The sequence below is a fragment of the Panthera pardus genome, unplaced genomic scaffold, assembly GCF_024362965.1.
Source record: "Panthera pardus isolate Hobbes unplaced genomic scaffold, ASM2436296v1 HiC_scaffold_12, whole genome shotgun sequence".
Lineage (NCBI taxonomy): Eukaryota > Metazoa > Chordata > Mammalia > Carnivora > Felidae > Panthera > Panthera pardus.
Window position 1 is genome coordinate 4,262,894 of NW_026526677.1, and position 60,948 is coordinate 4,323,841.

At 53.1% G+C, this 60,948-nt stretch overlaps 1 long non-coding RNA gene across 1 annotated transcript; it reads right to left on the minus strand.

Moving 5' to 3' along the window:
• Positions 1 to 44,011: 44,011 nt before the first annotated feature.
• LOC109246896 (uncharacterized) lies at positions 44,012 to 60,059 on the minus strand. Its single transcript, XR_002071490.2, has 6 exons — positions 59,832 to 60,059; positions 58,986 to 59,070; positions 56,446 to 56,601; positions 53,759 to 53,904; positions 46,065 to 46,609; positions 44,012 to 45,929 (listed from the first exon to the last, which is right to left on the minus strand). It is a non-coding gene; the product is annotated as an uncharacterized LOC109246896 (long non-coding RNA).
• Positions 60,060 to 60,948: the final 889 nt, after the last annotated feature.

Below are 60,948 nucleotides of genomic sequence, written 5' to 3' on the forward strand. Positions count from 1 at the left end.
CTCTGATCAGCACACACAGGGGGCCAGAGCTGTTCTCATGCACCCCAGACACAGCCCTATTGTCCCCAGAGCTAAAAAACAAGCAGAGGCCACAGCCTGAGCCTTGTTCCCTGGCAGAAGGGCAGTCCTGGTGACCCCATGTCCCTAACTCCACACTCTGTCCCTGCATCAGGGTTCTGGTGCTCTAGAGCCCAGTAGCACCCCTGAACGCAGACCCCCAACTGTGGGGATCCGGGGGGAGGGGGATGAGGGGAGATGTATGGGGGCCCAGTCTAGAGCTGCCAAGGGCCCCACATCAACGCCAGACTCTTTCAAAAGTGGCCAAGAACCACCCTTTGGTAGATGCAGCAAGGCCAAGAATTGAGTGGCCAGGGGCCTCTGCTCCAAGGTCCCATAGACCTGGGTTCAAATACCAACTGGGTGGCCCAACAGCAGTGTGGCCCTGGGCTTCCCAGGCCTCTGGAGTGAGGACATCAGCTGGAGGCTGCAGTGAAGGTCAGAGGCGATGCATCTCGCAGTGGGTGCAAGGCCTACATCAAGTGAGCTGAAAACGCTGTCGCTGTTATTTCTGCTTTGGGGTCCTCGGCACTGGCACCAAGAAGGCGCTGGGGACGTACACAGCAGGCGTTGCTCCGATTTGCAGAGAGCCATGCAAACCCACAGCCACTGTCAGTCCTTGTAGCAGGAATCTTCAGCGTGGCTTTGACCTTGCTCTAACCTGGCCCGGGGCCACACCCAGTCCACCTCGGAGCTCGTGTGCGCTCAGTGTTCTGGCACTCATCAGCGACCCTTGTCTCCAAGTGTCCGGCCTGCTTTCCCTGTGTCCCCAGCACCCTGGGGTCCTTCTCACAGACCCACTGCTTTGCAACCAGGCATCTGTAGAGTCAGTTCGAGCTGCTGTAGAAAGTCTCAAAGATGGGAGAGCTTAAACAACAGGATTCATTCCCCCGCCACGTCCTGGAGACCGGAAGTCCAAGATCCAGACCCTCCCCGAGGTCCTGGAGCCCGGAAGTCCAAGATCCATCCCCTCCTCCAGGTCCTGGAGACCGGAAGCCCAAGATCCAGCCCCTCCCCCACGTCCTGGAGACCGGAAGTCCAAGATCCAGACCCTCCCCCAGGTCCTGGAGACCAGAAGTCCAAGATCCATCGCCTCCCCCAGGTCCTGGAGACCGGAAGTCCAAGATCCAGACCCTCCCCCAGGTCCTGGAGACCGGAAGTCCAAGACCAATTCCCCCCACCCAGGTCCTGGAGACCGGAAGTCCAAGATCCAGCCCCCCTACCCCCGATCCTGGAGACCGGAAGTCCAAGATCCATCGCCTCCCCCAGGTCTTGGAGACCGGAAGTCCAAGATCCACAAGTGCACAGGGCTGCTTCCTCTTGAGGCCTCTCTCCTCCTTCGTGTCTGTGTCCTGATCTCTTCTTACAGGCAAGGACACCTGTCAGATGAGATTAGGGCCCCACCTAATGATCTAATTTTACATTAATCACAGAACTCAGAGAAACATTTTACTTACTAGGACACTGGTTTATTGTAAAAGGAAAGAATCGGGACGGCCAGATGGAAGAGGTGCGTAGGCGTGAGGAAGCACCGTGGGTTTCCAAGCCCTGCCTGTACCTCACTCTCCCCAAATCTCCACCAGCCCAGAAGCTCTCCAAACCCAGTCCTTTTGGGTTTCCTGCGAGCTTCCTTACGCAGGCCTCATTGATTAAATCATTGGCCATTTGCAATGGATTCAAGCTCCAGCCCCTCTCTGGAGGTGGGTCTGAAAGCCCTCAAGCCCTGGGTGGGCTCCCATGGCTGCCAGCCCCCCTCCTCAGGGACTTTCCAAGAGTCACTCCATTAACATAACAAAACACCTTTCTGTTCTCATCACAGGAAATTCCAGGGGTTTCAGGAGCTTTGTGCCAGCAAAGAGGACAAAGACCAAATAGATATCTCATATCATAAATCGCAATATCACACCTGCCAAGACCCCATTTCTGCCTGAACTGCCCCTTTGGGCAGCCATGCCCATCCCTGTCCTGGGTGCCACACGTGAGAAATGCCCATGGCACATTCTCTGCTCATTCTAGACCCTGAGGTCCAGACCTGCCCCCCACCGCAGTGCCTCCTCCTTCCCTGGGATGGGTCCCACCCATCTCACCCCAATCTTGAGGAACGGTCAGACAGGCCCCAGACAACACCGCCTGCCATGGGTCTTGTCCCCTACCCTACTGTCTAGGCTCACTGAGCGATCAGGAGCCCACAAGTGAGACATGCTCTTTGGCCCTTGGCCTTTCTTGGCCCATGCTGTTCCCTCTGTTCCCGCTGCTTGCCACGCCCTCGCTATCACCCCTTTGACTGTCTGCAAACACACCTCCCCCAGGAAGCCTTCCCTAACCGTCCATGCCCTGAGCGGAGGAAGCGTCTCCTTCCCCTGGGCTTCTGCAGAATGTTTACACTTCCAGCACAGAAAACCTTGGAATGTGTGCTACTGTTAACAGACAGAAGCCTCGCGATGTACTGTGTCTCGTGCACCAATGCCCCTTCCCGGTCCACGAGACTCAAGAGAGGCAAGGATGGTCCCCGGACCCAGGATGGCTGGTTAGTGTCTCTTGATCGCCCTCTGGCTAAACTAGTTGATTGAGAAGTAGACATGTGACCCCATTCTTATCAATCAGAGCCAATCCGAGGATTAGAACTCTCTGAGGAAGGCAGAAATGAGAAATGGAGAAGGTGAGATTGAGGTCTGATGATAGCATTTGAGCCTCTGGACCCAGCCATTCCTTTTTATAAAGTTTAGTTATTTTGAGAGAGAGAGAGAGAGAGAGAGAGAGACAGCACACAAGCAGGGGAGGGTCAGAGAGAGGGAGAGAGAATCCCAATCAAGCTCCATGACTTTGCCCTGTTCTCTAGAGAACAAGGGAAGTCACTTAGCTAAGGGGCAGCCTCACATTTCCTTCCAGAAGCCTATGGTTTGCCTTCATCGACTGCACACAGCACTGCTGGGCGAGTCCCCGGGCCCTGGCCGAGAGGACGCGGCGCTTCTGAGGGGAGCACCCAGGGGCAGAATGGCCCCTGCATCTTCCCAGTGAGAGAAGGGACACCTGGGGTGACATAAGAGAATTGGATGGAAAAGGGGATCTAGATAGGGTAGCACTGTGCCCCCCCCCCCCCAAAAAAAAAGTGCCAGCATGAGCGTTAGGCTAGGTCGAACTGTGACCACTGCCCAGTCCCTTTGGTGGCCTGCTCCACGTCACATCCCTGGCGTCTCAAACACACGAGCGGGTCTCACTGAGCAGGGCAGATGTGATGGTCTACACACACCAGGGCACCCAGGAGGGGGAGGCGAAGAACACGCGAGGAGTGAGTAAAAGCCATGTGTCACTTCTGGGGACAGCGGCCCAAAGGCGCTCACGCCTCCCCCAGCACAAGCGCGACACGAAAACGCCCCGGATCTCGGGCTCGCCCTGTGGACAGCAGCCGCCCCTCCGCTCTGCGCTCCGCGCGAGAAGAAAAGCGAGTTTCGTGGTTGAGCCACGGAGATTTGGAGGGGACCTTGTTACTGACTAACACACCAGGGATGGCAGCAGGTGGCACACACGTCCTCGCGGAGACAGACGTCACCGAGCCGTCCCGGCGCTCGACACGTGCCCCGGGCGGCCCACAGCAGGTGGCAGGACCCTTCTGGCTCACAAGCTGCCACGCAGGTGGTTGAATGGTTTGACCGGCCCCCCTCACTGGACACTCAGCGGCGGGTCCCCCCCACCCCGACACCCAGTGACGGGTCTTGGGAGTGAGGGAGGCCGCCCCTTGGGAGCCCCGAGCGCCTTCCTAGCACTCCCTGCTGAGGCCTGTCCAAGCCTGCTCTCCTCCCCGCCCGCCACTCCCCCCCCCCCCCCCCCCCCGCTCCCCCTCCCCCGGGGTGCCGGGCAGAGGCCACCCCCCGGCCCCTTCCCGCGGCCCTTCCCTCATCGCTGGCTCTGAAGCCTCGGTGATTTCAGCGTCGGTGACGTTTTTCTCTGCCTTTTAGCTGCGATTTGCAGAGCCAGGTTGAAGCTTGTTCCTCTGAAGACACCGGGAGCTGGGCTGCCCCCACGCTTTCGCTTTCTCGTGCTTTCTCAGGGCGCGCCCAGCCTCCGGCCCAGGAGAGACAATTTCACTCCCTCCCGGCGGGGCTCCTTCCAGAAGGAATGCGGGGGCCCACGTCTCGTCTCTCGATGGTCAGCTCCCTCCCCGAACCCGAGACGAGGGAAGGGCCGTCCCGGGACGCGGGCTCCAGGCGGACAAACAGAGCGAACATGACTTTTTACAATGGGGCTTTGATCTGCCTAATGTCACAAGACAGGCTGGGGACAAACGCCAGGCCCTGTGTGACTCCCGGTTCCCACAGGAGATGCCCTGCGCAGGTATTCACACGGGGAAATTCTTGGCAGGCCCGGCCCTGGGTCCGTGCCCATCACAGACACAGCGTGGCAATTAGGTTTTGGAAAATGGTGGGCGAGGCTTGTTTGGCGAAGGCTTTAGCCTCCGGCCCAAAGGCGGCCTGGGAGGGAGGGAGGGGGAGGGAGAGCAGCCCCCCCACCCCCCCACCCCGGCAGTGAGCACCCTCCCTGTGTGAATGAGGGTGAGCAGGGGGAATTCTTGTGGTCGGGGGCAGCCCGCAGGGCACAAAGGCTGGGCTGACGCCCTCGACAAGGCGCACTCTGTCCCCGGCTGATGGTGACCTTGGCCAAAGCGCTTAGTGAATGGGCCGCACCGCTCCCAGGTGTGTCCGAGCCCGGGGGCCGGAAGCACGTGAAGAGGCCAGGCCGTGGGGGCCACTCTTGGGCCGGTCTGTAACCCGGGGGCCCGCGGGGGGCCCATCCTCGGGGCTGTCGGGACGCATTATCCCCACCCGTGCGCAGGAACAATAGCTTCACCTGGAACTCGCCGCCATCCCGAGGTGGATGAAACGGCCCCGTGCCTCCTGCCCCGGGCTCCGGTTTCCCTGCCCGCTCCCCCGGGAAGGTGGCCCGGAGCCCAGACAGATAGCGGCTGGCGGGTGGCAGGCCGGCCCCTGTTGGACAGGCCGCTCCGAGCCCCTTCCTGACCTTCCTCAGCGGGGGTCAGTGCCCTTGGCTGCTCCATTTTTCAGAAACACTGAAATCGGGCCCAGCAGCGACAAAGTCCCCATCCACCTGCCGCATTCTGGCCTCTCGAGGACGGTTTTGTGCTCACGAACTCTGAGCAGCATCTGCCCGGTGCTGAGCTGTGCCTCCTAGAACTACTCAGTCGTTTCATCGGCACAAGACCCGCCCCCCGTCTCCCCCTGGGAGTAGCTGGGGAAACTGAGGCTTGCAGCCAGGAAGGGGAGGCCGTGGATGTGAGCCCAGGAGTCTGGCATCCGCGTCCACGACTGTGGCCACCTCGGCGTCCTGGCTGCCACCCCCAAACCCAGGGCCCTTTGATGTCACCTGGGAAGGGTGCCCCTGAACACACCTTCCAGGCTCCCGCCCCTCCCACAGCCACCTCCCTGGGGCAGGGACCAGGCGGTACTCAGTGCTGTGCCCTGGTACCCAGGTGAGGCGACTGCTTGTTGATTCAGTAAGAAACTAGCCGGGAGGCGAGAACAGCCTCTGTCCCGGAACAGCACTGCAGGACAGGCATGTCCCAAAGGCTTCCACACCCCACTTTACAGACAAGGAAACAGGGCGAGGGGGACGAGGTGGCTGGGAAGAACTGTGACGGGGTCCAGACCCTGCTCTTGTGCCTGTGGGACGCCGGGAAGAGACAGGGAAGAAACAAGAGGGCCGATGGGTGCCAGGTGGAGGCGTCACCTCCAACTCATGGTCGGCAGGGGCGGTAGGTAGTGGTAAAGAGACGTGGGGGGGGGGGGCTGCCTGGGGTGGTCTCAGAGCAGCCATACCCCCCACCCTTGCTCCTGGGGATCAAGGCCTATCTCCTTGCTCTCGAGGCCTATGTCTGGCTACTTTGGGTTTTGAATGATCCCACTTGGAAGTCGTAACAGCAGGTGGTGTTTCCAGTCCTGGAAGGGAGGGGGGGGGGTGCTGTGGAGGTGACAAAAGGCTAAACCATGACCCAGAGAGGGAGGGGTACAGCGAGCCCAAGTGCCAAAACCCCAGCCCCACGCGCAGCCGACCGGTGCAGGCAGACGGGAACCCGCATGTCCTCGCCAACAAGACGTTCAGGTACCAGAGGACGAGCTCCCTGGTGTCTGTCCCGGGCGAGCGGACAAGGACGGGCCGGCGTGGGCACTTCCGAGCAGGGGGGGGGGACGCCGGGGACTATCTGCAGCCCAGCGTCTGGGGGACCCCATGTGGGCGCGCGGCTGTGCGCCAGGCACCGGGCCAACGCAGGAGCCTCGGGAATTAGTTCAGCCAGCAGGACCCCTTCGGTGTCCGGGAAGCTCTCGCACCTTCTCTGAGGGGCGGACTTGTTTCCCTGGGAGGAAAGGCGTTTGCACAATCGGTCTGCCAAGAGGCCGCGTTAAGCGTCCCGCCAGGTTTTTCCAGCCACGGCCGGCTGCTTTGATTCACACAGTCCCCACAGGTGGACCCAGGCCCCTGTGCCCCGCTGCCCCACGTGGGCACAAACCTCCCGCGCGGGACCCCACACGGGAGCCACAGAAAACACGGTGGGGATGAGACCGCGTGCCCACAACGCGCAGCGGGTAGGGAGCCAGAACCCCCTGGGGGCCTGCAGTAAGTTGGCCTGACGGACCGACACCCATTGTGCAGGTGGGTACACTGAGGCACACACGGCCCCAAGGCCTACAGGAAGCAGGGCAGGGATGCCCAAGCTCCTAAGACAGATGCAGCGTTTCGCCCGTGAATGGGGTGGGCAACGCGGCTGAGTCCAGGAAATATGGAAACAAAAGACAGGCTGCATCAAAATGTAAAGGGAAAGAAAGGGAATGCAGTGCCACATTTACAGGTTCAAGGACGCGCTTCGGAAGGCACCATACTGGGGACCCACCGCCCCGAGATTCCAGGACCTCGACCCAGCCCCCCAGTCAAATCACCTGGAGACTCACAAAAAGGATTCCCCTATCCCTGGAGAGTCATCAAAATCACAAAGGCAGAAAGTAGGAGGGTGGGCTGGGGCTGGGGCTGGGGGAGGGGCAGGTGGGGGGCTGGCGTTTCCGGGGAGGAGCTTCAGTCTGGGAAGATGTAAATGTTCTCCATGTGGATGTGGCAGCGACGACAATTGTGTGTCATTGTCAGCATGCTCAGGGCCACCGACCTGCACGCTCAAAAATGGTTAAGGTGGTAACCTTTATGGTGTGTGTGTTTTAAGACGGTAAGAAAGACGGGAAAAAAGAAAAATGCTTCTATATGTATAAAAGAGTCTTCAGAAGGATGTGTTAGCATCCAAGAAAGTGTTCGCATCGGTGCCCTCCAGAGAAGGAAACCGGACGGCCAGGGGTTAGGAGTAAGAGGTGAATTTTAGCGCCCTTAGAATTCTGAGCCCCGTGAATGTATGACAGTCAAGAAATAAATTTGTTTATGTTTTTAAGTTGAAAAAAAAAAAAAAAGAAATGAGTTAGCAAGCCACCAAGAGACATGGGGGAACCTTAAATGCATTTTGCTAAGAGAAAGGAGGCAATCCGAAAAGGCTGCATTCGGTACAATCCAGCCGCATGACATCCTGGAAAAGGCAGAACTGTGGAGAGCATGAGCAGGGGAGGGGCGGAGAGAGAGGGAGGCACAGAATCCGAAGCAGGCTCAGGGGTCTGAGCTGTCAGCACAGAGCCCGATGCGGGGCTCGAACTCGCAAGCCGGGAGATCACGACCTGAGCCGAAGTCGGACGCTCAAACTCAACCGACTGAGCCCCCCAGGCGCCCCTACATTGTACATTTTTCAAAACCCACAGAATGTGCAACACAAGGTGTCCACCCTAATGTAAACTGTGGACTCTGGTTAATAATAGTGTATCAACATCGGCTCCTTCTTTGTAACAAATGGACCACACCAACACAAGATGCTAATAAGAGGGGAAACCATGGAGGGGTGAAGGGGGTGCATATGGAAACTCTATGTGCTATCTGCTCAGTTGCTCTGTAAATCAAACATATTTCAATGTTTTGACCCCATCAGGACTCAGTGCCACCCAGGCAGGATCCATCCTGGGCTGAGCATCTCAAATCTCTCTCCCGAGACCCTGGCGACAAAGAGGGATGTGTAAGCAGACCAGGGTCCCAAGCCGACATTCGCACTGCTGCAGCCACAGCACCCAGCAAGACCCTCGTAGGTGCTCAGTAAATATTTGTTTAATGAATGTTTGGGGAGTGAGAAATGTACGTGAAGTCTAGGACAAGGGAGCAAGATGACAGGGGAGTGGGGGGAAAGGGTGTGGGGAGGAACTTTGTGACCTTGAGGGGGCACTGCTGCTCCTGCCCATGTAGACGTGGGGAGGACCCCCTCCTAAGGGCTGCCACGGGGAGCTGGGCACACAGAAAGAAATGCAGAATCGAGGATCAGAAACATGAGTGTTAGGATTTTGTGTTTCAATCACAAACCTATTTGAAAAATTGAATTTCTCATTTCTAAGTACGGAGCTATGGTGTAGGGGAAACAGCTGGGGCTAGGAACCCAGAGGCTTGGAACCCACCTCGGCCCTCAGGCTTCTTGTCAGCAAAATAAATGGGTTGGGGTCCTTCTCAACACCCCACCCCCCACCAGTCTGGGACTTAGAGTGGAAAGGGCTTCTCTAACCTGTCCCGGAACCTCACAAGAGCCCTCACTGTGTCCTTCAGATCCAGTAATGTCCTCTGCGTCTTGTTTAAAGCGGAAGTTAAAGGAGAAGCCATCTCCTTGAGTTTTAGATCTGGAACTCTGACTCCCTTGGATGGTGTGTGTGTGTGGAGAGCCACTCCCTTCCCATTTCAGATCAACCAGTGAAATCTGGTAAGTCCCGGTCCCAAAGCACAGCTATTTGCCCGGTGCTGCATGGTGTGTGAGGCACCCACACCTTGTGTGAGCAAGCCCAGGTTCAGGAGCATGCGAGAGAGGGAAAGGAAAACGTGAAGTGAGGACAGCCATGTAGCATTGCACCAGCTAAGCTCTATAATAAGCTTTCCAGAGACAGGGAGGAGTTCCTCTCGGGGGGGTTTCCACACCATCACACCGTCAAAGAGCCCACAAAAGGGAGAGAGGTGGGAGGATTTAACAGCCTGGCAACATCCCATGTCCCATTTCCTTTAGGTCAAGATTCACCACAAAGGTTGTTTCATCTCAAGAGAAAATGCTCAGGAAGCTGGACCCCATTCCCCATGGAATGTTTTCTCATCCAAGTCTGAAGGCAGAGCAGTGACCCAACAAGAATAAGGTGTCAAACCAAGAGATTTTTTTAAAGGCAGTAGAGGAACTGAAAAGGCGTGAGGATTGGGTCCAACACGCCTGTGTCTTACTGCATGTAAGCCTAGGAGGTAGGTATTGTCATCCCAATTTCTCAGGTAAAGAAACTTAAAAGTGGAATTTCCACCACCACCCATGAAGACATCGTTGGTATGGGACTTACCCTCTTTCATTAAAAAACAAAATCAGTAGGGTGCCTGGGTGGCTTGGTTATGCATCCAACTTCGGTTCAGGTCGTGATCTCGTGGCTTGTGAGTTCGAGCCCCACATCAGGCTCTGTACTGACAGCTCAGAGCCTAGAACCTACTTCAGATTCTGTGTCTTCCTATCTCCCTGCTTCTCTCTCTCTCTCTCTCTCTCTCTCCTCCCTCTCTCTCTCTCTCTCTGTCTGTCTCTCTCTCAAAAATAAGAAAACATTAAAAAAATTAAAAACCAGAAAACTAAACAAAATATATGAAACAGATCTTTTCAGGTATTGGAAAACAAGCAACTTAAGATTGTTATTCTCTAGAGAAGGAGAAAACAACATTGAGCCCCCGGCCAACTTGGCATCTTTCTGGGGACCCAGAATGCAGGGAAAGGGTATTTAGTGATCTCACTGAGTTGAAGAAACACAGGAGTTTGGGGGAGGTCAGGACAACTAGACTTTGCGAGGCAGAGTACTGGAGAGGAAAGAATTTATAGAGAACAAATTCCAGAAACATTCACAGGGTCCTCTTGAGTATTTGGTTGAAGATTAAGTTGCACATATGTGAGGGGAAACTGCACAAGGCTGGGCAAAACTCAGCCAGGTCCCAGAGCTCACCTGAGACCCATGCAAGTTCCTACCAGCTAGGATGGAAAGCCCTTGTTGAATACCTGGGACATTCAGTGGAAACCCAGAATGACCATGCCTTAGTCATATATGTAAACTAGCCATGCAGTATAGGCTACTCTAGAACTGCCCCAACAGAGATAGAAAACAAGCTTCAAAAGGAACAAACTGATCCACAAATAACTTTGCTGCCTGCCAAAACAAATTTCAAGCCACTGTGAAAGAGGACAACCTCATCCAAACTCAGAACAATGTGGCATATGTAATGCCTAGCATACAATCGAAAATTGCTAGACATGCCAACAGGCAACAAAATGTGACCCAAGACCAGGAGAAAAATTAGTTAAAAGAAACAAAGCCAGACCTACAGAGATGGTGGAATTAGCTTACAATGAACTTTAAAACAGCCATTATAAATATGTTCCAGAAATGAAAGGAAAATGTGAACATAATGAGAAAGAAATGGAAGATACACACACACACTCAAATGAAACTTCTAGAAATGACAAATACAGCATCTGAAATGAAAAATTTACTTCACAGACAGTAGGTTAAACTCAAAGACGTAGAAATGTTAAAGCCATCTAAACTGAAATACAGAAAGGAAAAATACTAAAAAAATAAATAAATAAATGGTGACTCATGACCTGCACGACAATATCAAGAGGTCTAACATTCATGTTGATGGAGTCCTAGACAGAAAGGAAAGGAAGGACAGTAAAAAATATTTGAAGAAATAATGGCTGGAATTTTTCCAAAATTGATGAAAATTATAAATGCATATATGTAAGAAGCTCAAAATGAATCATAGACCAAAATGTAAAATCTAAAGTTATTAAAATTCTGTAAGAAAACAGAGGAGCTAAATCTTGTAGCCTCAGGTTGGGCAAAGATTTCTTTGATAGGACACTAAAAGCATAATCAGCAAAAAGGTTTATACAAGAAGAAAATCTATAAAAGAAGAAAATGACAAATTGGATTTTATAAAAACTAAAAACTTCTGCTCACTGAAAGACACTCTTAGAAATGAAAAGACAAGCCACAGACTGGGAGAAAATATTTGCAAACCACATACCTGATAGAGAACATGCATCCAAAATATTGAAAGAACTCTCAAAACTCAATAATAAGAAAATAAACTACACACTAAAAAAGCAAGCCAAATATTTGAACAAACACTGCACCAAAGAAGATAAGTGGCTGGCAAAACACACACACACACACACACACACACACACATGAAAACAATATTATCAGCCATCAAGGAAAGCATAGTGAAACCTTATTGAAATACCTCTTATCTCTTAGAATGGCAAGACAATGAATTATTTATTTTGAAAAAACCTGACAATACCCAGTGCTTTGAGGATGCAGAGGAATTGGATGCAGAGGAATTTGAGGATGCAGGGGAATGGGAGATCTCATACATCAGTGATGGGGATGCAAAATGGTGCAGCCATTTTAGAAAACAGTTTGGCAGTTCCTTATCGAATTATACACTTACCGTAGAACCCAAAATCCCACTCCTAGGTATTTACCTAAGAAAAATGAACACTTAATGGTCACACAAACACCTATATGCGTTTGTGGGTTTTGTGGCTTTATTCAAAATTGCCCAAAACTGGAAACAACCCAAATGTCCTTCAACAGAGCGATGGATAAACAGGCTGTGGTACATTACACACTGGAATACTACTCAGCAATGAAAATCAATGGAGTAGCGACAGACACATTGAAATATTGATACATATTATGCTAAGGGGGAAAAGTCAGACTCAAAAGGCTATATACTATATAATTCAATTTATAGGATGTTCTGAAAAAGACAAAATTACAGGGCCAGAGAATAGATCAGTGGCGACATGAACTGAATCGTGTCCTCCCAGAATTCATATGTTGAAGCCCTAACCCCCACTGTGGCTGTATTTGGAGATAAGGCCTTTAGGGAGTGATTAAGTTTAAGTGAGGCCCATAATGGTGGAGTCCTGAACGGATAGATTTGTGTCCTCTACAAAGAGGAATAGACACCAGACAGCTGTCTCTCTATCTCTCTCTCTTTCTCTCTGTCTCTCTCTGCATGCAGAGAAAAGGCCATGTGAACACACAATGAAAATGTGAGCATCCACACGCCAGGAAGAGGTCTTGCCAGAAATCAACCCTGCTGATACCTGGGCCTTGGACTCGGAATAAAGTCCAGAACTGTGAGAAAATAAACTTCCGCTCCTTGAGCCATGCATCCTGTGGTGTTCTGTTATGGCAGGACCAGCAGACTGATGGTGGTTTCAAGGAGCTGGGGTAAAGGAAGGGATTGTCTACAAAGGGGCACCAGGACTTCTGGGTTGGGGGGGTAGAAATATTCTGTATCCTGACTATAGTCCAGGAAGAGTGATACACTGTCCATGTTTGTCAGACCTCAGCAAATGTCAGAACTAAAAAGGATGAACATCACAGTGTTTGGATTATACCTCAATAAAGTAGCCAAAGAAGTACACATTCCTTACAGGGCGACGAGGTTGAGAATGACCAAAACAGCCCATTGGAAACAATACAGGCTGGAAGAAACTTAAGCGTGTCGGGGAGCGGGGGAGCCTGGGAAGGAACAGAGCCTCTCCTGGGGCTGGAGGGCGCTGGGAAGCATCACGTGGAAGGTGTTCAGCCTCAGAAGAGGAGAAAGACGTTGGGCAGCTACGAGTCTCAAAGGGGAGGGGAAGTTCAGCCTGCAAGATGGGCTCAGGTAGGAGGTGAAGCTAGAAACGTGAGCTGGAGGCATACTCATGAAGCCTCAAACTTGAGGCCGAGAAAGTTGAATTTCACTCTGGAAGGAATGGGACGTAGCAACACGGTGGACAAGAGAGAGAAATGGTATCTCCCTGTCTGTAGCCCGGAGTCAATGCCAAGGACGACTATAAGGCACATGGAGTGTCTTCCCACTGGCCGTGACTCGGGTTGGGGCCCTCGCTGTCGTCCCTGAGCTGATGCGTGTCCCAGAACATTCATTCTGCAGCTTCTGTGGGCCAATGTCAAGGAGTTGGGAGTGTGAGAAGTGTTGAAATCGCTCCCGAGCCTGAAACAAGCACCTTCCATTCTCCAGACACATCACTGTGGTTTATGAGGCCCTACCTGGACTGCTGCCCACCGCCCTCACCTCATCAACTCCAACTCTGAATCTCCCTCACTTTGTTCTAGCCTCGCTAGCCCCTTAGCCATTCCTCTAACGTGCCAAGTAAACTCCAACCTCAGGACCTTTGCACGCACTGTGGTTGCCTCAGCCCAGAGCACTCTTTCCCCAGATGTTCACAGGGCTTATTCTCAGACTTCTTTTACTTCTCTGCTCAATGTCCCCTCATTAGCGTCGCCTGCCTTCACCTCCCCAACTAAACTCACACCCACACCCACACCTAGACATTCCCTCACCCCCCACATCCTGCTCATTTTCCTTCCTAGCACTCACTTCCTTTTCTCTTCGTTGTTTGTCTACCCCCACCAGAAGGTAAGCTCCAGGAGAGTGGGCCCTCAACAAATACTGTGGAATTAGTGCATAAGGAAGGAGTGTCTTCTGGGAATTCCTTCCATCTGCGCCCTGGCCCTGGTCAGAAACATTCGTGGGAGCCACATTCTTTGTCCCAGTGGCCGGCACAGAGAAGGAAGGGCCAGTGCTGGGGGCTGAGCAGGGTGCTCACCATGCCCATGTATTAGTTACCTATTGCTGAATAACAAACTGTCCCGAACGCGATGAGTCAAATCAATTACGAGCATTTGTCATCCTCATAGTTTCTGTGGGTCAGGAATGTGGGAGGGGCGTGGCTGTGTAGAGTTGGCTGGGGGTCTCTCCTGAAGTGGCAGGCAGAGGTCGGCTTGGTGGCCAGTCCTCTGGAAGTCTGACCAGGGAGGGGGATTGGCTTCCAAGGCTGGTAAGTTGGTGCTGGCTGCTGGTCAGAGGCCTCCGTTCCTCTCCACGGCTCCTTTTGAATGTCTTCATGTCATGGCAGCTGGCTTCCCACAGACAGAGGAATGCATGAGACCGGACTGAAAGCTGCAGTGCCCTTTACAACGGCCATGTTCGCCACACTCTACTCATCACGCAGACCAGCCCTGATTCCACATAGGGGGATACTATGGGTACTGTGGAAAGGGTACTAGGATACTATGAAAGCCAGGAGACATGGACGCTACCTTGCTGACCGGCTACCACACTCCTGCACCTGTCCCAAGAGACTGAGGTAGCGCTGTGTCTCTTGTCCTGGAATGTCCTTCTCCTTCTCCCTCCACGTGAGCTTCTTCTTCTCCTCCAGGACTCAGGTCCGAGGCCTCCTTCCATTGAAGCCTTCCTTGGTCTACCTGTGGATGAGTGAAGGGCTCCTTAAGGTGCCCACTGCACCAGCCTCAACTAGAGCATGGATCCCCTCATGTTGCTGTTGTTTCTCCCCTGGTCTTTCTGCAGAATGAGGCCGAGAACTCCTTGGGGCAAACACAATGTCTGATTCACCTGCCTCTCCAGTACCCAGCAGCCAGAGTTTGTCCCAGCAGTATTTGGGGTTCAGTGAACATTGATTGGATGTATATGTATGTATCTATCTATTGATTAGTCAGTCAATAAATGGATGATGAATGGATGATGGGCAGAAGCACGGATGGACAAATGCATTATGGATGGGCGGTTGGGTAAGTGGATGGATAGGTGGGTGTGTGGATGGGTGGATGGATGGATAATGGGTGGATGGATAGATGAGTGGATGAGTATACAGATGGGTGGACAGATGGGTGACAGGTGGATTGGTAAATGGACAGATGAGTGGGTAAATGAATGAATACATGGATGGTACATGGGTGGATATGTAGGTGGATAGATAGCTTTTCCTCTATTTCACTTACAGAGTAACTTCTTGGGATTCGTAGAAATCCCAAACCAAGAGGGATCCTAAAACTCATCTTCAGAGCCAGCAAAACCAAAGAGCTGTATTGAACAAAGTCTAGATTCCAAGGGCTGACAGGAAAAGTTCCCTGCTGTGGACATTATCTGCCTCTTGGTGGTAACGCCTTTTCCCACCACGATGTACCCTCCCTTGTCACACTTGGGCACACATGCATGTGGGCACATGGGAACATGCCCACAAGGGTGCACCCTCGTAACCCAGACAGCAGGGCATGTGCCCTCATAGGGCAGTCTGCACATCCTTACGCTCAGTGGGGGCTGGTCAGCTCTCCCTGGGGCTGGAAAGGCCAGACAAAGCGAGCTTCCTCTGGCATCTTGTCCTGCACTCGGTGAGGGTGGGGCCTGGAGATGGAGGGAAGGGGTGGGGAGGAGACGGGAGGGCTGCCCTGCACACCTGTTCACCTGCTCACCTGCTCCTGCCATCTGGTCTGACCCAGATCCCACAGAACCCTGCCCCCGCCCCTCTCTGTCCCCCTCACTTCCTTTTTTAACCAGAGGTCTCCATGGGGACCCAAGATCCCCACAAACCCTGGGATCAGGGAATTGTATACCTGCTCTGTTCTTGTTAGAAGACAGGTGATGGGCCACACTCTTCCAGCGGATCTCCTTGTGGGAAGTGCGACCACAAGACAGTGCCCGGACCTCCACCCACGGCCCCAGTGGAGGAAGCAGGAGGCTCAGCGCCTGCGGTCTGGAGGGTCTGTTTAAGAACAAGGACACCACGCTACAGAGACGAATGAAGCCCAAAACCAATCGGTTAGAATCCTGGTCATTGTGGCCCTGGGTGAGAAGCTCCCTGAGGTCGGCTTGGGGCAGGATGTCGTGGGGGCCGGCGCCCAGCCCAGAAATTAGACAAAGGGGTGAGAACAATCTGTAGGCTGGAGCAGAGAGGCCCATGGAGAGCCCTGGATGAACCCATGCGGGTGGGGCGTCTGCTTAAGCTTCATTATCTTCCTTGGCCGCCCGGTGGTGCCTCCTGCAAATGTCCAGGGCTCTGGCTCCCCAAATCATCACCAGCTCCCCCTACCCCTACCAGGTCAGGGAGTCAGACCGTACCTCACACTCAGAGAAGTGGCCTGCACATTCTGTTAGAGGGAGGACAGAGAAGGGACAGCCAGAAAGCTATCCCAAAGAAAGATGTGGCCGTGCCCACAGGCGGCAGGAGCTGTCATTCAATGCCTAAATCCAGGCTTCCGGAACCTGCATTTCCAGACAACTGCGTGTGGAGCTGTTCCATCCCACGGCTAGAGACAGAGGCCTCACTGCAAGGCAAGTCTCTCCTGGCTCCCTAAGGGAATGTGGGAGGGCGGAGGGCGGGGGACAGCCCCCAACCCCAACAGCCTTTGCACAGCACAAGGGAGGAGACTGTCACCAAGTGTGGGAGTAGAGACCACCGTGCCGAGAGTCCTGGTGGTCTCCTTGCATGGCCATTCACTCCCCCGTACTTCCAGAAATTTCCTCCCACCCCTGTGCTTCGGGTCCTTCATCTATAAAATAGGCACTCGGGAAGGCCACAGCTCTGAGCCCCAGCCAGCCCCACAGAGCCATGACAAAGGTGATCTCAGCAAGGCCACAGCCATGACCACCTGGGTCAGAAACCACCAGGGCGTCTGGGATTTCTGGCTCCGCCCCCAAAGCCACCTCGTCCTTACCCAGTCGTTCACCGGCCCAAACCCTTTGGTCAGTTCACGCTGGGGCCCCTGCTGTCTCCCGGACAGGTCTGGGGCTACCCTGCTCCCAAAGCCCCCCAGCCTCACCCCCCCTTACCTGGCCTTTGAGACACAGACCCTCTCCCCTGAAAGGCTTGTCTTGGAAACTGTGCCTGAAGTCCCCCCCCAGCCTCAGTTTCCCCCATTTTAAAATGAGGTAATGATGGGGCACCTGGGTGGCTCAGTTGGTTAAGTGTCCGACTTCAGCTCAGGTCACGATCTCGCGGCCCGTGAGTTCAAGCCCCGCGTCGGGCTCTGGGCTGATGGCCCAGAGCCTGGAGCCTGCTTCCGATTCTGTGTCTCCCTCTCTCTCTGCCCCTCCCCCGTTCATGCTCTGTCTCTCTCTGTCTCAAAAATAAATAAACATTAAAAAAAATTTTTTTTTTTAAAATGAGGTAATGAGATCCTGATGAGGTGGTTCCAGGCGAGTGATGAAACCACGCGTGTGGAAGAAGCTGGCTCATGCCATCCCACACACGACAGGTGGTCAGACACTTACAAAACACTCTTTTTAAATATTTTTTAATGTTTATTTATTTTTGAGACAGAGAGAGACAGAGCATGAACAGGGGAGGGTCAGAGAAAGAGGGAGACACAGAATCCGAAGCGGGCTCCAGGCTCTGAGCCATCGGCACAGAGCCCGACGTGGGGTTCGAACTCATGGACCGTGAGATCATGACCTGAACCAAAGTTGGACACTTAACCGACTGAGCCACCCAGGCGCCCCCAAAACACTCTTTTCTTTGTGTAACAGTAAGTGCAAGCTGTCAACTCGTCCTGGGACAAACCTGCGCCCTACGAGAGCACCCAGTAGGGGCCTTGTCCACATCCAGCAACCTGCGCCTGAATCCCTTCTCTGGCCCCATAGCCTCCGTTGTCCCCACTGTCACTTAACAGTTCGTGGTGTCCTGGAGTCACTTCTCGTGTCTGAGCCTCTGGTGTTCACACATTCACGTGTGTCTCCACCGCTTAACGTCCACTCACCCGGGACGGGCTCACCTTTGTGCCCCCACGGTCCCTGGCAGGGGTTCACCGTGCTGGTTAGGAGCTACTTGTGAGTGAAAACGCCCTCCGAAGTTTGACTGGGAAACCCATTGGAAGCATCCACACCCTCCTGGTTTATCTGGACAGACGAAGTATACGGTTCACAGCCACGTGGGTGGCTTCCAGCGCTAACCTGAGCCAGAAGTGGGTGGGCAGGAGGGGAGACGGGAGCAGGTGGAGTGGTCTGTGAAAGGAGATGCTCCCCACCCACCCACCCACCTCCAGACTGTGGTGTGGGGGCAGGAGTCCAGATGGGGCCCAACGAACACCACACTCAGGCGGGACACACTGCCTTTGATACCCGATCCTTTGCTCAGGCGAGCTCAGTTTCCCCTTTTGCCCCATTACAGCTGTACAGCAGGCAGAAGGCTGTGAGGGTTTTCTTTAAAAAAAAAATCCCAAACCTCTTTCAGTGATGCTCATTCTCCTAGCGTTGAAGAGATTTACAAGACTTTGTTTCTTCTTTAACAATAGGTACAAGCTGCCAACGAATTCTAGGGCAAACCTCCCTCCTATAGTTTCTGGGAAATCCATGTCAGCATGCCTTCTGATGTGGTTGGGTAAGTAGTTTCTGATCAACCCAATCTGAACGCAAAATGGCCTGTATCAGTGTCCATTTGTTTGCCTGATGAGGGAGGAACCCTCCGTAGGAAGCTGGAGCCTCCTTCACAGCTGCAGTGGGACAGGAGAGCTGGCCACAAGCCAGAAGGCCGGGCTTCCCCCTCTGGTGGCCATGGGAGTGGGCTCGAGTACCCTATTCCTCTGCCTGGAGCCTCGGTATCCCATCTGCAAAATGGAAGTCATTCTCCCTGTGACCAGAGAAGATCAATTTAAGATCATGAACGAAAGGGCCATGAAAAAAAATGGGACATGGGACATGAGTGGCAATTTTGACCCAGAGGAAAGTATTAAGTCATACTCAAGTTCTGCCTGGCTGTCATCAGATTAGCTAAGAGATCAGTCCCCGACCCCATGCGGTATTGGGTATAAACACACAAATAGGTTTAGAGTAGAAATATGGAAAAATATTTAAATAAGGACATTTCACAATGCTAAAAAGGTCAATTAACTAAGATGTGACAATCCTAAATGTGCACGCACTGAGTAAAAGAGAGGTCCAAAATACACTGAGTAAAAACAGACAGAACTGAGAAGAGTTGGACACATTGTTGAAGACTTCAACACTTCTCTCGTTAAATGCTGGAACAAGTTGACAGACCATCAAGCGTAATACAGATGACTTAAACAACACCGTCAGCCAACTGGACCAAATTAAACTTGTAGGGATGAAAAATACAATGTTTGAAATAAAATATCACTGAATGGAATCAACAACTCATTAGATGCTGCAGAAGAAAAGATTGGGGAACTTGAAGACATAGCAAGAGAAACTATCCAAAATGAAGTACAAAGGAAAAAAAGAGATCAAACAATGCCAGTGACCTGCAGGACAAGATCAGGTGGTCTAGTGGACCTATAACTGGAGACTCAGGGGTTGAGGAAAGAAAGCTAGTAGTGTGGTAGCTATTCTCTGAGATGACTCCCAATGGTCCCCATCTTTTGGGATCCATGACCTTGACAGCCCCTCTCCACCCTGAATAGGGCCAATCTAGTTACCACTCAAACACTGCAGGAATGATGTATGACTTCTGAGGACAGGTCATAAAGGACTTTGTGGCTTCAGCCTTATTCTCTCTCGGAATATTCTCTCTCTTCACGGTGGCACATGAGAAGCCAACTGGTGATGAGGAGAAAATCTTAAAAGCATCTAGAGAAGAAGACACATGGTATATGGGGGAACAAAGTTAAGAACAACATTTTTCATTATGATCCAGTATATAGTACATCTTGATGAAAATGTAAAAGTGTGTATTCTGTCTTTGGGGGTGTAGACTTCAATAAATATCACTTCAGTCAAGGTGGTCTATGGCATTGCTCAAATTTTCCACATCTCTTAGGGTTTTTCCCCCCAGTGGATGCATCTGAGCAACATCCTGCTCATTATTTCATTAGATATGGGTAAAGATATATAAATATAAAATATATATATTTAATCCCCGTTCACTTATTTCTTCCACGACCCACCCCCCACCTCTGGCCACCACCAATCTATTTTCTGTATCTATGAGCTTTAGAGAGATCATACAGTGTCTTTCTCTATCTGAATTATTTCACTCAGCATAATGTTCTGGAGGTCCTTCCCTATTGCCACAAATGGTAAGATTTCAGTCCTTTGTGCAGCTGAATAATATTCACATACATCACATACGTACCACAATTGCTTAATCCATTCATCCGTCCGTGGAAATGTAGTTTGTTTCCATATCGTGGCTATTGTAAATTACGTCGCAATGAACATGGGGGTGCATATACCTTTTCAAGTTAGCATCTCTGTGTCCTGGGATGAGTACCCAGAAGTGGAATTGTTGGATGATGTGGTTGTTCTATTTATAGCTTTCTAAGGAAACTCCATACCGTTTTCCCCAGTGGTGGCACCGATTTACATGCCCACTAACAGTGCACAGGGGTCCCCTTTCTTCACAGCCCCACCAACACTTATGTTTTCATCTCTTTTTGAGACTCGTCATGCTCACGGGTGTGAGGGGGCACCTCATTGCGGTTTCAATTTGCATTTCCCTGATGATTATCGACGTTGAGCATCTTTTCATGAACCTGTTGGCCATCTGTATGTCTTTTGTGGGAAAATGTCTATTCGGCTCCTCTGCTCATTTTTAAATTGGTTGGTTGGTTTCTTTGCTATTGAGTTGCATGAGTTCTTTATGTGCTTTGGATATTAGCCCCTTATCAGACACATGGCTTACAAGTATTTCTCCCATTCAGTGGGTTGTCTTTCATTTTGTCGGTTTCCTTTGGTGTGCAGAGGCTTTCTGGCTTGATGTAGCCCCCACTTATTTATTGTTGCTTATGTTGATTTTGATTTTTGGTGTCAGATTTGAAAAATCATTGCCAAGACTTACGTCAAGGAGATTCAGGCTTATGTTTCCTTCTAGAGACTGTCCTTTTCCCCATTATATATTCCTGGCTCCTTCCTCATAAATGAATTGATTGTATATGTGTGTGTGTTTACTGCTGGGCTCTCTATTCTGTGCTACTGATCTGTGTTTCTGTTTTCATGCCAACACTATACTGTTGAACTACTATAGCTTAGTAAGATAGTTTGAAATCAGGAAGCATGAAACCTCCAGCTTTGTTTTTCTTCCTCAAGACTGCTTTAGCTACTTGTGGATTTTTGTGGTTCCATCCAAAGTTTAGGACTATTTGTTCTATTTCCGCTGGAATTTTGATAGAAATTGCATTGAGTCTGTAGCTTGCTTTGGGTAGTATGGACATTCTCATAATATTGATTATTCTAATCCATAAGCATAGAATCTTTCCTTTTATGTGTGTCTCCTTCCATTTCTCCCATTAATGTGTGGCCTTCAATACACACATCCTTCACCTCCTTGGTTAAATGTTATTTTATTCTTTTGGATGCAGTTCTCTGTTTTTTTTTTTATGTTTGTTTATTTTTGAAAGAGAGAGAGAGAGAGAGAGACAGAGTGTGAGTGGAGGAAGGACTGAGAGAGAGGGAGACACAGAATCCGAAGCAGGCTCCAGGCTCCGAGCTGTCAGCACAGAGCCTGATGCGGGGCTCGAACCCACAAACTGTGAGCTCATGACCTGAGCTGAAGTCGGACACTTGACCCACTGAGCCACTCAGGTGCCCCTTAAAAAATTTTTTAAAGTTTATTTATTTTTGAAGAAGAGAGAGAGAGTGTGCGAGAGGGAGAGGGGCAGAGAGAGAGGGAGGCACAGAATCCGAAGCAGGCTCTGGGCTCTGAGCAGTCAGCACAGAGCCCGATGTGGGGCTTGAGCTAACAAACAGGGAGATCGGGACCTGAGCCGAAGTCAGACATTCAACCAGCTGAGCCACCCAGGCGCCCCTGCTCTTCTCAGTTTTTGTCTAAATGCTCTATCAACTGCTGAGAGAATACTATAATAACCAATTATGTTATTATATGTTATGTTATTTTTTTTGGCCTGTGTTGTTTTTGCTTAAATATCTTTTGGAATTCTATTTATCTGCTCCCTGTAACTATACCCCCTTTGCTATTATTCACTGATAAGTTTTTTTTTCTTCTAAGAAAATCAGGGAGATTCAGTTACATTCCTATTCATCAACAACAATCAGAAAAGTAACTTTAAAAAGACAACATTTATGGGAATGCAAGCTGGTGCGGCCGCTCTGGAAAACAGTGTGGAGGGTTCCTCAAAAAATTAAAAATAGAACTACCTTGTGACCCAGCAATTGCACTACTAGGTATTTATCCAAGGGATACAGGTGTGCTGTTTCGAAGGGACACATGCACCCCCATGTTCATAGCAGCACTGTCAACAATAGCCAAAGTATGGAAAGAGCCCAAATGTCCATCGATGGATGAATGGATAAAGAAGATGTGGCATATATATACAATGGAGTATTACTGAGCAATCAAAAAGAATGAAATCTTGCCATTTGCAACTACATGGATGGAACTGGAAGGTATTATGCTAAGTGAAATGAGTCAGTCAGAGAAAGACAAAAATCATATGATTTCACTTATATGAAGACTTTAAGAGACAAAACAGATGAACATAAGGGAAGGGAAACAAAAATAATATAAAAACAGGGAGGGGGACAAAACAGAAGAGTATCATAAATATGGAGAACAAACTGAGGGTAACGGGAGGGGTTGTGGGAGGGGGGATGGGCTAAATGGGGAAGGGGCACTAAGGAATCTATTCCTGAAATCATTGTCTCACTATATGCTAACTAATTTGGATGTAACTTTTAAAAAATAAGAAAATTTTAAAAAAGACAACATTTAAACAGCATCATATAATGGACAGCACCTAGGAATGAGTCTAATCAAAGACATTTAAGATCTTTATGGAGAGAAGTATAAATCTGCATTGAAAGTGTAAAAAAAGCACTAAAAAATTAAGAGATATATCATGTTCATAGATAGGAGGACTCAATTGATGACAATTCTACTCATATCAGTTATGAATTCAAGGTAAATCTAATCAAAATTCCAATGGGCTATTTTTATGAAACTCACAAGGTGACTTAAGAATTTATATGGAAGAGTAAAGTGCTTAAAGCAGGAAGACAGTCAAAGGAAGACAAGGAAAAGGAGGAAAGGGTAAGGAACGAAGGAGAGAGATGAGACGGCTTCCTACGAAGGATTTACAGTAAAGTCATTGTAATTCAAACTTTGTGGCATTGGTGCAGGAATAAAGCACTCTGACAAGACAGAGTAGGGACACCAAAGATATATGTAAAAATAAATCTGTAAAAAAATAAATAAAACAAAGATAAAGCACTCAGTATGTGGATATTGGACAACTGGCTTTACAATAGCAAGCAAGATAAAATTAGATCTTTGTCTTACACCTACAAAAAAATAAATAAATAAATTCCAGTTAATACGAGATCTAAATGTTGAAAGACAATCTACACGATTTTAAAATAAAACCTAAGAGAACATCTTTATGACCCAAGAGAATAGTATTCAACCAACATAAGAAGAACAATTAATCGATAAGATTAATAAATTTACCTGTATCAGAAGTTTAAAACTTTAGTATGACAAAAGATAACACAGGAAAAATGGAGAGCCCCAGATGGGGAGAAAATATACCCCGCGCTGATATTTGACAAAGGGTATGTATCCAGAATATATAAAGAACTTCTAAAAATCAACAAGTGAAAAAATGGGCAAAACATACAAAAAAGTCAAAATACAGAGCAAGAAACTGAGAAAGGCACCACAGCCTCGCTGGTAATCACAGGAATGAAAATGAAAGCAGTCAGGGATACCACGAGGCATCCATCGGACTAGCAAGAACAGGAAAGTCTGATAGTGTCAAACATGGGCCACAATGGGGGATGGGATCCCATCACATCTGTGTTTGGAGCAGGAAGAAAAGCGAAAGGGCACAAGGGGCCCATTAAAGAGTTTCAGACTGTTAAAGCGTTTCCCCAGAAGCCCCATCCCATAACCCCCCGTCACGTGTCACTGGCCACGACTGTGTCACATCGTCACCACGTCAGTAAAAAAAGGCTGGAGAACGTTGTTCTTGGGCTAGATCAACGATGGCCCAAATGGTGGTTTTGACAGGAAGGAAGATGGGGGTATTGGGTCTCCGCCACACTCCAGGGCACTCTTTTATTGATTGATCGATTGATAAAAAATTTTTTAATATTTAGTTATTTATGAGAGAGTGTGTGTGTAAGCGGAGGAGGGACAGAGAGAGAGGGAGACACAGACTCTGAAACAGGCTCCAGGCTCCCAGCTGTCAGCACAGAGCCCGATGCGGGGCTCGAACTCACGGACCGCGAGATCATGACCTGAGATCATGACCCGAGCCGAGGTTGGACGCCCAACCGACTGAGCCACCCAGGTGCTCCTCCAGGACACTCTTTCTATGGAACTGGTCCATGGGCAGAGACCCAGGATTCAAGGACATCTGCTCCAATCACCGACACTTTTGCCCGCGGTCCCCACCCTAGCCAGAGCCACCACTGCTGGCAGATGAGTGGTCTCCGGAATGCTAACTCACTTCCTGACATCCACTGGCCAACGGTCTTCCTCGGAGAAACGCCAGGAAGGCATCAGGAGCCCCGCAGAGGCAGCATGGGTGACCACAGGCTGAAGCAAAGACCCTGTGGCAGAGTGTGCGGGTCCCCTGTGGGCCCCAGCCGCCGAGCCACCACCTGCCGCTGTGAATCTTGGGCCTCGGCAGGAGACCACAGCTGGTACCTGTTGCTCTGCCCGCCCCCCAGCACCCGGTTCACCCCTCTTCCGAGCACCACGGCCAATTCCTCTCCCGAGAGGGCGTCCCCAGCCCCCGAGGTCCCCTTCGGAGGGTGGGTTCAAGGCCACCCAGGCCTGTGATTGGTCAGGAGTGGTCACGTGGCCCAAACGCAGCCGGTGAGGCTCTTGCTAGGGAATGCTGGGAAGAGATCTGTGCTCAGTCCCGCTGGACTTGGATCCCTGGAGGACCAGGGACTGCAGGTGCAGCAGCCACAGGGGTGTAACCAGCAAGAGGGTGTGGCCCGAAGGGGAGAGTGGGGCTTGTCCTGGGGCCCCGGGCACCCAGACTGACTTCCTGGTCCCCAGTCAACACAATGTGGCCGAATCCACTTTGAGTTGGGATTTCTGCCTCTCGCAAACAAGACTGCAAAGTAGCACCAAAAAGCCCAGGAGGACTGGGGGACCGAGCAGGGTGGCTGTCCCCGTGCCTGGTGGCCTAGGCCCAGCCCGCTCATCTGCGGCAGATCGGGGCCTCCGCACCGCGCTGCAACCAGGCCGTTTCCTCCCTCGCCCACGACCACGGTGCGTTGGGCTTAATTTATTGTAGGAAGCCCTTAAAGGCGCAGGGGCTTTGGAGAGGCCGTGACAATAGGGCATAAAGCGTGCATTTAACCCGTCTGAATGGAGGCTAGATTTACTGTCTGGGCCAGACGGGATTTTTGTCCCCAAGTCATCTCGGAGTACATTGGCCACTAAAGATCTCAACAGAAGACGAAGCCGGAACAAAGGGAGTAAATTTTAAAAGGAACTTTGTCAAGGAGTTTTAGATGTTCACCAGATAGAATACCACGGCTGCCCTCACCGAAGTGACTGCCGGAATTGCCCAGAGGTTATGGATCAGAGAAAGACGCTAATGACGTAGTTTAAATGCACGTTTGATGGACCCCGGAGAATGGGGCCAATTTCATACAAGCCGGCAGCAAGGTTAAGGAATCAAAGAAGGTGGCCGGCAGATTTGCTGCTGGGGACAAGGCTCCATTGTCAGGGCCTCCTTTTTCAGCCGGGAAGCATGTTTTTAACCACAGTGTTTACCAACGTGTACATCCTCGCCTGGCTGACCGGGCCTGCAGAATTTATGACCAGGAACAAACCTCTTAGAGGGGAAAAGAAAACAGCTCCTACCAGCTGGGGAAGGTCTGTTGATGAGGGCCCCGCCGAGCTGCATGAAGTGTCTGGGCTTCCCCGAGCTCCATGGGGGGTAGGCGGCGGCATTTGCAAAGCCAGAGGCCCAGCACTGCAGATGGAAGGGTCTTGCCTTTCTGGAACAATCAGAGGGGGAAGGAGGCTCCCTCTGAGGCGTCCCGGACAGTTTCAATATGGCTCGTCTTGGGTTCTTTCTCCCTGAAACAATCCACCGCGGGGCCCCTTTCAGCTGAGTCGGCCGGGAGCCTGAAAGCCAGCAGTGACAGGCTGGGCACTAGGAGAGACTCGTGGACCCCCGGCGTGGTCGGCGGTGATGGCGTTGATCCCACTGGCGTCTGTGAACCGGCTTCCCGGCCAGGAGATGGAGCGCCCTCTGTAAACCTTCGTGGCGACGGTGCTCCAGACTTTGGCCCAAGGCCTTGGCTTGCCCGCTTGGCCTTCCCACCCCGTCCCGTGCTCTCCCGCACCTGCCTGGCTCACGCATGGCTTTCCTTCCCTCAAGAGGCCTGGAGCCGACTTCCGACCTTGGATGGGCCCCTGGCCCTCCTGGAAATGAACCATCCCACCTGTCACCCCACCGTCAGGCTCCTGAAGGCTGGCATCTCCGCTCCAGGATCGCTGGTGTTTTCTCGGCCCACGTCTCTGCTCCACCCCCTGGTCACCCAGCCCCCATCCGAGCTATTCCCTCGGCCTCAGTGTGATCCCCAGACCAGCACCCTCGGCAGGGGCTGGGAACTTGTGACCCGTTCACATCCCTAGAGCGCCCCCTTAACTGACTGAATCAGAACCTCTGGGGCGTGGGAGCTGGGGATGTGTTTCAAACTCTCCAGATGATTCTTAGGAACACCAAAGTCTGAGGGGCCCTTCCCACTCTGCCTGGGTGCCCCACCACCCCCGCTTGGTGTGAACCTGTCTACAGGAGCTCAGAGCGGCCCCTAGAGGACCGGGTGGCATCGTGGAAGTTTCCTGGGAAGAACAGGCAGGAGGAGGAGGGGGGCCTCTTCACCCTCCCACTCAGGTCTAGGTGCTTGGGGGTCTTCCTGGGTTCAACCAATGCTGGAAAAAATTGAGTGTTCTGGCCGGCCAGGGGGCTGGCTCTCCCTGGAAGGGGCTTTGGGGGCTGTATTAACAGCTCGGGGCTGCTGTACCAAATGACCACAAACAAGGTGGCTTAAAACACGAATTTATTCTCTCCCGTTCTGGAAGCCAGAAGCCCTAAGTCAAGGTTTTCGCGGGGCCACGCTCCCCCTGGAGGCTCTGACACAAAGTCCGCTCCCTGCCTCTCCCCCAGCTTCTGGGGGCTGCTGGCAACCCTGGGCGTTCCTTGGCTTGTGGGCACTTCGCTCCAATCTCTGCCGCCCTCTTCACTCAGCCCTCTCCTCTCCTGTGTCCGTGTCTCCGATCTCTCTCTCCTTTCTCTTATAAGGACAAGTCATTGGACCTAGAGCCCACCCTAAATCCACGATGACCTCATCTTGAGATCCTTAACTTGATGACATCTGCAAAGATGCTCTTTCCAAATAAGGTCGCGTTCTCAGGTACCAGGAAAAAGGGCTTGGATATGCCTTTGAGGGTGACCCGTTCAACGCACCACGGACACTGAGAGCAGTCCGGAGGGAGGGCACGTGTTTGGGGCAGGCTGCCTGAGCACCAGGCCCAGCTCCACACCTCCTGGCCCTGAGACCTGTGAGCGGCTCCACCCGCCAAGCCTCAGTTTCCACTTCCGAAAACAGTAACCGAGTGAAAGGACCTTCCTGCCCTCGTACCGCGTCTGCAAGCCCATTCTCCACACCCTGATGCTGGACGTGTTGGGAAGTGTCATTCCCCTGTTTCAGCCTTTAGGGCTCCCCACTGCTCCCAAGATACCCCCCTTCATGCCCTCACTTCCTCACCAGCTGCAGAACTCATCACTGGGACCTTAAGCAACATTCCAGAACACCACAGGCTTTTTCTGACTTCTCTGCAGAATGCTTTTTCCCACCTTCCTCCCTATTACCCAGCCAACCCCACTTACCCTGCAGTCCTCCCTCCCTCCCCCCGTCTCTGTCTGAGAGAAGCAAGCTGCCTTCCATAGAGATGCCCAGTGTAAGGAACCAGAACGTCTGGCCAGCAGCCAGCGAGGACCCGAAGCATACCAACACCCACGTGAGTGAGCCTGGAAGCCTCTTCTCTGGCCCCAGCCGAGCCTTCAGATCATGCAGCCTGAGATAGGCTCTTGATCATGGGAGACCTTAAGCCAGAAGCCGCTCCCTGGTTCCCGACTCTCAGAAACTGTGTGAGATGGTACGTGTTTATCGCTGTTGGAGAGTGTTGTGTCTGAGGACCGTCTGTTACTCAGAAAGAGACACTGGTTCAGTTCCTTTGGACTCGCTTGCAGCCGTTTGGAATACAGGCTCATTTCAACAAGGCAGTGATGTCACCCGTGGCTCAGTGCCACAGCTAGCCCTTGAGGACTGCAGATAGAGAGTATTCATCTGGCTGGCTGAAGCAACATGGAGGCTTCTTTACAAGGACATGGGGCGGCTTCTCACCCAAAGACAGGGCTGTCTCCTGCTCCTTGTTCCTCTGTCCTCTGCTTCTTGGGGCTCCTGACATGCGAGCTGAGGTTCAGACACTTAACCGACTGGACCACCCAAGCGCCCCAACCCGGCACCATTTATTGAAACTCTCATCCTTGAAACTATCCTTGGGGATAACAACCTTTCCCTTGTGACCACCTTCTACCTCAGCTGTCTCCCCATATCAGGTGGCCCCTTTCCCCCATGCACCTGTGGCCGGCCTCTGTCTCCATATGTTCAGAGGACCGTAGTCAGGAGATCCACTCTGGCCCTGCAACCAGGATGATTGGGGACCCACAGTAGAGCCCAGCTGCTCCTTGCCTGACTTGGCAATCACTTGATGGGGGGGGTGGGGCATGTGCCACTCCCCCGGCCTCGGGTTATAGCCCGTCTGGCACTTCGTCACCCCCTGGAGATCATTGCATTGTTCACCTGATGTGTCTTTCAGCCTCTGACTTGGCCTCTCCAAGGCATCCTTCCTATGTCCCCGAGCATCCTCTAACCGTGTCCCTTGCTGTCAGCCTTGTCTGGCTCACCATGGCCCTCAGGGTAAAGCCCAAGCTGTGCATGATCAGTCATGCTCCAGGGATCCATCCACACCGAGGTCTCTACTCTCATCTCTGGATGCTCTCTCCTCCTTGAACTTTCACCTCCTATTAAGCTAAACTGCTAACTGCACCTCTCGCGCGCCAGGATGTTTCTCGACTCTTGCCTCTGCAGCTCTGGTCTTTCTCTCTGGTTCAGAGTGTCCTTCTGCTGCCACAGTCTCATCTTGGACAAGTCCTGCCCGTCCTTCCACACGTGACTCTGGGGTCATCACTTCCAGGACACCTTCCCTGATCCCCCACCCCAGCCCAGGTTAATTTAGGGACCCCTCCTCCGTGCCCCTGTAATACAACTATCAATTTCCACACCATTACACTCACTACCTTTCTCAAGATCACCCTACAAGGCAAGAAGGCCATGGGGCTCTTGGCTCCTCGCCCAAATCCCGGCAAATAGTTGATAACTTTTTCAAGGAAGCAGTGAGTATAGAACTGACCGACCACCCCTGCATGGTTACCTGGTCTAAGACCTAAGGACTACTGCAATCCAAGGGAAGAAAAGGTGGTAGTTTCAATAAATGATGCTGGGTTGGGGCGCCTGGGTGGCTCAGTCGGTTACACGTCCGACTCCAGCTCAGGTCATGATCTCACGGTTTGTAGGTTCGGGCCCTGCATCGGGCTCTGTGTTGACAGCTCGGAGCCCGGAGCCTGTTTCGGATTCTGTGTCTCCCTCTCTCTCTCTGCCCTTTCCCCGCTCGTGCTCTGTCTCTCTCTCCCAAAAATAAACATTAAAAAATTTTTTTAAATGAATAAAAAATGAACGGTGCTAGGTTGACCAGATAGCCATTGCAGGGAAACTCACCACGCACAAAAACTAATTTTGCCTCCACTTGGCACGAATGAAACATCCTCCTTCCTCCTACCAAAGCACTGTCAAAAAAACCCCAGGTAAAACAGAAGATTTAAATATGATCCAGAGTCTCAGAACATAGTACAAAAATGTCCGGCTCTCAATTCATTATACCAAGAACCAAGAATATCTCAAAATCGAATGCAAGTGACAATCAATAAATGCCAACGCTAAGGTGACAGAGATGTTAGAATTATCTGACAAAGATTTTAAAGCAGTCGTGGCAAAATACTTCAATGAGCAGTTAAGGATACACTTGAAACAAATGAGAAAATGGATATCCTCAGCAAGTACACGGAAGAAGAACCAAATGGAAACGTTAGAACTAAAAAATACAATAACTGAAATAAAAAAAAAAAAAAACAAACCTCAGTGATGGATTTCACAGTAGAATGGGAAAGACACAGGGGTGCCCGGGTGGCTCAGTTGGTTGGGCGACCAACTTCGGCTCAGGTCATGATCTCGTGGTCCGTGAGTTCGAGCCCCGCGTCGGGCTCTGTGCTGACAGCTCAGAGCCTGGAGCCTGCTTCCGATTCTGTGTCTCCCCCTCCCTGGTCCTCTCCCTCTCACACTCTGTCTCACTCTCTCTCTCTCAAAAATAAATAAACATTAAAAAAAAAAAAAGAATGGGAAAGACACAGGAAAAAAAAAACCTGGAAGATACACTAATAGCCATTACCAAATCTGAACAAAAGAAAGAAAAGAGACTAACAGAAAAATGAACAGAGCCTTGGGGATCTGTGGAACTATAACAAAAGATCTAACATTTACATCATCGGAGTCCCAGAAGGAAAAGAGGACTAGAGCAAAGCTGAAAAAGTCCTCAAAGAAATAGGCTGAAAACATCCAAATTTGTGAAGAGACATAGACTTACAGGTTCAAGAAGCCAAGCAAACTTTAAACAGAACAAACCAAAGAAATTCACACCAAGACATGTACTGACTAAACTTCTGAAAACTAAAGTGATAGAAAATCTTGAAAGCAGACCAAGAAAAACTGATGGATCTGAAAGGATAGATTAAGGCATATACAGAATTATAGTTGGGGATTTCAACACCCCTATCTCCACCGTTGATAGAACAACTAGACAGAAAGTCAACAAGGAAACAAAAACACACAGCACAATCAACCCATAAGATCTATCCAATATTTATAGAACGTCCCACCCAACAGCAGCAGAAGATACATTTTTTTCAAGTGTTCATGGGGCGTATACCAAGATAGACCATATCCTGGGCCACAAAACAAACCTCAACAAATTCAAAAGAATAGAAATTATGCAGTGTGTTCTCCAACAATGATGGACTCCAACTAGAAATGAAGAATGAAAAGACAACAGGAAAATCTATGAACACTTTGAAACTAAAAAGCACACTTCTAGGGGCGCCCGGGGTGGCTCAGGCAGTTGAACGCCCATCTTCAGCTCAGGTCATGATCTCATGGTCTGGGAGTTCGAGCCCCACGTCAGGCTCTGTGCTGACAGCTCAGAGCCTGGAACCTCCTTCGGATTCTGCGTCTCCCTCTCTCTCTCTGCCCCTCCCCTGCTTTCTCTCTCTCTCTCTCTCTCTCTCTCTCTCTCTCTCTCTCAAAAATAAATAAACATTAAAAAAATGTTAAGAATAGTAATGAAATCGACACAATTCTCTCTCTCTCTCTCTCTCTCTCAAAAATAAATAAACATTAAAAAAATGTTAAGAATAGTAATGAAATCGACACAATTCTAGTGAAACTAACAAAAGAAAAAGAGGGCTAGGACACAAATTGCCAATATCAAAAATTAAACAGGGGATATCACTACAGATCCAGGAAACACCAAAAAGATAAAATAGAATACTATGAAAGACTCTACACAAACAAATTTGACAACTTAGGTGAAATCGACTAATTCCTTGAAAACCCATAACTCACTCAATATGAAATAGACCATCTGAATAGCATTATTAAACAAATTATATTCATAAGGTAAAAATACTTCCCATCAAACATTTCCAGGCCCATACAATTTCATTGGAGAATTTTGGTAAATGTTTACAGAAGTTTAACACCAATTCTACACAATCTCAGAAAATAAAAGAAGGAACACTTCCCAATTCATTATATGAAGTTAGTATTACTCTGATACCAAAAACAAAGACAGTACAAGAAAAGAAAGAAAGGAAATTACAGAATAATATCTTTCACTAATAAAAATACAAAAATCCTTTAAAAACTATTAGCAGATAGAATTCAGCAATATATAAAGTGAATTATACACCATGACCAAATCGGGTTTATGTCGGGAATGCAAAGCTTGTTCAGTACTCAAAAATTAATCAGTGCATTCTGCCATAGTAATAAGCTAAAGAAGAAAAATCACATGATCATATCGATCAGTACAGGAAAAAGCATTTGACAATATTCAACGTGAATTTATGATTAAAAACTCTGAGAGAAATAATAGTAGAGGGGACCTTCCCCTTCCCCAACTTAATAAAACATATGTATATATTACAGCTAACATATACCTAATGGTAAAAGATGAAAGCTTTCCATCAAAGATTGGGAAAAAGGAAGCCTACTCTCACCATTCTCACCTAACATAGTGGTAAAAGTTGTAGTCACTTCAATAAGGCAAGAAAAGGGAATAAAAACCATACAGACAAGGAAGGAGAAATAAAACTGTTGCTATCTGCAGATAACATGATTGTAGAAAATCCCAAGGAATCTACACACACAGACACACACACAATTCCTAGGATTAATAAGCAAGTTCAGCAACATCACTAAAACAAGATAAACACGAGAATTTGTTGTATTTGTATATACCAGCAAAAACAACAACAACAACAAAGGGACATCAGAGTTCAACATACAATACCATTTCAGTTGCTGAAAAATTAAATGCTTAGGTATAAATCTAAGAAAACATGTACAGAACTTATATGCTGAAAACTACACAACTCTGAGGAAAGACTTCAAAGAAGATCTAAACAAATGAGAGACATACCATTTTCATGGATTGGAAGAATTCAACATAATAACGATATCAATTCTCCCTGAAGTGATACAAATGTATTGGCTAATATACAGCAATTCCTTTCAAAACCCCAGCAAGAATTTTGTAGATATAGATAAGATTCTCCTAAAATGTGTATAGAAAGGAAAAGGAATTAGAATAACTAAAATGATTTTGAAAAGAAGAATAAAGCTGGAGGAATCGGTTTACTGATTTCAAGGCTTATTATAAAGCTACAACAATCAAAATGAGAATATAGTCAAAATCTGTGAATATGAGAAGGTAGAGGGATAGACACACAGATCAATGAAACAGAATAGAGAACCCAGAAATAGCTCCACACAAATATACACTTATATATATACTAATTTTTTACAAAGCTGCAAAAGCAAGTCAATGGAGGAAAGATAGCATGTATAGTAAATGATGCTGAAGCAGCTAATCAGCCATAGGCAATAAAATGAACCCTGACCTAAGTTTCACACCTTTTTACAAAAATTAACTCACAGTGGATCACGGACATGCATGACAAATAAAACTATAAAACTTTTAGAAAAAAACATGAGAGCAGCTCTTTAGGATCTAGAGTTAGACGATGAGCTCTTAGACTTGGCACCCAAAGCGCAGTCTGTAAAAGGAAAACCTGATTAATGGAACCTTATCAAAAACTGAAAACTTTGCTCAGCCAAAGACCCGTTAAGAGGATGAAAAGGCAAGCTATAGGCTGGTAAAAATGGCAAACGAACAAACAAAACACAGACAAAAATTTGCAATCTGCATATCTGATGAAGGACAAGTACCTAGGATATATAAAGAATCCTTAAAACTCAACAGTGAAGCAGCAAAGAATCCAATTAGAACGTGGGCAACAAACATGAAGATATTTTATGGAAGAAGACATCCGTATGGCAAATAAACACATGGAATATGGTCAACATCATTAGTCATTCATGGTGCACGTTAAAACCACAGCAAGCAACACACTTCTCAAAAGGGCTAAAATAAAAAATGGTGACAGCACCAAGTGCTACTAAGAAGGCACAGAAGCTGTGCCTATCATACTTTACTGGTGGGAATGTAAAATGGGACAGCCAGTCAGGAAAACAATTTGGGGTGTTCTTTAAGAATTAAACAGTCAGGGCACCTGAGTGGCTCAGTTGGCTGAGCATCCGACTCTTGATTTCTGCTCAGGTCATGATCCCAGGGTCGCAGGATCGAGCCCCACATCAGGATCCGCACTGAGCGTGGAACCTGCTTGATATTCTCTCTCGCTCTCTCTCCCTCTGCCTGTCTCCCCCACTTGCACTCTTTCTCCCTCTAAAAAAAAATAAATTAAATAAGTAAATAAATAAATGATAAAAAGTAAGCATGCAATGACTATATGACCCAGCCATTTACATTCTTGGCATTTACCCCAGAGAAATGAAGACTTATGTTTACACAAAAACCTGTATGTGAATGTTTATAGTAGCTATTTGTGTTTGTAATGGCCAAAAACGGGAAACAATCCAGATGTCCTTCAATAGGCTGATACGTAAACAAGCTGTGATCCGTTCATCCTACAGACTACCACTCAGCAATACAAAGGAATGAGTTAATGGCACGCGTTAGAGGCTGAATTCCCAAAGAAGTAGGCTGAATGAAAAAAAAAAATAGCTAAAGTATTATTCCATTTATATAACATTCTTGAAACGAAACATTAGAGAAGCAGAGAACAGATTGTGGTTCTGTTGTGGTTCAGATCGTGGTAACAGCGGTTGGCAGGAGTTAAGGAAGGAAGGAAGTGGGACAGGAGAGAAGTGGGGGTGGCTATAAAAAGGCGGCAACATGAGGGATCCTTGCTGGTTGTGATATCGTACTCTAGTTTTAGAAGATGTTACCATTGGGAGAAGCTGGGGAAAGCATATGTGGGATGCCTTTGTATTACTCCTTACACCTGCATGGGAATCCATAATTATCTTAAAACAAAGGTTATTTTTAACAAAGGAAGGGGTGCCTGGGTGGCTCAGTCGGTTAACCATCCGACTTCAGCTCACGTCACGATCTCGCGGTCCGTGGGTTCGAGTCCCGCGTCAGGCTCTGCGCTGACAGCTCGGAGCCTGGAGCCTGCTTCGGACTCTGTGTCTCCCTCTCTCTCTGCCCCTCCCCCGCTCATGCTCTGTCTCTCTCTGTCTCTCAAAAATGAATAAACATTAAAAAAAATTTTGTAACAAAGAAAAAGGAGAAAAAAGCCGCCAAAGAAATGGAAGAACGTAATTGAAATGGGGAAAAGGCAAGCCACAGAACGGGAGAAGATACTCACAATACATAGATCCAATAAAACACTTGTAAATGGAATACACAAACACCTCCTAAATATCAATTAGAAAGAGACAGACAACCTAATTTTCTTACAAGGAGAGGAACGGCTCAAACACGCGCTTCCCACAAGAACTGTCCAAACGAGAAGGCGCTCAACCCCCTCAGTCATCAGGGAAACGCAACAAAGGCCACATTTCCCGTATGTCCAACGGAATGGCTGACGTTAAGAACACCGGCGAATCAAACGTTGGCGAGGATGTGGAGAAGCCTCACAATTGGGCGGCCGAGCGGCGGAATCGACCAAAGGGAAACGAACCCGGCTCTCTGGCCCAGCATTTTCAGTCCGAGAGAAAGGATGTGTGAGTCCAACACAGAGACGCGTGTTGCAACAACATTCAAGGCCCAAGTCCGGAAATAAGTCAGGTGCCCACAGACAGGCGAGTGGACAAACTGTCCGGTTCAAACAAAAGGATGCCGCTCAGCAATCTTTTTTTTTCTTTTAATTTTTTTTAATGTTGATTTACTTTTGAGAATGAGAGAGACAGACAGACAGAATCCGAAGCAGGCTCCAGGCTCCGAGCTGTCCGCACAGAGCCCGTTGCGGGGCTTGAACTCACAAACCATGAGACCATGACCTGAGGCGAAGTCGGACGCTTAACCGACCGAGCCACCCAGGTGCCCCGGCAATCTTTTAAAAATAGAGAGCAGGGACGCCTGGGGGGCTCGGTCGGTTAAGCGTTGGACTTTGGCTCAGGTCACGATCTCATAGGTTGTGAGTTCAGTACCACATCGGGTTCAGCAGTGACTGTGTGGAGCCTGCTTTGGATTCTCTCTCTCTCTCTCTCTCTCTCTCTCTGCCCCTCCCCTACTTACAATCTCTGTCTCAAAATAAATAAATAAGCTTTAAAAAAAAATAGAGCAAACCACTGATATATGCAACAAGAACGAATCTCCAAAAGATGATGTTGATCCAAAAATGGGAAATATCATGTGCAGAAGTGTTCCCTTTTTCCGAAATTCAAAGACAGGCAGAGCTCACCTAAGCTGACAGCCGATGAGAGGCTCCCCGGGGTGGGGGTGCCGGCTGGCGAGGGGCACAGGGCAGCCTTGCAGGGGCTGGAATGTTCACTTCCTTGACCTACGACGTCATTGCCTGGGTGTAGACATAAGTCAAAAACAACCCGGTGAGCTGTCCACCTGACATGGGTGCACAGTACTTATGTAAGTGGCAAAACTCAACTGTAGAAAAATGATTTTCGATGGTTTTTCAGTGAATGCATAAGACACAGGGGGAGACCAGGGGGGGATCTGGGGGTACAGGGAAATAAATCCGGACCAGGACCTGAGTGGGCCGCTAAAACCTGCACCTGTTTCCAGGGGCCGGGGTGCCCCAGGCAAAAATGCTGCCAGTGACAGAGCGGATGAGGCGGCGAGCGTCCTCTCTGGACGTGGGCTCAGCCTCCCTCACCGGCAGGAATGCCCAGGCTGTCACGGGGCTTGGCCTGAACTTGTGAGCTCTTGGGGCAAGGCTGAGGCAGGGTGGAGGCTATGGGGGGCGGGGGGAGGAGGTGGCTTACTAGGGCCCTGGGTGGACACCCAATGGTGGGAGGGGGGTTCCATGGGAAGGTGAGGAAAAGCCAGTCCCTGGTGAAAAACCCCGCCTGCCCCAGGCTGCCCTCGTGCTGGCAAAGAGCAGGCAGCTAATAAATGTCTACCAAATTGCAGCAAATTGCCCGAGCCTGGACACATTCTACAGCTCAGCCCCGTTCCCAGGGGACTACTCACCGACAGACTGACGATCAGATTTTGTGCCCTACTTTATAAAGCACTCCTAATAAATAAAACCCAGGGCGTGGGTCCCGACTCCACCTCTCACTAGCTGTGTGAGCTTGGGCAAATTCCTCAACCTCTCCGTGCCTCCTTTTTTTTCAACTGGAAAATGGGAACGAAGATCGGGCGAGTGAGTACACGTAAAGCTCTTAGAATAGCACCCGGCACGCCGTGAGCGTGGGTCGCATAGCCAGCTGGCGGGACAGGCAGATCTCCAGCCCATCTCTATCTCCAGGGCTGTGTGGTCCTCCGGGGTGGTCGTTGACCACCCAGGGCAACCGAGCACTTGGGATGTGGTTAGGACCAACTGCGACAGTACCACCATATCAAACGCCAAAAAAGAGAATAAGATCTCACTAAGATTGCTTTCCATCCATTCCATGTTGAAATGATAGCATCTTGGATGTATTAAGTTAAATGAAATGTATTACTAAAAAAAAAAAAAAAAAAAAAAAAAAACCTTTACTAGTTTGTGCTTCCTCCTTTGACCGTGATTACCGGAAAACTTGGCATCACACGAGCGGCTCCCGTTTGGGGTCACCTGGCCACCTGGACCTCTGCTGGACCGCCCTGCCCTGCAGAATTTTGTCTTTGACATGCTGACTTCTCCACTCTTAACCTTCTTTCTCTTCCCCTACGTAAGGCGCTCACTCTCCCCCGCGAGGAGCTCGGAACCGTGCCTATCAGAACTTACCCCCCTGTGAGGTAGTGACACGATTTCTGGGGATAATGGGGCGTCGTTCCCCAGAAAAGAGGGCTCGTGTCAGCAGAGCCTTCTGCCAAAGGAGAAGAGAGGGGACCTCGTGCTTCTGGCAGGTGGCTGGGGTGGGGGGGGGGGGGAGACTGGCACTATGGGGCATCCCTACTCCCCTGGAGTTGCTGAATAGAATCTTGGAGGTGGAAGAAACCTGCCGGCTCATCAGCCCAAAGTCCTCCATTTCAGGATAAGAAAACTCAAAGGGAGAGGCTCAGGAGCTCTCCCGACTGAGCAAAGCCAGGGTGCAGGTGCAGGGCGGGGGGGGGGGGGGGGGCTGGGCTGCCACCCCAGGGCCCCTCCACCGCACTGTCCAGCTGCCACCTCTCCCGTGTCTCCCTCTCTACAGGCAGCTGCTTGGGTGGTGCTCCTAGGAATGGCCTGGGTTCAAATCCCGCCTCTCGACCTACTGGCTCCGTGAGCGTCAGCAGGTTTCTCGACCTCTCTGTGCCTGCACCTCCTCGTGTGTGGAATGGGAGAAGCAGCAGTGCCTGCCCACCTTCCAGGGCCGTTCTGAGGACAAGCGAGCACACGCTGAGCTGTGCCAGCACAGAGGCCCCACGCACAGGAGCTCTCTTCTCTTCTCGTTGTCACCACGGCGTATGCGGGACAGTCTGCGCTGGGCCATGTCACAGGCAACAAAGCTCTCTAACTCTTTTCCCATAGTAGTTACCTATTGCCACGTCAGGATCCAGGCACGGCGGATCCTCTGCTCAGGGCCACACAGGGCTGTAAGCAGAGTGTCTGCTGGGCTGTGGTCTCATCTGGAGCTCGACCGGGGAAGACTCTGTTCCCAGGCTCACTCCGGTTGCTGGCAGAATTCAGTTCCTCGTGGCTGCCGGATGGAGGGCCTGACCTCTCGTGGCCATCGGGTGGATGCCGCCCACAGCCCCCGCCACGCGAGCTTCCCCATTGACCATCAGGGGCAGTCTCTGGAGCGAGTCTGACAGCCAGCCAGAGTCTAACAGAACACGACCCAGTCAGGGACGGGACGTCCGTCACCTTCGCCATCTTCTGTTAGTTGAGAGCGGGTCACGGGTCCCGCCCACACTCGGGGACCTCACACAGGGTGTGTTTTCCAGGAGGCCGGGAGCATGGGGCCACCCTGGAGTCTGTCAGCGGCACCTCCTTCCACCCTTAGGATCCCCCCACCCCACTCCAGTGCACCCCAACCCCACCGCCCGCCCAAGTGAAATTCTCACGCCCCCGGCACACAGGCGGGTGTCGTGGGAGCCCACCCACATGCTGCTGATCTCAGGGGACTCCTTCCTTCCCTGATCCCTCCCTTCCATCTGCAGAATCAAGGTCTGGGTCAGCTAGTGGGCACTTGCTGGCAGTCATGCGTGGGACACCTACTACGAGCCAGACGGGGGATGGGGTGCAGGACCGAGGTCTGGTACAAACAGGGAAACCCCGTATAAAAAGCCCGGGGGGGTGGGCAGCTGGCCCCGAGCCCCCCATTCTTGCTGCCCCCAGACCACAGACCCCTTGCTTGCCTAGCACACAGACCCCTCAACAGCCCAACATTCGTGGTTGCAGAAAACATTAAAACAAAGATCCATAGATGGAAGTTGGAGCTTCCCAGGCTGTAGCCGGGCCCCAGGCCAGAGGACACCCGCTGGACCCCATGGGCAGACAGATAGGGACAGTCAAATGGGCCGCTTGGCCCAGGCAGGCCGGACAGGGCTGAGTTGGCTGGCAACAGGCAGGAGGGCCCCACGGTCAGCCCGGGCAGCAGGGAGCCGTGTGCAGGATGGGGTGTCCTGGGACCCAGACCCCCACCGTGAGATGTCTCAGGACCAGGACCAGGGCTGCGAGGCACAGGCGGCTCGTGAAAGCAGTGGCAGGGTTCAGGTCTGTGGAGGCGGCCAGCCACCCACAAAGCAGCATCCTTGGAGGGCTCCCGCCAGCCCTGTCCCCAGACCTGGCCGGCCAGGGGCAGGAGGGCCCAGGCGGGAGGGAGGAAGGCTTTGGTGCTGGGTTCGATCCCCGGGAGCAGCATATCCAGCGAGCCTCGGTTTCTCCATCTACAAATTAGGGGCTTGGTGGTATCTCACCCCTGGGACAACATAAGGACAACACAAGGATGAGACAGAGGAAGCTTTCACTGAAAGGCAACTGAAATAACCAAAGATAAAAAAAGAGAGAGAGAGAGAGAGAGAGAGAGAGAAAAGGGGGCGCCTGGGTGGCTCAGTGGGTTAAGTGTCTGACTTTGGCTCAGGTCATGATCTCATGGTCCATGGGTTTGAACTCTACCTCGGGCTCTGTGCTGACAGCTCAGAGCCTGGACCCTGCTTTGGATTCTCTCTCTCTCTCTCTCTCTCTCTTTCAAAAATAAACATTAAAATTTTTTTTTGATAAATAAAAAGTAAAAGAAAATGATCTGGTCTGTTCTGTTCCTTGAAGACCTAGAACTCCCCCAGGGAAGATGCCTGGTCAGAGCCCATGATTCGACCAGAAGGGGCCCCTCCCTGGGCCTGGAGGGCACCCCCAGTTACCCGCCTGGTGCTCTGGCCGCGGAGCACGTCGCCACTGCACAAAGTTTAGCGCGCCCTCAGAGTGGGGCATTCTGCCTGCTGGAAAGTTCCCTTATCTTTAAATCCGACTCTGGGGGTATGAAAGTCACAAATGTGGCGGCTGCAGCTCCTGAGTCGTCAGCGGGGAAACACTGCTGGGGCTGGAACGAGGGCAGACGGAGGTTTCCAAAGATCGGGGTGGGTTTCCTTAAGCCTCTAAAACGTTCTCATTTCATAACAAGCTGACATGCCCATGAAAGTGACACTTTTCCCAAGGAAGCATCGCGCACAACTAGGGCGAGGCTAATCGCCCGCCAACGCCCTCCATCACCGCTGTGGGCCTGTTGCCCACAGCCCCGCCGGCAAGGGAGGGCCCCCCGTCCCCTCCCGGTGACCACGGTGTTTGTTTTTTTGAGTTCCTACCAACAAACCGTGGGCTGCTGATTTTCTTAGCCACGCCCAAGGCCAAGGGATGTGCCGAGCAGCCTCACGGGCTGACGAAGGCCAGAGGCATTGGGGTACCAGGTTCCAGAAACCCAGCCCCTCTGCCCCAAGCTGCTTCTGCCACCCACCGCTAGCAACAGCCTGTACCTCGCCCCGACCAACAGCACCCCCCCCCCCCCCGCTGCCAGGCTCTGGGCCTGATGTAAGAGATCTGGCATCCCCACGGGGACCTCTCAAGTAGGTGTTCTTATGTCCATTTTGCACACAGAGAAACTGAGGCTCGGAGAGGTGAGGCACCAAGATCTCATCTCTACAATGTGAGGGAGCAGGGTTGAACCCATGTCCGTCTGGCTCTGGCATTTGTCCCCTTAGCTCAAGTCACCAAGAGATGTTCAACACCGGCTGCCTGCATGGCCACGACAAGAACAGACAAGGGCAGGCACAGTCCCAGTGAGGGAAGTTGCAACATGGCCAGAGGAATGAATGAGTGAGCGAATGAATGAATGTGGGGCCTCTGAGGCAAGGTGATTGATTGCAATTTCCTGGCCTGGAACCCTAGCTGCTCTAAGCTGGCAGAACCCCAACACTGCTTTGGGATCTGCCTGAGCCTGAGAACGGGGGATGTGCAGGTGGCACATTTTGGGGATCAGGCCCAGAAAGAGGGACCAGGGAGAGTAAGAAAGGGCAGGAGGCTGAAGCAATCTGTGGTCCATCCCAGGCTGGGGACCCCTGAAAAGCACGCAGAGTGCGCCTCACACACAACGCCAAAGGATGGGGGAGGGGAGGCTATACCCACCGGCTCCCATCCCCCATGGTCAAGGGAGGCTACAGAGGGGTTAACTCCTTCACCCTGCTAGGCCTGTGGGTGAGTCAGGTGACTGAGCAGCAAAGACAGCCCAGCAGAGAAGCCCAGAGGAGAAAGGACCGACCTGAGGGCGGCCAAGGGGAGGTGTTGTTGGGACCCATCTGCACTCAGCCAGCTTTCAGAGAAAGGGCCACAGTATAAAGGGTGGAATGATGGGAAGCAGGACACAAGAAGGCCTGTCTGTGCACCGGTTCATTCTGTCAGTGTTTACACAACCAGAATCGGGGAACACGGTGATGGATGTTCTCTGCACTTGTTCTTATATCTTCTCTAGGAAAATCCCCCTCTCAGATTTGAAGGCGAATGGACCTGGCACATGTAGATGCTCAACAAATAGATGAGGGAGGTGGATGCATGGATGGATGGATGGATGGATGGATGGCCATGTGGGTGGATGGATGGATGGATGGATGGGCATGTGGGTGGGTGGATGGATGGATGGATGGATGGATGAATGAATGGATGGATGGGCATGTGGGTGGGTGGATGGATGGATGGATGGATGGATGGATAAATGGATGGGTATGTGGATGGATGGATGGATGGATGGATGGATGGATGGATGAATGGATGGATGGGCATGTGGGTGGATGGATGGATGGATGGATGGATGAATGGATGGTTGGATGGATAGATGGATGGATAAATGGATGAGCATATGGGTAGGTGAATGGATGGATGGATGGATGGATGGATGGATGGATGGGCATGTGGATGGATGGATGGATGGATGGATGGATGGATGGATGGATAAATGGATGGGCATGTGGGTGGATGGATGGATGGGCATGTGGGTAGGTGGGTAGATGAATGGATGGATGGATGCATGGGCATGTGGATGGGTGGATGGATGGATAAATTGATGGGCATGTGGGTGGATGGATGGATGGATGGGCGGGAATGCGGGTAGGTGGGAGACAAACGGATGGACTAATGGATGGGTGGGCATGTGGTGGAGCCCAGATTCCTTCTGCTGCTATGGCCCACCCACCTCTGCACTGGCAATGGGTCCAACAAACAATATGGGATCCTAGGCAGGTTACAGCTAGAAAACCAGCCAGACATGCTGAGAGGAACCTTTGTGTCAGATGCACTGGGGAGGCTGGGAGGTGGCTCCCAGCCAGGAGACATAAGCTGTCTCCTAATGGCTTGGCAAGAAAGCCTACCAGCTCTGGGGTACATGGGCCAGTGTCTGAATCCTGGCTCCCTTCCCTTTTAAGGTGGCTTGTCCGAGTCTTGGTTTTCCCACATGTAAATGAGGATCATAGCAGCTCCCACCCTTGGCCATGTCAACTGCAATAGTGTCCCCCTGGAGGGAAACCGCCATCACGTGCTAAACCTGGAAGCCCCTTCTCTGGGTGAAGAAACCCCCAAATGGAGAAAGTTCTTGAAGTTCCCAGCCAAGGCTGATACTTCTGATCAAGGTGATGGGGTCAGGCATAGGAGTGAGCAGGGCCATGGGATTGGTGGCCCCCAGCTGTGTCTCCTGATATCAGTCTGTTCCAAGACGCACAGGGACTCTCGGAAAGACCCCAAAGCCAAATCTTGGCTTGCCTTGTATTCTGAGAACACTTCTAGATGTTGACCGTCTGTGGACGGAAGGGGTCTGCATCACCAAGGAGCATTCCCAGGAAACAGGGTGAGCTGTCCACTCCCCAGAGGGAATATGCTAAAGAAGAGAACAAGACCCATGCCTCTTGGGAGGGAGGAGGGAAGAAGGAGTTGATGGAGTGGTTGGCTGACCCATCAGTCAGTAACTTAGTAACTCACAAGCTTGAAGCCTGGTCCACCAACACCTACACAACGATAGCCCCTACCTGAGGTCCCGCTTCCTTTTTTAAAAACATTTTTTGATGTTTATTTATTTTTGAGAGACAGAGTGTAAGCAAGGGAGAGGCAGAGAGAGAGGGAGGCACAGAATCCAAAGCAGGCTCCAGGCTCTGAGCTGTCAGCACAGAGCCCGACGCGGGCTCGAACTCACAGACTGTGAGATCATAACCTGAGCCGAAGCCGGACGCTCAACCGACTGAGCCCCCCAGGCGCCCCAAAGTCCCACTTCTAATACCCGCGTTTGGGTTCGTCCTCCCCTGCGCCAGAATGAATCACATCACTGTCCTGCTCAAAACCTTCATGGACCCCCAAGATCCACAAAACAAAATCTACAGACCTCCTTCAGACAAAGCCCTGAAACTGAGCCTGAAACTAAACCCCCAAAACCCCTTGCCCACCACCCCCATTATACCCTACTCCAGCGATCCTGGAGAAGTTCCCTTGGTCAGGCCTCCGTTCACACTGTCCCCCCGACCCTGGTGCCCTCCCTCCCATCCACCATGCGTCCAAGTCCTGCTTCCAGAAGAAATTACATCCATCAAGAGTCACGTTTAAGGGACTAGGTCAGGTAATGGGGACACAGTAATCAAGGCATCTTTACTAAAAAAAAAAAAAAAAAATGAAACAAGAAACCAGAAGCCTATTGAATGATAAACACACTGTGGCCTCAATTTTGTGTTTGTTTTTCAAGTATATCCACGTCCAGAAACCCGGGGGCAAGAATGGCCACATGTCACAAGTGGTCACTACCCCTAGAGCCCGCCAGACCGGCTTCATTCATCAGTTTGTCATCAGGGATCCCTTCATTCAGTGAATCCTCCCTGCTTCGGGCAAACGTTCTGGAAAGTCCGTGGGCTCCCACCCTGAGGGTTCCGCGGCTACAAGTGCTGTTCGCAGCCCCAGGAACAGATGATGAGGGTCGGCTGTGGGTCGAGTGGCGCTCAAGGGCCCGGAGTAAGTCACCGGGGGCAGAGGCCATGAGCTGGAGCCAACCCAGTGGCCAAGCACCATAGCTGTGGCTCTTCCCCAGCCTCTCTGAGCCTCAGTTTCCCTGCCCGTGGAAGAGGTCGCAGCGGCCCCTGTCTGTGAGGGAGGGCGGCTGTGGGGTGGGAGAGGGCGGAGCCCGTGGCAATCTGGTCTCAGCCAGCACGGTGGTGTGGACAGCAGCAATGGGACGGCAGGCCGACCCTCTCAGAGACCGCAAACTGAGGAAATCTCCGCCCATTTCCTTCAGTCCTGTTGGCAACGGATGTCCTCTGAGTGTCGCGGGGCTGCGGTAACAAAGAACCCCACACCTGGTTGCTTAAAACAATAGAGACTGATTCTCTGACGGTCCGGAGGCCAGAGATCTGAAATCAAGGGTGGGCAGGGCCCCGCGCCCTCCGGACGCTCTCGGGGAGGGTCCTTCCCGTGCCCTACAACTTCTGGGGGCTCCGGACATCCCCGGGCTGCGGCCGCATCGCTCACATCTCTGCCCCGATCTCACGTGGTCTCTGTGTGTGCGTGGGTCTTCACCTCTGTCCTTTATAAAGACACTCGTTAGATTTGGGGCCCTCCCTAAGCCACGATGATCTCGTCTCAAGACCCGGACTTTAATTACATCTGCGGCAAAGACCCTACTTCCAAATAAGTTCACGTTCTGAGATGCGGTGGGTATGAATTTGGGGGGGTGGAGGGACACGATTACCCCAGTCCAGACGGCCAGGCAGCGGTGGACAAGTGGTCCACTCCATGCATCCTGGAGTCAGGGAGGGACTCTCCTCTCCCGCTGGGCGCTGAGGCCCCCTCCTGGCCCACGGATGCTGTCGCCTCCGGCTCCACGGGTCCCCGTGGCCCATGGGGCGCACACGTGCCACGCTCAGCCCGGCCTGTTACTCCCGACCTCCCTCTAAGAAAGGAATCAGACAGACCCAGAGTGGAGGAACCCGTGAAAACGCCAGAGAGGTGCCGAGTGGAAATCACAGGGAAGGGCAAGTGTCCACAACATGCCCACCGCCTAGAAAGAATGGAGGTCCGCTGCATCAGGAAGGGCAATCAAGGCGGGCATCACGGCGTCGAGGAGCCTCGGGGGTCTTCCCTCACGGGAGAGCAAGGCTCCTCCAGGGGGGTCTGGTAGGTGAAGGTCACCCCAGGTGCCAAGCCGCCTGGGCAACGTGCTGGGGGCTGGGACACTGGATGTAGAGTGTCAGGGAGACAGAGGGAGAAGAGTGCAGATGGAGACCAGGCCACCATTTGGCCGGTGGGTGGGGACAGCACGGGGAGACGGGCCAGGAGGCGACGAGCCACGCTGCTGCCACCAACCTCCGGTCCCCGGCAGGGAGGCCAGGAGAGATGATCCTCCTTGGGGGACCAGAGTCGCCTGCAGCCGGGGTGGGGGTCCTCGAGCCGCTGGGCAGAAGGTCAGCACACAGGTCGCCTCCTGGAGACAGGTCCTGGCTCAGAGACACGGACCCCGGTCACACGCGGAGCACGGCCACGACAAATATTTCACCGGGAGACCCTCCAGGAGGGGGAGAAATGCCCAAAGCTCCCTTTGTCCTAAAACGTTAATGTCCAATTTTAAATTGGGTCGGGGGACGGAGGAGGGGAAGAGAGGAAGGCGGGGGCGGGGAGCCATCACTGGGCATCATTCATAAGCCACACACTGGGCCCTTCATCGGGCCCCAAACTCACCCTTGTGGCTTTACGCAAAGATTTATTGAAGCCCCAGCATGGGCTCATTTATTTTCCTCCAAACCGATTTGAAAAGACCGTTTGCATCTGCCCTGGAGGGGGAAAAAAAACACAACAAAATGTGCCTATTTGGCAAACTTTGTTTGAAAAATCTGCTTGTCCCCAAAGAAGCGACTGCGTGTTTCGTCGGGGCCAGGGGCTGTGCGTGTTGGGGAGGGGATGGTTGGGGTTCGGTCCTTCCCTATCATCTGCTGGCCAGAGAAAGCATCCAGAGAGCACAAACTCAGACATCCTTTCTTGCATAAAGGCTGTTACACTGGGGTCTTTTGCTCCAAGATCAAGCTCTCCTTGGGGCTTTATGTAGCCCCCCATAGGGGCAGCTGTGCCCGGGCAGCTGTGAAATGCAAAGAAAAGTGGAAAGCTGAGTGGGGGAGGAAAAGGCAATAGGAATGTCAAACATCAGCTGACCTTGAGAAAGGGTGACAGTTCCATTTACTCTCCCCAGAAAAGAGAACGAATCCGTGAATCCACTCTGCCTCTTCTTCCTATCCATAATATACAAAGAGTTCTTGTAAATCAACAAGAAAAAAAAAACACATTAATGGAAGAGTGGGCTAAGGATACAGTTGGGTAATTCATCAAAGGAAAATAGGGTCCATAAACACAAGGTAACAGAACGTTGAATTTTGTCAACGATCAAAGAAATGCAACATCCCACATAGACGGCAAAAGTGCCATTTTGCTCTTAGCGCACTGGCCAAGGCGCGGAAGAACGTTAACGCCAGGCTGGTGAGGGCTGGAGAGCGGAGGCACAGCTGCGGGACCTAACGTGGGTCCCCCCCCACCCCTTCCCGGCCACACGCCTCTCCAGCCCAGACCCGGGCGTGCTCTCTGACCCGCCTCACGTCTAGGACTCGAGGTCGTGCCCGGGGGGGTTGGCTCCGGGGGTCCAGGTGCCAAGCCTTATCTAAGCAAGCGAGAATGGCTCGTCCCCGTGGCCTCCAGCCCTCAGCACAGGCAGCCGGGCGGGCAGAATGTCACGGCTGCGAGCCTCTCCCGGACGGAGCGTCCGCTCCTGGCCTCGTGGTGGCAGAGACGCGTGCTGGAAGCGGGGGGTGGGAGCCCCGGGGAAGAAACCAGCTGAAGGTCAGGAAGCCCAGGCAGTCAGGACCTGCCTTCTGGACTGAGGAGCCTGCTCGCTGGGGGCCGATGAGCAGAAGCAGGCTGGGGTTTCCCCCCAAAGCAGACCGGCTCCCAGACACCTGCAGCAGCCTCGGCCCGCTAAACCCGGAGTCGCCCACGCCTGGAAAAGTGAACTCAGAGCATCGGCCTGGAAGGTCCCCCGGAGAATGCCCTGGCCGCCAGGTGGGGAAACTGAGGGCGGAGGTTCACCCATTAGCTCTGGATGCTGGTGCACACAGAAGGCCCCCGACACTTGCTCGTCGAATGAGTGTGTTGGTTGCACCTTCCCTTCTCCCCCACTAGGGGGATGGCGGTCTGCTTGCCTCTGAACCCCCCTCACCACCTCTCCCCAGTGCCTAGCACAGGGCCCGTATACAGGAGGCGCCAAAGCTGCCTGCTGACTGCGGAGTCCTGGTGAAGGGAGCCACACGTGGCCAGAGCCCCTGGCCACACAGCGGGACCTTCAGGGGGGTCTGCAGCACCTCCCGCAGCCCCACCCGGGTCCCAGCACCGTCCCCCGGGACACGTGTCTGCAGGAGAGCATAATTATTTCTTTTCAAGGGAGGACTCTGCCATCAAAAGATGAACAGATAAGACGCGGCCCATCCCTACACTGGAATATTATCCGACTTACGAGGGAAGGAAGGGAATTCTCACACAGGCTGCACCACCCAAGAACCCTGAGGACATTGTGCTGAGTGAAAGATGCCAGTCACAAAGGACAGACCCTGGGACTCCGCTCATATGAGGTCCCTAGAGCCGTCAGATTCCATGGAGACGCAGAGCCATCCCAGGGGCTGCGCAGTGGGCCCCGGGGGCCGTCCCTGCCTCGTGGGTTCAGAGATTTTGTCGGGGGATGACGAAAATCTCCGCGTAGGTGCTGGTGAGGGTCACACGGCACGACGGATGTATCTGACGCCACTGGGTTGACACTTACAAATAAAGTGAGAAACATGAGGTTATGTTGCATTTAACCACAATTTGAAAAAAAAAAAACAAAAAGAAAAAACGAAAAGCACCAGCTCGGGCTGCAACGGGTTCTGCGTGCGAGCTACGCGGCTGCGAGCGAGCTTCTCAGCCCTCCCCTGCCCGTGTCCCGTGCGTGCCGTGAACATGACCGTGGCGCCTCCCTCCCTGGGTTCCGGTGGGGCTGCCTGAGCAGGTGCGCACTGAGCGTCACATCCGATGACTGTGGCGGCCCTCCGCGGCAGCCAGGATGCCCTGGACGTGGGCCCCCAGGGCCAAGACTCAGTCCTGACCGCAACTCTGGGACCTTTTGTTCCGTGCCTCTGGGCCTCGGTTTCTTTGTCCGTCCAATGGGAGACCTAGCGTCCGTCCCGGCAACCTCCTGGGGGAGGCAGGAGGTACCAGAGACACTGCTGCTTTTGATAAAGAGCTTCAAGACCGGGTATGGAACTTCCCTCAGGGGGTACGGCTCCCCTGATTCCGAGAGAGCTCAAGGCAGGGACCTCCGCCAGCAGGCCGTGACCTCATCTTTATTCGTCTGACCCGCTGCCTCTTCCCTCAGACCAGCAGCTACTTAAGCCCAGGTAGCGTGTCCGGTTCACCTCTGTTTTCCCAGTCCCTGGCATATAGTCGGTGCTTAATGAGTGTTGGTTGCATAATAAATGCCTCTCTTGGCTGAACCGTTCTACCCCAGACTCAAAAATGCTGTGAGGTTGACATGGAAGCCGAGAGTTCCCGAAGAGCGTGTCCCTTCCCGCCACGGGGACGGCGAGCCGAGAAGGGGCATAAAGGAAGTGTTTCACGTGCCCTCAGCCCCCAAGAAGGGCCAAAAGGGAAGGGCGCTTTCTTTGGGCTGTGTTTCCAGACGCTAACGTCATGTCACTGTGCCTCCTTTTCCTCTGTTCTCCTCAGCCCAGAGAAGGAACTTCTTTCAGAAAAAATGATGTAAAAGGGGGGAAGGAGCGGAAGGAAGGAAGGAAGGAAGGAAGGAAGGAAGGGGGAAGGGGAGGGAGGGAGGGAGGGGAAGGAGGGAGGGAGGAAGGAAGGGGAAAGAAAAGAAGAAAGAAAGAAAGAAAGAAAGAAAGAAAGAAAGAAAGAAAGAAAGAAAGAAAGGAAGAAAAAGAGAGAAAGGAAAAGAAAGAGAGAGAGAAAGAGTGAGTCAAGGAAACCAGAATGAGCTAAAAGGCCCTCCCATGAACATGTGTTTCCCTGTATTATTAAAACACTTTGTCTTTACAACTCAGAAAATTAAAAACCTCTATAAGAGCCAGGCCGTCCACATCAGTATTCATGACATCTGTCTTTCCCCATAAAACGCCCTGAATGAAAGCCCCCCAGCAGAAACCGACTCTCTCCTCCCGGCGCTCTCTCTTCCCCCCTTCAAAACAGATTGGGAGACAGATGATTGCATTGTTTCCTCGCATTTCCATCTGAAAACTCCCCTCCGTGTTGGCCACTGGGCGCCCCTATTAAGGCCCGGGCACCACGGGGCCACGTGGGCTCGCAGAGCCTCTGTCTCCCTGGGGCCTTTCCATCGGAAGAGGAAAAAGAACCAGGCAGACAAAGGTGCGGGACATAAATTAAGCCCCAGCTTTTTAAGTTCAAACTGAATTTTCTTTATTTTTCCACAGCTGTCAGAGGAACCGGGTAGAAATCCAGTAATGCATGTTTAATGTATTAAAAAAAGGAGGAAAAAAAAAAAAAAGCCAAATCGTCCACTGCGAACGTTCCGTCCGCCGACTTGCATTGGAGACATTATTTCGGGCCAGTGAACTCCGAGCAAGTCAAGTGTGGAGACGTGGACTGGGGCCAGAGACCCCCCACCGGTGGCTGTCATATCTGCTGAAAGCCACTTGTCATAGGCAGCCAGGGGCGGGAGGGGGACAGACATCTCTCAGAGCAAGAGGAGGGCCACCTCGGCCGCCCGCTTCTCCGAGGCCTGCTGGTGGGCGCGCTGGCCAGGTCAGCCGGACCGCAAGGCGCGTGGACCCGCCACCAGGCCCCCGCCACACCGGGCTCTGCCTATCCCTTTCCATGCGCTCCCTTGGCCCGTGGGGAGGCCACCCTGCGGGGAGGTAGGCCTGTCGGGAGCTGCAGGTGGCCCGGGGGAAGGCCACATTGGGGCTCCCGGCCACCCAAGAGGAGCAGGAGGAGGAAGAGGAACCAGGGGCACCAGGGGCCGCCAGCCGGCAAGGATCCTGGTCACGGTGCCACGCGGCGCCCTTCGTGGCGGTGGGGACACCCCAGCCAGCCGGTCCTCGCCAAGCACTCGGCCCTCTGAGCCCAAGCTCAGTCTCATCCCCCAGGGGAGAGAGAGAGAGACCCATGGGGACACCCCTGGGGTCACCGCCTCCCCAGGGACATCACTACGCATCGGGGTACCCCCCCACGCCACCACTGTGCAGAAGAGTGGCTCCCTCCTGCCACTTTCGAGGCGATTTCCCGGCACAGACCAGCCCGGTGTCCCCAGCAGCACGGTCAAACGATTCCACAGAGATGAGCTCTTCCGGCATGAACCCACCTTCTGGAAACAGGTTTGGGGAGGCTAAGGGGCCACCTAGAGCCGGGATTGGACTCACCCACGTCCCTGACTGGTTCCCTTCGGCACGTTCCCCCCCCCCCCCCCCCCGCAAATTAGGCGACACAGTGTGCCCCAGACGTCTGTGCCACCAGCAGTCCGCCTGTCCGGACTCGTGGGGTGCCCCATGCCCAGCACCACACTTCCAGCCGAAATTTTTCCGGGGCCACGTGCAGCCCAGCCGGCCCAGGCCGAGGGCAGCGGTCCTAGAAGGTCCCGGGCTTCTGCTCTCTTCTGATCCCGTGTCACCACCTGTAAAGTGGCTGAAGGCCCCTCGGTCCGCCCGCTCCCCAGGGTCACTGTGGTTCCGATGAGCAAAGTAGAAATCTCTAGAAAATCGCCAAGTGCTCCCCGAGGCTGACCCCAGAGCACCGAAAAGCAAAGGCCTGCACGCCCCCAGGCTCTGCCCTACTCCCAGACCGCCCAGCAGGGCCTCCGGGTCTGGGCAGAAGGGTCCTTTCTAACAGAACTTCTGGCTCTAAAATTCTATTCTCCTGTGTCCACACTTATCGGGACCCCAAAGGGGCCACTTGTTGCCGGGTCATTCCCATGGGATTAAGGGGTCCGCTCGGTTCCACTTGAACGTATTCTGTGAGCGAGCCCCGTCGTGGCTCGGGTCCTGGCGCCGGCCTCCCTCAGAACGCCTGGGGGTCTCAGCCAGAGGCTGGGACGAACGGCCCCCCACACAGGCCAGGGCATCTCGAAGCCAAACGTCAGAGGCGCGTGAGGGAGAGCCGCGCTCAGCGCCCTCCGAGGCAGCGGCCACATGGCTCAGGCCACGTCCACAATTCCTGGTCACAGGTGCTGACCCCGGGGCCTCCCCCATGCAGCCCACCCCAGCCATTAGGGGACCCCGGTGGCATAGAGCTGCACAGCCGAGTCCCATTCTGGGGTCACGGAGCTACGGCCAGGATGAGGAAGGGTGGTCTTTGGGTAGCCGGTGGGAGAAGACCGAGCCGTGAGGTCCCACGGGCCTGACGGGGGTGGGGTTTGAGGATTCGGCTCCAGTGACGTGCCTTTCAGAGGCTCTGTCTCTTCCGTAAAGTCACTCGATGGTGCCCCTTTTCCAGAGGGCTCTTGGAATTCGCCTGATCACTGGGTCCGTCCAAAGCAAGACGCGGGATCATCGCCACAAAGGATCTGTGAGACTCTTCCTCTCTCCAGCCACACCCGCCGTCCCCATCCCTGGGACACCGGCCTGCTTTCCATCTCGGTAGTCCTGTTTTCCAGAATGTTATGTAAGTGGAATCCTACGGTGTGGGAGCTTTCGAGATGGGTTGCGTTCACTCAACCTGACACCTCTGAGATCTGTCCTGGGCCCATCTGGGTCCCCACCAAGGTCCGCATGATGGAGCCCTAACTCCCAGAACGTGTGTTCGGAGAGAGGGTCTTTCAGGAGGCGACTGGGCTACAACCAGGCCGTCGGGTGGGCCCTCGTCCAGTGGGACTTGTATCCTTGTAAGAAGGGGAGAGTCGGACACACGCGGAGGCCCCCAGAACGCACGCGCAGGGACCGTGCGGGACGAGGTGCGGGCCGGCCGTCTGCAGGCTAAAGGGAGGCCCTGCAGACACTTTGCTCTTGGACTTCCGGCTTCCAGAACTGGGAGAGGACGAACTCCCGCCGTTCGAGCCGCCCTCTCTGTGGTATTTTGTTACAGCAGCTGGAGCGGGTGAAGACAAGATCCACCCAAGTGGTGTGAAAAGCCTGTTCGTTCCTTCATGTCGCTGAGCAGGGTCTCGGGGCGGGCGGGCGTCACGTTTCGTGCGCCCGTTCGCCTACTGTGGAACATTCCGGATGTTTCCAGTTTGGGGCCATTACAAATAAGTCCTCGGTGAACACTGGCGGGGGGGGGGAGGCGGGAATCCCCACGCAGTGCCTGGTGCAGAGTCTGTGCGCCCACACGTGCTTGCACCTCACGCACACGCAAATACACACACACACACACACACACACGCGTGCACACTCTCGTCACCGCTCCTCCCTTGGATGAAGGACCCGTTGCTGTATTCGCGGGTTGCTTGAAGTCTATGCTGAGGTTTGTCTCCGAAGGCAAGTCTTTTAGCAAAAAAGAACCCCCGGGCCTGCCCTCCTCCCCCTAAGCTGGCATTCCTCCAGAAATCTCTTCCTGCGCCCCCACCCAAGAAGGAATGTCACGCTGGAGTTGAGAATGTTCTAGAGCAGGTCTGGTCATAAAGTCTGACCGTTCAAAGTCCTGGTGCTGCTGTTTGAGGCCAGCTGACGATAATTGCTTTTCTGAACGACACTTTTAGAGGCCAAGTGCAGGGCTGGGGGCTGTCAGAACCGAACGGGGCCAGCAAAATCAACCCCGTGGGTCCTCCCCGGAGAACAACAAGGGGGCCTCCAGCCCCAAGCCTGTCCTGCCGCTGGGCCGGGAGACCCCCGTGCCCCGAGACAATAACAGCACCTGCCGGGCCCTGCTCTCCCCGGGGAGCCCCCGGCCCGTGCCGGAGGCCGGGCGCCTGGCATGAGGCCTTCATTGTTTGCCTCCCTCGCTCTCCGGGGCTTCTCCACGGAGTGACAGGGCAGCCCCAAAGGTCACCTCCAGGGCGCTCACAGGGGGTTCCCGGGCATCTGTCTCAGGCCGTGGGCAGCAGGAGAGGGGCCGGCCCAGGCCTATTGTTTGGGGCGTCACCCGACGGGAGAGGGGCCCATTGTCCCGAGGCAATCTGCCACACTCCTGCCTCCCCACATCGTCCAAGAAAAGGGGAGACCGCCCCGGACACGGCCGGGAAGCCTCGGTGACACGCACAGACCAGCAACCCTGTTTCCCGGTGCACGGCCTTTCTCGGTCCCCCCGCGCTGTGTCCCTTTTTGAAATTCGGAAACAAAACCCCATGAATCCTAAGTCTCTGCTGACCATGTTGCAGCTTCCGAGCGGGACCCTGCTAACCTAACTTTGCTTGAACGGAGACACTGTGAAGGCCCACCCGCGTGTCGGCGCCTGACCTGACGTGGCGTCTCGTGCGCCTGTCTTCCCGACTCTCCAAACCATCCACGGGGACGCGGCTGCTGACCATTTCTCGCGTGAGGCCGGAAGGTCCCGTGATGGGAACGGCCAAGGTTCCTCCCCTAATAAGTCTTGACAATGCTCTCTGCGGCCAAAAAAAGAAAGAAAAGACACCTCATTTTTCACAAACGCCGCTACCAAGGAGATGAGCCAATCGAGCATACAATGGAGCCCCCATAATCCTCGACTGGTATCAGCCCAGACAGTCCTGGGCCAAAGCTTGAGGCTTTTGGCCGCAGACCCAGGCTGGTGTTTCAGAACCGTCCAAAAAGTCTGCCGGCAAGAAAAGCCAACGTGGGGTCTTTCTCCCCACATCTCAGGTGAGCCTCCGTGGCCTGCATCGCCCCAGGCGAGAGGAACAAAGCCCTGAGGCAGAGGCCAGCTGGAGCGAATGCCTTTATTCCTCCCAGCCCGAGCTGTGTGGATCTTGATTCAACACAGCAAGCGGAGATACGAAAGGTAGCTGATTGCAGGATTGTGCCAGGGGGTGCGTGGCAAGGGGAAATCTGTGCACTGTGAGCCTTAAGAGCTAAAAGGCAAGTCGTCATCTGCATGCGCGCATAGGGGTTGCAGGGTCGGGCTCTAAGAGGGACCACACCTCCACACCTTAACCATGAGCCACGAGGACCCCTCGGCGGGGTCCTGGGGACAGGGCCCGGCGCCTCTCCTTCTCCCCGGGATCCAGCGTAGGCTCCCCCTTTCCGAGTGCTCGATTGTTACTTGCAAGAAAGGATGGAGAAGCAGAGGAAAGGAGAAATGCAGGAATAGAGGGATGGAACGTCAGAGGGTGGAGGGATGCAGGGATGCAGGGATGGGGGTTGGAGGGATGCAGGGATGGAGGTTGGAGGGATGCAATGATACAGGGATGGGGTTTGGAGGCATGCAGGGATGAAGGGATGGGGGTTGGAGGGATGCAGGGATGAAGGGATGGGGGTTGGAGGGATGCAGGGATGGGGGTTGGAGGGATGCTGTGATACAGGGATTGGGGTTGGAGGGATACAGGGATGAAGGGATGGGAGTTAGAGGGATGCAGGGATGGGGGTTGGAGGGATGCAGGGATGGGGGTTGGAGGGATGCAATGATACAGGGATCGGGGTTGGAGGCATGCAGGGATGAGGAGATGGGGGTTGGAGGGATGCAGGGATGAAGGGATGGGGGTCAGTGGGAGGAAGGGGAGGAAGGCCAGAAGGTCGGACAGCACGCATGCAAAGTTTACACAATGTGCACCTGCACCCCCTTCTTTGAGGGACCCCCGAAGCGAAGGGTGACTCCTCTGAAGCTCTGGGAAGGGCCCACCGCAGCCCGCTGGCCACGGTAGCGACCGCTCACCCTGCTGGCCGCCCCCTCCCCTGGTCCCTTAGCCTGGAGGACCCTCCGGCAATCACCCTGCCCTTGGTGCCCTCGCCCACATCATCCGGCCGACTCGGCTGCTGCCTGCCTCCCAGGTGTCCCCTCTCCTCCTGGCCAAAACAGCCCCAGTTTCGCCCAGCTGTCGGCTGTGCTGCACCTCACGGGCCGAAGAGCCCGTCAGTCTCACCCGCCCGGCATCAGACCCGGCGTGAGACACTGCCCTGACCAGCGTGACGCCGGGAAGGCTCATGAATCTTGCCGGTGAAAGAAAACGTCACGCGGAGGTGTCCCTTCCCCACTGCAGACACTGCCACGTAGGGACGTGGTGCCAGACGAGGCCACCACCCCCCTGCACCCAGATCCCCGACATCAAGGGGCTTCTGGATCAGCCGACCCTGCCGCCGTCCCCCTTCCTGCAGACGGGTCAGGTGTCCGCATGGGGGCCACTCAGCCTAACACGGAGGGGGGGCCCCTAAAAGACAGGGACCGCGACTCGAGAAGGCAGTGCACCACTGGGCCAAGAGCACGGCCACAAGAGAGCCTCGGGCCCATCGGCCGCTTCCCAGGACTCGGACGTCACTCCCGCCCCAGCTGGGCGTCCCCAGAGAGGTCACTCCGCCGCTCTGTGCCTACGTCCCCTGAGTGTGCAAGATCAGTGGCGTCTGCTTCATGTGGCTTTTGTGAGTGTAAATGAGACAAGAAACGTCACAAAACCGGCACACACTTAAAGCTCCCTGAACACACAGGCCGCGGCTGCAGAAGTCCCGTCACCCCGCGGCTAGCCGCAAGGCTGCCCGTGGGGTGAGCAGGGGGCGGTGCGGGTACCCTCTCCCCCTTCTGCCCGAGCAGCTGCATCTGGTTTATGTCGGGGGTCTGCGTGCGCTTGGGTGTGAACGAGAGCTCTGATGCTCAATGAAGTTTGAAAGCCCAGGTCCCCAAGGCCTTCCCGCCAACGGCCTGGGACTCTGACCGCCACTTGCCTTGGGCCTGGAAACAGGCCTAACGCTCTCCAGGCACACGGAATCAAAGCCCCTCTGTCGAGCACACATTTTCCAAGCGCTTGGAGGGTCTGGGAGGTCCTGGGAGGTGGTGAGGACGGGAGGTTTTAATCGGCCCTCCCCTGGGCCAACACCACCTCTTGAGAAGGAGCCGCTCAAAGAGGGTACAATTTCCCAACCCGGGGAGGGCATGTGTTTAATTAAGATCCATAAAAACGCAACCGGCCGAGCGAGAGAGCCATTTCATCTTTCACGGTCAATACGGGTGTGCGTCTTACCTGGAAAAAGTGGTTTATGCAGAAAGAATTTCCCAAATGGGTTCCATATGCCTGCTTTCCCCCAAGCGGGGCCTTCCACGGGGGTTGGGGAGGGGGGGCTGGGACGCGAGCCCCCCTAGACGCTCGGCCTCAGAGCACACCCTCCGGCAGCTGCCGCTGTTTAAACAGAAGACGTCATGGGGAATGATATACAGATTCCGCAGATTGTTTCGTCCAGGGGAAATTGCTCCTGGAGCCAGCTCCGTCTCAGGTGAGCCACGGGGAACCGCTGGGAGTGAACTGTTCAACCCTCCGAGGGCCCTGACCCAGAGAGGGCCCCTCGCACAGACCGTTTATTGCCGATTACTCCGTGGCAGATCAAGGCCGTGAGCACGGGCCCAAGACACTTGGGACCCCAGCGATAGAAGGGGCAAAGGAATGTCTGGCTGCATCCCACACACACTGGACCCCGCCAGGTCCCAGAGACGGGACGCGACGAACGCAAGGCCACAAATCCAGGAAGCCACAGAGGGTGTTGTGCATTCAGGTTCCCAACTGAAGGCTAAAACTCAGTCCGAGGGGCATAGAGGGGAAAGAGGGCGAGGGGGCTGTCCTAAACACTCACCCCTCCCACTACTCAAATGTCACCTCCTCCAAGGGGCCTGCTGGGGTGCCCCTCCCATCACATGGCTCTCTGGCTCTTCCCTCTGTGACATGATATTATAGATTTATCAGTTTACTTATTCACTGGCTTCATCCTCACTAGGACTGATTCCCAGGAGAGCAGGGATCACGTTTATCTTGCTCACTGTGGTATGCCTGTGCCTAGGACAGACCTTAGCAGGTAACAAGTGCTCGGTTCATCATCACATCATCACCACCACCATCACCATCACCATCATCACCACCATCACCACCATCAGCATCAGCATCATCACCTCCATCACCATCATCATTATCACCAGCATCATCACCTCCATCATCATCACCATCACCACCATCACCATCATCATCACCAGTATCATCACCTCCATCATCACCTCCATCATCATCACCACCATCACCATCATCACCTCCATCATCATCACCATCATCACCACCTCCATCATTACCTCCATCATCACCACCATCACCACCATCAATCATCATCACCACCACCATCACCTCCATCATCACCATCATCATCATCACCTCCATCATCACCTCCATCATCACCACCATCACCACCATCACCATCAATCATCATCACCAGCATCATCACCTCCATCATCACCTCCATCATCATCACCACCATCACCATCACCATCATCATCACCTCTATCATCACCACCATCACCACCATCAGCATCATCATCATCACCACCATTATCACCTCCATCATCACCTCCATCATCATCACCATCATCACCACCATCACCATCATCATCATCACCTCCATTATCACCTCCATCATCACCTCCATCATCATCACCACCATCACCATCATCATCATCACCATCATCATCATCATCATCATCACCTCCATCATCATCACCATCATCACCACCATCACCATCATCATCACCAGCATCATCACCTCCATCATCACCTCCACCATCACCACCATCACCATCAATCATCATCACCTCCATCATCATCACCACCATCACCATCATCATCATCACCATCATCATCATCACCATCATCATCATCATCATCACCTCCATCATCATCACCATCATCACCACCATCACCATCAATCATCATCACCACCATCATCACCACCATCATCATCACCACAGCCTCCACCATCACCAACATCATCATCACTCCCATCATCACCACCATAAACCATCATCACCATCACCATCCAAATACCAGTAAGAGTTAACCTACACTGAGTGCCCGCCAGACATTGTTCCATGGGCTCTCCATAGGTTGACCATGGTACCCCCAGTCCTGTGAAATAGAACTGTATATTTACCCTCACAGGCGAGGATTCTGAGGGACAGGGCTTCAGAAGCTTGCCCAGAGTCAGACTACTCCCAAAGGGCAGTGCTGGGATATCCTCGAATTGACAGAAATGGCCCCAAGGTTGATGGCCCAGCCTCTGTGAATGGCGTGAGGGCAGCCCTCTGCCCTGACGCTTCATTTCATCTCGCAGCAAATGACAAAGTAACTACAGTTGTGCCCATTCTACAGAGAAAGAAACCAGGGCAGGTGGAGGTCTGGCCACTTCCCCACCGTCACCAAGTTCTATGACTTCCACTGGCCCCACAACCCCCGGCGATGAGATCCCGGCCGCTAGGGTTTCAGCAGACGGCAGAGTCAGCTGCCCACCTGGGGCTCAGCTGCACCGGCTGCCCGGCTGCCCCAGGCCGCCCCTCTGCACCCCAGCCCTTCCCCTGTCCTCAGCCTGTCTTGCACACGCACGGCCGTGACTCTGCATTCCGTGGTCCATCGCCAGCTCTGACGGACCCCGATCTCTCACTGCGGGGACAGGCCCCACCTACCGTGGGGCCTCTGAGGGTGAGTCTCCCCGTGAGCCATCATTCCCCCCTTCGCTTCCACCCGCTGCGCACCGGCCGACGCCCACGCTGTGTAGACCCAGGAACCACCCAGCCGGAGTTCCGGATGACGTCCCGACGGAGGCTGTGGCTTCAGAATCTGGGGAAGAGGATGCAAAGCAAAGCATTCAGGGCGGTCCTCAGAGAAGACCTCAGCCAGCGTCTGGAGACCTGACCTGAACTGAGCCGGGGTCCGTCTCCAGCTCTGAGCTGCCTCAGTTTCCACATCTGAGCAAAGTGGTCGGACCCCACCACCACACAGCTCACACCCGCCCCAGGGTCTGGACCGTGCGCTGCATGGCTTCGGGTCGGGGTTTTAACTCTCAAACGGCCTCAAGAACCCCTTCAGGTATTTGAAACAGAAATGTACGGGGAAGGTGTGTGGAGCGGTTTTAAAAACAGGTCTATTCTGGGGCCTTTCTTCGGGATTTCCGGGCAGACCGCCAGCTTCTCTTTCCAATTAAACGCCCCATTTGGCCGGCCGGTGGGCCCTGGGAGGAAACGAGATGCCTGCTACCAGGGCTGTCTGGATACAATTTAGGGGACAGGAGATCTCACAAGCCCGGGGCGGGGGTACACGTGAGATGCGTTCCCCGCGAGGTCCCCGGAGAGGAAAAGGACCCGCGCAGGGTCTATGGAAGGACACGGTCCTGGAGCAGCGGGGGGCTGGGGGCTGGGGGAGGGAAGGCGTGAGGAGGGTCACCGACAGACAGCATCCCGGCCGAGGGGTCAGTGAGAGCATGAGTCCTGCCGTCCCGAGGCCCCTCTCCCAACGCCCGCCTTGGGGGACGTTGGGAGCCACAGCTGAGGAGGGGAGCGATGGGCCACCCATCGGAATGGCTAACCCTGTCCCGAGCTCACCGACCCAGAACTCCAGATGCTTCCTGTGGCCGTGAGAAACCCCTGGAGGGGACGCCGTCTGCGGATGGGGAAACCGAGGTTCGGGGCGACCGCATCCGCCAAGGGAGGCCACAGCCTGGCAGGACCCTCCGGCCTCCACCTGGCCGGGGAGTCCAGAGGAGTCTAGAAGCGGCGAGCGGGCAGAGAAGCGTCCCAGGCAGGCCGCTCGAAGAAGGCGGCGAAGCGCGCGTGTGCGCACACGCGTGTGCCAATGTCTGAGCACATCTGCACATCCGTGTACTAGTCGGGACGCGCCTTTGAAGAAAAAAAAGGAATGAAATGACTATGAGCATAAGCCAGGTGCCTGGAAAGGAAACAGAGGGAAGATGAAAGGCAGGAGGCCCCCCCCCCGCCCCCCGCCAAACCCCCAACCTTCACGCCCCCTTCCGGAAGCTTCCGTGGGGCCAGGGCCTGCCGATGGCTCCCATTTGTGGAAGCCGGCCCCCTGGAGCCGCCGCGGCAGAGGGGACACGTCGAGCGGGGGGCCCGTGACCCGGACGTGGCTATCTGGGCCCACGATCTGAGTACCAGATGGGCCCTGTCCCGCTCCCTACAAAACAGGAAATCCGTCTGAAGGGCAAGACGAGTGGCCGTGCCTGCCTCCTTCCCATCTGCCGCCGTGTGCGAGCACCTGGGCTGTCACCAGCGCGCGCTGATTGATTCTGGGCATTTATGGCCGAGGGCCCGTTCTCAGCCGTGCTATCAAAGGCTTGGGACCGGCTTGACCCCAGCAGCCATTCCAATATGCCGCGCCTCCGAGACATGTCAAGCTCTCTAATTCAAGGTGACAGCGATACGATTTCGTGTCAGGCCCAGAGAGACGGCTTCCTGTTTTGCCAACGACTTGCGCCTGATTTCAAGGCAAATTCGAGATAACTCGGAAACGTCGCCCCCCCCCCCCTCCTGCTCCCCTTCCCGCTCGCAGGCCGAGGGCCCGCCAGGCCTGGCTCGCGGCCTGGGGTTTCACCTCCGAGGCCGCAGCTCAGATCGGAAGCTGTTGGGAAGGCCGCCCCCCCCCACCCCCATCCCCACCCCACTCCCCGCCGCCTGTGCCAGGGGGGGAGACACCGAGTGGACA